The sequence below is a fragment of the Papaver somniferum genome, chromosome 3, assembly GCF_003573695.1.
Source record: "Papaver somniferum cultivar HN1 chromosome 3, ASM357369v1, whole genome shotgun sequence".
Lineage (NCBI taxonomy): Eukaryota > Viridiplantae > Streptophyta > Magnoliopsida > Ranunculales > Papaveraceae > Papaver > Papaver somniferum.
This window is the reverse complement of record NC_039360.1, coordinates 201,046,476-201,118,564: the sequence shown is the minus strand read 5'-3', so window position 1 is coordinate 201,118,564 and position 72,089 is coordinate 201,046,476. Positions and strand designations below refer to the sequence as shown.

Genomic DNA, 72,089 nt, shown 5'->3' with positions numbered 1-72,089 from the left:
TTTTGAACTCATTCATTGTGATATCTGGGGTCCTTTTATGACACCTTCACTCACTAGTGCAAAGTATTTCTTAACCATAGTCGATGACTATTCCCGTTGTACGTGGGTTTATCTCATGCACCTCAAGAGTGAAACTTTTAAATTTCTCAAATATTTTCTTAATTTTGTTATCACCCAATATTCTCACAAAATAGATACAATATCAACTGGTAAATCCATTCCTTTTCTTTCCATATTGCAAAGAGTACAATCTGATAATGGTTCTGAGTTTTTATCTCAAGACATGCAATCCTGGTTCAAAGCCCATGGCATCCATCACCAACGAAGTTGTGTTTCCACCCCTCAACAAAATGGTGTTGTGGAACGCAAACATCGTCATCTTCTCAGCGTAGCTCGTGCTCTTCGTTTTCAATCTCATTTACCACTTACTTATTGGGGCGAATGTTTACTCACGGCATGTTACCTTATTAATAAAATGCCAACTCCTATTTTGAAACATAAAACTCCACATGAAGTTCTTCTTGGTACTATTCCTAATTATCGTCATTTACGTGTTTTTGGTTGTCTCTGTTATGCTAGAAACACACAGATTCATTCTAAATTTGACCCGAGGGCTAAGCCTGGTGTTTTTTTAGGATATCCTCATAACCACAAGGGTTACATCATTTTGGACATTTCCACAAAAACAACTTTTGTATCTAGAGATGTTGTCTTTCATGAGCATTTGTTCCCTTCAAAGATGCTAAATTCACTTCTGACACTGCGCTTCCACTCTCTACAGATACTGATTTTTTCTATGAAGACTCCACGTCTGTTTCTCCTTCAAATTCTGTCATCGATATTCATTACTCTAATTTACCTTCCTTGCAAGTGGTGACTCGACTCCTCCCACGCACATTCTGGATATCATACTTCATACGACTGGACCTCCTCTTGAATCTACCTCTCCGGCCGTTCTTCTCCTGAAGTGATTTCTACTATCGATACTACTTTACGCAGGTCAACTAGAACACATACTCGTCCATCTCACCTGAAAGATTATGTTTGTTCTGTTTCTCAAGGTATGTCTAATTCTCTGTATCCTCTCACAAATTACATTTCTTTTGATAAATTTACTCCGCAACATCGTGCCTTTCTATCTTCGGTTATTTCTAATATGAACCACGCTCTTTTACGGAAGCCATTAAACATCCAGAATGGCGTGATGCCATCGTCAAAGAGCACACTGCTTTACTTAATAATGATACTTTTACTATGACCGCTCTTCCACCTGGAAAATCTGCTATTGGTGTAAATGGGTATTCAAAAAATATAAGTCGAATGGTGATATTGATCGTCGTAAGGCACGTCTCGTTGCCAAAGGATACACACAACAGGAAGGTATTGACTATCATGACACTTTTGCTCCTGTTGCTAAATTAGTTACTGTTCGTGTTTTATATCCATTGCTGGCTGCCATTTTCAATTGGCCTCTCCATCAACTCGATGTCAATAATGCTTTTTTACAAGGGGATCTCCATGAGGAAATATATATGAAACTTCCCCCTGGTTTTCAAACAAGGGTGAACTCGTGTTTATAAACTCAATAAATCTCTATACGGTCTTAAGCAAGCGTCTCGTCAATGGTTTGCTAAATTTTCTAATGCTTTACTGGAGGAAGGTTTTATCCAGTCTCGTGCTGATTATTCACTTTTTCTTTTTCATTCTGACGCCATCTCTATTTATCTTTTGGTTTATGTCGACGATATCATTATTATAGGAAATAATCATTTGGCTATCCAGTAGCTCATACAAAAACTCGAAGCCAAATTTTCACTCAAAAATCTAGGGCGTTTACAATATTTTCTGGGCATTGAAGTTTCTCGTTCTCCAAATGGCATTTTTCTTGGACAACGTAAATATATTCTAGACATTATTCAGGACTCCGGTCTTTTAGGTGTTAAACCTGCGGCCTCTCCCATGGAGCAACATCTAAAATTATTACCAACCTCAGGTAATCCTCTCTCTGATCCAAGTATTTATCGACGCTTAATTGGTCGACTTCTATATCTTCAGGTAACTCGTCCTGATATCACTTATTCTGTGAATTATTTAAGTCAATTCTTGCAACATCCTTGTTCTGGTCACCTGGATGCTGCTTATCGTGTTGTTCGTTACCTAAAAGGCACGGTTGCTCACGGCATTTTTCTTTCTGCTACTAGTTCACTTTCTCTTGCTGGTTACACTGATTCAGATTGGGCAGGTTGTCCAATCACTCGTCGCTCTACTGCGGGTTATTTCATTCTGTTGGGTACTAGTCCTCTTTCTTGGAAATCCAAGAAGCAATCCACTATTTCGCTTTCTTCTGCTGAGGCAGAATATAGAGCTCTAGCTAGGGTCACTTCTGAGATACAATGGTTACATTATTTATTTTCTGATCTTCGTGTCAGTATTCCGCAACCCATTCCAGTCTATTGTGACAATCAGGCTGCTATTGACATCTCTGAAAATCCGGTATTTCATGAACGGACTAAACATATTGAAATCGATTGTTATTTTGTTCGCGAAAAAGTCATCTCTGGACTTATCAAACCAACTCACATTCCTTCTGCAGCCCAGTTAGCCGATCTCTTTACTAAACCGCTTGGTGTGGATCATTTTAAACATCTTGTCAGCAAGTTGGGCGTTCGGCCTCATGATCCTCCCGCTCCAACTTGAGGGGGGTATTGGACGTGTACACATTGTGTGCCACGTCAGTGGCAACACAACCACCAGAATGGGTCTTCTCACAGTCCGAGTCTTGTGTAGTTGTTCACAACTTCTCTGTATTCTAGTTAGAATCTGTTTTAGCTTAGGAAACATATCTTTGAGAATATCTGTATTCATATATATATATATCTCATGTAAAGAAACAAATATTAATCAATGCAGAATATACATATCTTCACCAGAGATCTTTGAAATTTAAGAATCACCACCAAACTTTTTTACAGATAACTAAATAATGGTAGTTACATGCGCCTTCTGCGAGTAACTATACCATTCGAAATGTGATGTACTTTTTCATTGTCTTTATCCTCCGAATCACATCAAGTGCATCATGTCAAAGAGGTTTACTCCTAAAACTAAGATTAATTGTCTTTATAAAAATCAAAGGAGAATCATAACAAAATCCACCAATATAAAATTCAATACATTGTGACAATATCCCATGCTTAGGTTCAAACAATGCAGACGAACCCGTAAAATTCAATGCGGTAGCATCTAGGCTTCAGTAAGTAAGGGAAATGTACAGCCGATATAGACATTCAAAAGAACTTGGAAAAGATATTATGAGATTTCAATGAGAAAATAAAATAATAAATCAATGTTTCAAAATAATACCTCTACACGCAGTCCAGCAGGGAATGTAGGTATGATTGTATAATCCTTTGTGCCCGTTGTATGCCACTGCTTGGATATCAGGGATAAGAACAACTAAACATGTGCCTTCAAACACTACTATGGGTTTGCACGAAACAGTACCGGTGAGATAGGTGTTATCAACTCGATTAGAGATCTTCGAATTCAGTGAAACTTCATAGAGAGGAATCAGCTACAGCGCAATCGAGAGGCTAAACCTCTATATCCCACCTGGAAAACAGCCACTGTTCATTTCGAGTTGGAGAGGAAAAAATATTCTCAGCAGCAATGGTGAACTATCTAGGGGAATATACGTTACTGATGCAGTGCAGGGGTTCAAATCTCCATATGATGTTCTTAGAAAATAACGTGTGAATATCGTCTCCCTGCCACAAATCTAATGTGCCCAGATATCAGAAAAGTAAGACAGCAAGAGAAGAACACACTTGTACCTATAAAGATATAAAAGATTCAGCCTAGAATATTGATTACATGGGTTGTTCTACTTTTCACCCTATTAACGGGTTCTAATCAAGCAACAAACAATGTTAATTATGTCTACATATACCACGCAACCCTCATGCCCATAAGATCTTCCTGCAGAGAGCCTTTAACACTAAGATAACACACTTGTACCTATAAAGATATAAAGAAATAACAAATTCATGGTTATTTAGGCTGAGATAAGAGCTTGTAAAAAGAATTGAATAAATGAGACTCAACAAATACAAATAAGAAAAGACTACACAATATATACCGAACACAAAGAAAAGTTGATTCACCAAACAGGTGAATGGAGCGTAAAACACCTTAACAATGACTATTTATCTCCCTACATTCTTAAAATCTGGCCTTAGAAATGAGTGCACAATTATTATTTGTTCACCAGGCTGAATCTTTTACTATAACACAGATAAAAAAAATCATTGCACAATAGGTAAGGTAATGTATAGGAAACGAAATTGATAACAATGCAGGTCGACAAAGAAGGGAACTCGTTGGTTATCACAGAAATCTCGTAAGAAATTACATTACTGAGAAAAGTACATCAGTTGACAATCAATAGACTTGAAAGCTAGACTATTAAAATCAATGCCCCGACAAACTGTAGATTGTCCTAATGCCTCACATAAATAAAATCCACCTCATAAATATTGATTACATGGGTTGTTCTACTTTTCACCCTATTAACGGGTTCTAATCAAGCAACAAACAATATTAATTATGTCTACATATACCACGCAACCCTCATGCCCATAAGATCTTCTTCCTGCAGAGAGCCTTTAACACTAAAAAAAAAAAAACGTAAAACAAACAAATGGTTTGTGGATTAATGCAACATCATTCTAGGTTATTTCAATAGTTCTATATACTGTTGTTGATGGTAGTTTTTAGTTTAGGGTTAAAATCGTAAAACCGCACACATTTGACATAACGTCACTATGACCATTAGCACATTTATTAGACCAATCAGCATGCCTACGTAAGAATTCCCAGGGTACCTTTTTTTATGTGTCATGTTCCACGGCAGAACCCTTAACAATGACCGACATCATCTATGCCAAACCCTAATTCTCATGCTACCTTGTCAATGGCAAACCACACCAGCCACGTCTCCGCGCCAAGGCATGCCAGCCGCATCACCTTGCCAGCCACGTCTCCGCGACAAGGCATGCCAACCATGCCAGCCGCATCACCTTGCCAGCCACGTCTCCGCGACAAGGCATGCCAACCATGCCAGCCGCACCATCGTGCCAATGGCAAACCTTGCCAGCCACGTCTCCGCGCCAAGGCATGCCAACCATGCCAGCCGCACCAAATATTCCAATGGCATGCCGCGCCAGCCACCTTGTCGCGCCTAAGCCATGCCATGCCGGCATTCCCTTCACGGCTGCCTAAACGAAGGCGTGCGACAATCAACGACCACCCTTCCATCTTAGATGCAAATCTCAGCCGTCCAACGTCACCAACCAACGCATGGTAACCTTTGGCCCAACGCCAAAACCATAGCTTGGCAGCGCCTAAAAAATGCCAAGGCATGCCGACTATGCCACATGTGCCAATGGCATGCCGCGCCAGCCACCTTGTCGCGCCTAAGCCATGCCATGTCGGCCTTCCCTTCACGACTGCCAAAACGAAGGCGTGCGACAATCAACGGTCACCTTTCCATCTTAGATGCAAATATCAGTCGTCCAAGGTCACCAACCAACGCATCGTAACCTTTAGCCCAATGCCAAAACCCTAGTTTGGTCGCGCCTAAAACATGCCAAGGCATGCCGACCACGCCACATGTGCCAATGACATGCCGCGCCAGCCACCTTGCCGCGCCTAAGCCATGCCATGCCATGCCGGCCTTCCCTTCACGGCTACCAAAACGAAGACGTGCGACAATCAACGGCCACCCTTTCATCTTAAGTGCAAATCTCAGCCGTCCAAGGTCACCAACCAACGCATGGTAACCTTTGGCCCAACGCCAAAACCCTAGTTTGGCCGCGCATAAAACATGTCAAGGCATGCCGACCATGCCACATGTGCCAATGGCATGCCGCGCCAGCCACCTTGTCGCGTCTAAGCCATGCCATGCCGGCCTTCCCTTCACGGCTTCCAAAACGAAGGCGTGCGACAATCAACGACCACCCTTCCATCTTAGATGAAAATCTCGGCCGCCCAAGGTCACCAACCAACGCATGGTAACCTTTGGCCCAACGCCAAAACCCTAGTTTGGCCGCGCCTAAAACATGCCAAGTCATGCCGACCATGCCACATGTACCAATGGGATGTCGCTCCAGCCACCTTGCCTCGCCTAAGCCATGCCATGCCAGCCTTACCTTCACGGCTGCCAAAACAAAGGTGTGCGACAATCAACGGCCACCCTTCCATCTTAGATGCAAATCTCAGCCGTCCAAGGTCACCAACCAACGCATGGTAACCTTTGGCCCAACACCAAAACCCTAGTTTGGCCGCGCCTAAAACATGCCAAGGCATGCCGACCATGCCACATGTGCCAATGGCATGCCGCGCCAGCCACCTTGCCGCGCCGAAGCCATGCCATGCCGGCCTTCCCTTCACGGCTGCCAAAACGAAGGCGTGTGACAATCAACGACTACCATTCCATCTTAGGTGCAAATATCATCCGTCCAAGGTCACCAACCAACGCATGGTAACCTTTGGCCCAACTCCAAAACCCTATTTTGGTCACGCCTAAACATGCCATGGCATGCCGCGCCAGCCACCTTGCCGCGCCTAAGCCATGCCATGCCGGTCTTCCCTTCACGGCTTCCAAAACGAAGGCGTGCGACAATAAACGACCATCCTTTCATCTTAGGTGCAAATCTCATCCGTCTAAGGTCACCAACCAACGCATGGTAACCTTTGGCCCAATGCAAAAACCCTAGTTTGTCCGTGCCTAAAACATGCCTAGGCATGCCGACCATGATCCATGTGCCAATGACATGCCGCGCCAGCCAACTTGCCGCGCCTAAGCCATGCCATGCCGGCCTTCCCTTCACGGCTTCCAAAACGAAGGTGTGCGACAATCAACGACCACCCTTCCATCTTAGATGCAAATCTCGTCCGTCCAAGGTCACCTACTAACGCATGGTAACCTTTGGCCCAACGCCAAAACCCTAGTTTGGCCGCGCCTAAAACATGCCAAGGCATGCCGACCATGCCACATGTGCCAATGGCATGCCGCGCCAGCCACTTTGCCTCGCCTAAGCCATGCCATGCCGTCCTTACCTTCATGGCTGCCAAAAACGAAGGCGTGCGACAATCAACGACCACCCTTCCATCTTAAATGAAAATCTCAGCTGTCCAAGGTCACCAACCAACGCATGGTAACCTTTGGTCCAACACCAATACCCTAGTTTGGTCGCGCCTAAAACATGCCAAGGCATGCCGACTATGCTACATGTGTCAATGGCATTCCGCGCCAGCCACCTTGCCGCGCCTAAGCCATGCCATGCTGGCCTTCCCTTCATGGCTACCAAAACGAAGGCGTGTGACAATCAACACTTCCATCTTAGGTGCAAATCTCATCTGTCCAAGGTCACCAACCAACGCATGGTAACCTTTGGACCAACGCCAAAACCCTAGTTTGGCTGCGCCTAAAACATGCCATGGCATGCCGCGCTAGCCACCTTGCCGCGCCTAAGCCATGCCATGCCGGCCTTCCCTTCACGGATGCCAAAACGAAGGCGTGCGGCAATCAACGGCCACCCTTCCATTTTAGATGCAAATCTCAGCCGTCCAAGGTCACCAACCAACGCATGGTAACCTTTGGTCCAACGCCAAAACCCTAGTTTGGCCGCGGCTAAAACATGCCAAGGCATGCCAACCATGCCACATGTGCCAATGGCATGCCGCGCCTAAGCCATGCCATGCCGGCCTTCCCTTCACGGCTACCAAAACGAAGGCGTGCGACAATCAAAGACCACCCTTCCATCTTAGATGCAAATCTGAGCCGTCCAAGGTCACCAACCAACGTATGGTAACCTTTGTCCCGACGCCAAAACCCTAGTTTGGCCGCGCTTAAAACATGCCAAGGCATGCCGACCATGCCACATGTGCCAATGCCATGCCACACCAGCCATCTTGCCGCGCCTAAGTCATGCCATGCCGGCCTTCCCTTCACGGTTGTCAAAACTAAGGCGTGCGACAATCAACTGCCACCCTTCCATCTTAGATGCAAAATCTCGACCGTCGAAGTTCACCACCGAGACGACAAGTCTCCCAAGCTCAACTTTCCAGGAAACAACAACATGCTACATGTTTTCCATGAAAACACTCGAGACATCAACACGTGTCACAAACTGGGGGATGCTCATTGGGTATTGGTTTGGCGGTTTACATTGTGTGGCGTACACTACGCCCGTTACAAGACAGTGTCATAAGGATGATGCGGTTAGTAAATACAGGGAGTAATGGTAAAACACTTTCTTTTATGGAACATCAATTCCAGGCGTTACCAGTTCCACCTCCTCCTATTTACTCATCCGTTTTCCATTTCTTACGAGACCAGAGTACGTTTCACTTCGACTTGTATAAATAGGTCTTACCTATTTCCAGCGAACAACAAGTTCTGGTCAGGAGCATACAACACTCAGAAAACATTTGCTAGCTTTCCCATCTGTTAGCTTCCCACTTTCTGATGCAAGTCACAAAACAACTTCTCTTCCAGGATCAACTATTCTGGTCTCAACACTCTCTTCGCTTCCCTCCCCAAAACCAACCCTTCTCCTCCTCTTTGTGACTGAAGCAAGTCTGGAACGGCCATTTCTTGGTTTAGGACAGATTTGTACAGATTGATATCTTGAATCTAAAGTATTCCCTTGCAGTATATTGTTTAGGGTTTAGACTCGTTTCTCACCCACACACCCAAAATTACCGAAATCAGCAGAAACCGTTTTTACCCTCAAACAATTGGCGACCAGAGTGGGGGATTGATCTTTCGGTTACAATGTCAACTTTCAATCCTCAATCTCATATTTCGACCCAGACATCAGGACGGTAGAGTCCAAACGACCCGCCCAGGGATCGACGTCTCAGTTACCAGACGGGCCGGTTACCAGTCATGACACGACAAGGGATGACTGGGGACTTTCCACAGTCACGGCGGTTATTCCCACAAAACTCGGTCTTACACCCGGGAGATTCCTTTTCATCAGGAGATCCGAAAAATCGAGTAAGTTTTGCTAGACAAAATACATGGTATACTACTTCAAATCTTCACAGGGGAGATAAAAAACCGATAGCCATATTTTTTCCGTGTTTCATGCTTTCTACTATCGAACAACATTCACAATTCCATGACTTCCCTGTGGTACTCATGCCAGTTATATTCATAACCAAAAACATCAATATTCTAAAACAGTTCATTCCAAATAATAATCCAAAATTCTCAGGGGTAATACTTGTCTATCAACCCAAAAATCCAGAAAATCAAAACCATAAACCAAGCTCTTTGTTTGCCTTTCAAAAAAAAAAACAGTCACCTACCCGTACGTGCCTACTTTGCATAATATGATTACCCGTCATTATTCATGAGGTAGCCGATGTTACTGCGGTGATATTCGAAGAGGAATTGTTTATGACGAAGTGTTTCTACAAGTTTATGAAATGCATACCCACGGCTAGGATTTACACTAGTTCAGAAGAACAATATTTCTACAGATTTATGGAATGCATACCTATGGCTAGGGTTTTCACCAACACAAGAAAACAAATTGAAAGAAAAACGTTGGAGTACATAGCTGGCATATGCTTGCCTACTTTATTGCTACCGTGCTACCTCTAACACCAGGACATGAGAAAAAAGATACGACATAAAAAGGAGAGACAACCCCTTTCATACGCATAACACTTTTGGAATTTGAATAAGGAAATGATTTCCTATTTGAGCTACGTATGGAAAGAGGCAACTGGGCCCGCAAGAACAAGTCCGCGCCATGCCAAGCCAGCGTCGTGCCAAGCCAACAGTCCGCGCCATGCCCAGCCGACAGTCCGCGCCATACCAAATCCAAGCCAGCGTCCATGCCAAGCCAGCGTCCACGCCAAGCCAACGCCCATTCCAAGTCGATCCAGCGCTAACAACTTGCATCTTTCCAACACCAACAACTTGCATCCTTCCAGCGCTAACAGATTGCATCTTTACAGCAGCTTGCATCTTTCCAGCGCCAGCATCTTGCATCCTTTCCAGCGCCAGCATCTTGCATCCTTTCCAGCGCTAACAACTTGCATCTTTCCAACGCCAACAACTTGCATCCTTCCAGCGCTAACAACTTGCATCTTTAAAGCAGCTTGCATCTTTCCAGCGCCAGCAGCTTGCAGCCTTTCCAGCGTAACAGCTTGCATCTTTAGAGCAGCTTGCATCTTCCCTGCGCAAGGCAGCTTGCATCCTTCCAGCGTTTCTCTTGAATACCCAGTAGAAGGGAATCAACAATCTAATTTCATTACACGAAAAGATCAGGAACGACTTCTTCAAAATCGAAGCAAAGAAAATCAGCAACCCCCTGAGTTCACAAAGACTCTCTTCCTGTCAGGAGCTGCATGATTTCCGGGGACTTCCCCCGGAAAATCAGCAACCCCCCTTGAGTTCACAAAGACTATTTTCCCTGTCAGGAGATGCATGATTTCTGGGGACTTCGCCCGCAAAATCGTGCAGTCTATGATGAAACATTTATGTTAGATTCTATATTTCTCCAAGGCAACGTCATGGAATATTTGCAGCCCTCAACCACACAGCATCAGGGAAGCAGCTGTTTCCAACCATAGAAGCCGTTCCCAAACCCCAATCTCTCCTGGAAAGCACGATTGATAGATGAAACTGGGGACTCCTAACCATTGTTCACTTGAAGGGTGTCCAGTTTGACAACACACTGATTAACGCAGCCGCTACGCTTAAACATCCTCCAGCAGCGACTCCGCTTCAACATCCTCCAGCAGCGACTCCGCTTCAACGATCACCCCGACAGCCGCTCCGCTTCAACGCTCGCTCTAGCAGCCGCTCCGTTTCAGCGTTCTCTCCATAAGCTTCTCCAGGATCCGAAGACGAGGCTTCAGCATTCGGCTTCTTAAGTTTCAACATCTTATCCAAGAGCCGAAGCTGCTTCAACGACGCTTCTTCCTGCAAAAAGTCGTACCACCACGCTCCCCATGTCAAGGATCATGATCACAGCCAACCAATCTTCGAAGTCATGGACAGTTTGCTTGCTTACGCATCCAGCCAATCCTTTTACTCCCACAGATTCCCGTACAACTCCAGCCAATCCTCTTACTTCCACGGATGCCCATACAATTCCAGCCAACCTACTTTGTTACCACGACAATGTAGTCTCTTCTGATTACATCTGCTACCAAGAATTGTTGCCGCTCATTTGTTGATATTAGCCAGAGCTTCATCAAAAAAACAATCACTACAAAGATGGAAACATGTAAACCATACTTGAGGACTGAGGATATACATGGAATCCCTTCACTGTTAAAGCTCAGAAGACACAGTCAACCAAAAGTCCATAGCCGCAACAAGGTCATATACTCTTCAAGGGTGCATCGCAAGAATATCATCACCTCTCTACGAGGCCGCGGAGGATCCCAAGCCTGCTCAGAGGAAAACAACTTCAGAAACTGAAGAAAAATGTGACTGGGGACTTCTCTTCGCGGTCCATAGACGACCATCAAAGACTCATGAGATAACTCCAGAGACGTGGCTGAAACATTTTCTTGAAGAAACATAGGGAGCCATGATAAACAACATAACCCTCTCATTCCTACATCTTCGTTATCCAGAATATTTCGTCCATGCGATATCCTAAGCATCCCAGCGTCACATCCAGAAGAGTACGATAAGCTTGTATCAAATCACGTGGACGTGGATTCAAGGCGATGCAATGAAAATAGGATAAACATGGGGACTACCAGCATGAGATGCTTTCACTCCCCTCAACCAGGTTATTTCTGATTTCAACATCATCACTTTCGAAGTTTCACGAGCCGCAGGAATTTCTCAACACGAAGCCGTACATGTACACCGAAGACTTCAAGAGCACGCCACAAAGATACATTCACATATTCATCCATGTCGTCGGATCAAACCGAAGTATAACTGGGGACTTCTTACCACATCTCATTCCATACGATAGTCCAAGATTCAGAAGATGGTTCGAAGGATGTCGCTTGGAACAAAGTCCTGGAAGACTTGATAGCATCACATCGACAACAGAACGTCTCCCTATTTCATCCCGGGGCGCCAGAAGTTTTCGATCATACAAGCATCCATAGCACATCATCATCACGATCAGAATGTCCAGGCACTGAACAACCTAAAGCCGAGGATGGACCGAACCGCAACCACAATCTCCAAGATTCACCCTAACATGATCGTTTCCGATCATATATTCCATCCATCCGTCCCAAGAATGCAATGGAGTTTGGTAAATTTTGGAATCCACTGGAGAGACACTGCAGATGAAAGCGCGGATACAAACGAGCAACAGAAACAGAAGAAGGTCAATACCTCTTTTCATACAGACGGAGTTTCTAGAGTTTTGCACAGAATAAAGTTCCCTTCTTGCTCCATGAATGGGAACAGATGACTCGGCGTGACTATGCTACCCCGGGCCCGCAACATCCCTCTTGAATTCTTCCTGAGTTTCACTCTCGGGCCGTTTTCTCCTCCTAAACGATCTCAAAACCTAAATATTCCCGCGTAAGGAGATCGAAAATTCTTTTCCGGTCAGATGGAGGGTCGGGCCGTCAAAATCCGAGTTCGTACGAGAATTCTACAACGATTTTAGTAAGGAGCGCTAATTAGGGTTTCGGCATCCCAAATCCTGATTTCGAAAAAGTTGCTAGGCGTCATCATTACCATTTCATAACCTAAATTCCAGCGTCATCACCATCATTTGGTAGCCAAAGTTCTGAAACCAGCTTACACCATTATGCGGGCTGAAGACAGTTTCCACCATTCCGCTGACCGAAGCCAGTTTCCTCCATTCCAAGCCGACCAACGCCTGCGGATCCCATTCCAAGCCGACCAACACCTGCGGCTCCCATTCCAAGACGACCAACGCCTGCGGCTCCCATTCCAAGCCGACAATCTACATCTCACCACTTCACGGTCTAGCCAGTAACACCACAAGTAGAATCTATGCAAGGCCGCCAACACGAGAATCACGAACTCTCCTTACCTCTCGAAAAAAGTTAATCGGGTCTTCTTGAACATCTTTTCACGACTTGTCATTTCGATTTTGTCCTTGCATGTCACCATCTTATGCTTACCTCGCAACAATGCTCTTGTTCCGAGCTAAGCAGGGGACTTAATGTTGGTGGTGGTTTTTATCTTAGGGTTAAAATCGTAAAACCGCACATCTGACATGACGTCACTATGACCATTAGCGCATTTATTAGACCAATCAGCATGCCTACGTAAGAATTACCAGGGTACCTTTTTTTATGTGTCATGTTCAACGGTAGAACCCTTAACATTGACCGGCGTCATCTATGCCAAACCCTAATTCTCATGCTACCGTGGTAATAGCAAACCACGCCAGCCACGTCTCCGCGCCAAGGCATTCCAACCATAGCATCCGCATCACCGTGCCAATGGCAAACCTTTCCTGCCACGTCTCCGCGCAAAGGCATGCCAACCATGCCATCCGCACCACCGTGCCAATGGAAAACCTTGCCAGCCACGTCTCCGCGCCAAGGCATGCCAACCATGCCGGCCGCACCACCGTGCCAATGGCAAACCTTGCCAGCCACGTCCCCGCGCCAAGGAATGCCAACCATGCCAGCCGCACCACCGTGCCAATGTAAAACCTTGCCAGCCACGTCTCCGCGCCAAGGCATGCCAACCATGCCAGCCGCCCCACCGTGCCAATCGCAAGCCATGCCAGCCACGTCTTCGCGCCAAGGCATGCCAACCATGCTAGCCGCACCACATGTACCAATGGAATACCGCGCCAGCCACCTTGTCGCGCCTAAGCCATGCCATGCCGGCCTTCCCTTCACGGATGCCAAAATGAAGGCGTGCGACAATCAACGACCACCCTTCCATCTTAGATGCAAATCTCAGCCGTCCAAGGTCACCAACCAACGTGGTAACCTTTGGCCCAACGCCAAAACCCTAGTTTGGCCGAAACATGCCAGGTCATGCCGACCATGCCATATGTACCAATGGTATGCGGCACCTAAGCCATGCCATGCCGTCCTTCCCTTCACGGCTGCCAAAACGAAGGCGTGCGACAATCAACTGCCACCCTTCCATCTTAGATGCAAATATCAGCCGTCCAAGGTCACCAACCAACGCATGGTAACCTTTAGCCCAATGCCAAAACCCTAGTTTGGTCGCGCCTAAAACATGTCAAGGCATGCCGACCATGCCACATGTGCCAATGGCATGCCGCGCCAGCCTCCTTGACGCGTCTAAGCCATGCCATGCCGGCCTTCCCTTCACGGCTGCGAAAACGAAGGCTTGCGACAATCAACGGCCACCCTTCCATCTTAGGTGCAAATCTCAGCCGTCCAAGGTCACCAACCAACGCATGGTAACCTTTGGCCCAAGGACAAAACCCTAGTTTGGCCGCGCCTAAAACATGCCAAGGCAAGCCGACCATGCCACACGTGCCAATGGCATGCCGCGCTAGCCACCTTTCCGGGCCTAAGCCATGCCATGCCGACCTTCCCTTCATGGATGCCAAAACGAAGTGCGACAATCAACGGCCACCCTTCCATCTTAGATGCAAATCTCAGTCGTCCAAGGTCACCAACCAACGCATGGTAACCTTTGGCCCAACACCAAAACCCTAGTTTAGCCGCCCCTAAAACATGCCAAGGTATGTCGACCATGCCACATGTGCCAATGGCATGCCGCGCCAGCCACCTTACCGCGCCTAAGCCATGCCATGCTGGCCTTCCCGTCACGGCTGCCAAAATGAAGGTGTGTGACAATCAACGGTCACCCTTCCATCTTAGATGCAAATCTCAGCCGTCCAAGGTCACCAACCAACGCATGGTAACCTTTGGTCCAATTCCAAAACCCTAGTTTGGCCGCGCTTAAAACATGTCAAGGCATGCCGACCATGCCACATGTGCCAATGGCATGCCTCGCCTGCCACCTTGCCGCGCCTAAGCCATGTTATGCCGGCCTTCCCTTCACGGCTGCCAAAACGAAGGCGTGCGACAATCAACGGCCACCCTTCCATCTTAGGTGCAAATCTCAGCCGTCCAAGGTCACCAACCAACGGATGTTAACCTTTGGCCCAACGCCAAAACCCTAGTTTGGCCGCGCCTAAAACATTTCAGGGCATGCCGTCCAAGCCATATGTGCCAATGGCATGCGGCGCCTAAGCCATGCCATGCCGGCCTTCCGTTCACAGCTGCCAAAACGAAGGCGTGCGACAATCAACGGCCACCCTTCCATCTTAGATGTAAAATCTCGACCGTCGAAGGTCACCACCGAGCCGGCAAGTCTCCCAAGCTCAATTTGCCAGACAACAGCAACATGCTACATGTTTTCCATGAAAACACTCGAGACTTCAGCACGTGTCACAAACTGGGGGATGCCTATTGGGTATTGCTTTGGCGGTTTACAGTTTGTGGCGTACACTACGCCCGTTACAAGACAGTGTCATAAGGATGAGGCGGTTAGTAAATATAGGGAGTAATGGTAAAACGCTTTCTTTTATGGAACGTCAATTCCAAGCGTTACCAATTATCACCTCCTCCCATTTACTCATCCGTTTTCCATTTCTTACGAGACCAGAGTACGTTTCACTTCGACTTGTATAAATAGGTCTTACCTATTTTCACCGAACAACAAGTTCTGGTCAGGAGCATACAACACTCAGAAAACGTTTGCTAGCTTTCCCATTTGTTAGCTTCCCACTTTCTGATGCAAGTCACAAAACAATTACTCTTCCAAGATCAACTATTCTGGTCTCAACACTCTCTTCGCTTCTCTCCCCAAAACCAACCCTTCTCATCCTCTTTGTGACCGAAGCAAGTCTGGAACGGCCATTTCTTGGTTGAGGCCGGATTTGTACAGATTGATCTCTTGAATCTAAAGTACTCCCTTGCATTACATTGTTTAGGGTTTAGACTCGTTTCTCACCCACACACCCAAAATTACCGAACTCAACAGAAACCGTTTTCACCCTCAAACAACTGTAAGCTTGTATCAATATCCCAAAAAGGCCAAAACTCAACAATAAAACAAAAATATCAGTTGGCCGGATATAAAAACTCACATTTATCATTCATCGGAAACACATCCAAGATGATGACTTTGCTTTTCCCCCTTGAAGTCTAGTTCACTATACTTTATTAATATCCGGTCTCGAGTCATCCATGCCTGGCCTTAATCCATTTGAGGAATGTGATCCAAGGTCTTATAATGGTCTTTACAAAAACAAAATATAAAAACAGAAAGGTGGATCATGATTAGGATTATGGAAAACAATACAAATTTGGAAAAAATAACAACAGTTTTATCAACCAACTTGGATAATAGAGTTGTGTAATTGACCGACCTCTGGAAAGGAATGGAATCAGTGAATATTCACAGCACATAGGTGACAGATTATGAACTACTTTGGATAATTACGTTGTCATCTAGCATGAAAACGTCCAGGCTGGTTACCTCGTTGGTCGCCATGAAATCTAGTTCATTCCACTTTATTGATATTCGAACGCGAGTCATACATTTTGTGCCTTCTTCGGCCTCACCAATATGGGAGAAAGTTTTATAGGCGGTTGTGGAACTTTTCAAAGGGCTGCTGACAATCTGGGAACCCATTGTAAAACAATGATGAGGTATGCTGATGTGATTTGTAGATAGTGGTAAAAGTGGTTCGATTCTCAGATTTGTGAAGGATATTAATTAGACTTAAATCCTAATATTAGAATAGAAAACTCACTAAAAATTATAGCAAACTCAATCAAAGATGATATCAATACTAAAAGAAACACTGAGGCTAAGATTCCACTATTTTCCAAATTCAAAGTGATTTAATCCAATATTTATATTCATGCAATTTTTTCGTTCAATTTGATTCTAAACTATTGCAACAAGTAGATTCTCAAAATAATAGGTGTAAATCCGAAGCATAGAACATCAAAAACCTAGGTCCAAGCATGCTCTATCAAAAGAAATAACAATTGCTTAACAAGAATCATTCAAACAATTTTCACTCAAGGCAAAACAATCATAAAAATAATTGCGATAAATAAATAAATAAGAATATACCACTTTTTGTTGGAAAAAATAGCTTCCTCTGTCGCCTCAGCAATAGGGTTTAGCTCCTCATATTAACCACTTGATCAAAATACATGCTTGTTGCTCAAAAGTTGATTAAAAAGAAGAGAAGGTATAAAACAACGTGTTTGTAACGGATATAATCGTTACGAACCACTGTTACAGAGTACCCTAACACAGAACTGTTGCGAACTCTGAATAGTTGTTATACAAATTGTTACAAAGTGACTGAATTTTGAAAGAAAAGACCACGGATTCTGCGACTGTCTTCGTCTGTCCAATGTTCTTCAGCTTCGTCTTCTTCCTCCTGCTGCTGCAACTTTCTCTGCAGTGTGATTTCTTCGTACCAAAGCTTCCCCTAAACTACGTAAAGGCCCCAAACTACTCGATAGCCCTTTTGGAGCTCCAAGCAACATATATATATGCCACAACACGATCAAGTCTCCAAGAAATCTCTGATTTTCTTCCTTTTCTTTTTCCAAAAGTTACGGATATAATTTTCATATTTTCTTCACATGTCTCCCTGTTTAGTCCAAACTTTCCTTTGTTGATAGATTCAAATACATAAGGAGATATTCACTATCCCATTCCCCACGTATTACCAAATTTAGCCGAACATAAAATCCGTGAACAACTACTCCCCTGTTTCACCTGTTTTAGGAAATCTTCCCATATCTCCCTTTATCTTCGATTTTAATCCACGTACCTTGCATGTATGATCAAACCAAGCCCAAACCAACTTGGTCTGCGGAAAATCCACGAGAATATCACGTCCAAATCCAATTCAGGGAGTTCGTTGTTGATAATAATTTTCCCTCCAAAATTCAGTGTGTTTAAACCATAAAGATGGTGTCCCCCTGACAATGACTGGGGTGGGAATAGCTGGTTGGGTTCCCCTTAGTAATTTGGGTACCCCTTATCCATTGCTAGGGGTCCCTTTAGCGATTTTCTGGGGTATTTTTAATACTTTTCCTGGGTGCGTCTAACACTTCGTCCGGGTGCCAACAACATTTCTTCGGGGTGTATTTAGTGATTCCTCCGGAGAGTGCAAACATCACTTTTCGAGCCAATTTCGCCACAAAAGTTTATTTTTTCAAAAATACCTACAAATAAATAAAACACCATAATAAGTACAAAAATGAGCCCTAAAAATATATAGAATCGAGACAAATCGGACACAAAAATATGTCTATCAAAATACCCCCAAACCTATTATTTGCTAGTCCTCGAGCAAAAATAAAATATAAATAAAATCCTAACTCACTGTCGCAGGCATCGTCGATTGCATTTAGCGTATGCAATAAGCCTTTAAACCCCTAGGTGTCCCTAGCGGCGGAGTGTTGTCTCCGGAGAGCTTACCATAGGTATACCCACAAAACATTTTTACTCCAGACCCTAGATATCTACACAGAACCTTGGAAGGCACTAAAGAATATCCTTGGTTGGCATACTTATTGACTACAGGAGGAAGTACCCTGATGCGAAATTCCAATTGTTGTACACGAGTTTGTACTCAAGCATACTAAAATTCATATGAAGTGACAGAGCTCTACTCAGATAGTCGCACTATGGACATCAATATCCGGAGTCAAAACTAATCACATGGATAGATCAAGAACATGGATATAGAAAAACATAGATGGTTTTGATGTTTACTAGGTGAACGGTGTTTCTCATATCTGTCTGAAGGACTCCGCCAAAATGAACCTATCCTAATGGACTGAGATACTAGTCTGATTAATATCAACACACTGGCATATACAAGGGTACCAGTGGTTGATAATCCTAACTCTAGGTCAACACAACTGGCATATACAAGGGTTCCAGTGGTCGACTTTATTGAATTTATTCCAGTTGGTCTGATGGTCTGGTCCAACTCTTTTTTTTTCTACATTTTTTTTTTGCATCTCAATCACTCTAATTCACCCTAGCATTGGTAACAACTTGAATCGTGAGCCCCACCTAATCACCTAGAGAAACATAGTTTAAAAACAAAACGAAATAAAAACAGAAGTGAAAAGGACTCAACGAGATATGGTGAAACTATCATGTTATTTCACCTGAGCTCCGTGTTTTTATGAATAGACTCTTTAGATGTTGCCATCTAGTCAGATTGGTTCCTCAACTCCTACAACCAAAATGCTTTCATCCACTTAGATTGGTTAGTGGCATCCTTAATAAGCATAAATTTCTAGGATCTGGAGTTTAATTATTGCAACTAAAAGGTAACAAAAAGTTCTACCCCACCCCCAAACTTAAATCTAACATTGTCCTCAATGTTTATAATCAAAGAACAGTACCAAAAATATAAGTAACATGAGGAAATAGTAAAGAGAGAAGTCTAAAAGATAGTACCTGGGTGAAGTGTAACCCAAAAAAAGAAATATTATACAACATACAAAATCGCCTCGATGGTCAATCAAGGTAAACAGGGTCCTCCAGAGGGACCTCCTCAACATCACCTGTAGGAAAAGGCTCTAAAAAGGGCTTCAATCGCTGACCGTTAACCTTCGAAGAACTACTACCATCTGGTGTCTCAATCTCAACAGCGCCATGAGGAAAAACAGTACGGACCACAAAAGGACCGGTCCACCGAGAGCGCAACTTCCCGGGGAATAGATGCAAACGAGTGTCATACAGAAAAACTTTTTGACCCGGAGAAAATGACTTTCGTAAAATATTCCTATCATGCACAAGTTTCATTTTGTTCTTATACTCCTTAGCACTATCGTATGCATCTCTACGAATCTCGTCCAACTCATTGAGTTGGAGCTTTCTTTGAGCTCCTGCCTTGTCAAGTGAAAAGTTTAAATTCTTAATAGCCCAATAGGCTTGATGCTCTAACTCAACAGGCAGGTGACATGCCTTGACAAACACTAAACGATAAGGTGACATTCTAATGGGTGTCTTAAACGCAGTACGGTAAGCCCATAAGGCATCAGTAAGCCTCGACGACCAGTCTTTCCTATTTGGATTAACTGTTTTCTCTAGAATACGTTTAATTTCCCTATTGGAAACCTCTACCTGACCACTAGTCTGAGGGTTATATGGGGTTGCTACTTTATGGGTAATACTGTATTGTTTCATTAAAAGAGAAAACGGTCTATTACAAAAGTGTGAACCTCCATCACTAATTATAGCTCGCGGCGTACCAAAACGTGTAAGTATATTCTCTTTCAAAAACTGGACTACGACCCTGTGGTCATTCGTTCTACACGGAACCGCCTCAACCCACTTAGACACATAGTCTACAGCGACAAGTATGTAAAGATAACCAAACGAAATAGGAAATGGACCCATAAAATCAATGCCCCACACATCAAAGACCTCAATCACTAAAATAGGGTTCAAAGGCATCATATTTCTATGGGAAATGGTTCCTAACTTCTGGCAACTCTCACAAGAAACACAATGACTATGGGAATCTTTAAACAACGAAGGCCAGTAAAATCCACACTGCAAAATCTTAGCAGCAATCTTCTTAGCACTAAAATGACCCCCACATGCATGTTCATGACAAAAGGAGATAATACTAGACTGGTCACTCTCAGATACACATCTCCTAATAATCTGGTCCGGACAATACTTAAACAGATAAGGATCGTCCCAAAAGAAATGCTTAACCTCGGCTAAAAACCTAGAACGATCTTGCTTACCCCAATGTTGAGGGGTTCGACCAGTAACAAGATAATTTACTATATTTGCATACCAAGGTGATTGTGAAACAGAGAACAATTGTTCATCAGGAAAGCTATCCCTTATAGGAAGGGAATCACTAGAGGAACTAACAACTAGCCTAGACAAGTGATCTGCTACTACATTTTCTGCACCCTTTTTGTCTCTAATGTCTGGGGAAAATTCATGTAACAATAGGATCCATCTAATCAATCTAGGTTTGGTATCCTTCTTAGATAAAAGGTATTTCAAAGCAGCATGATATGTATAGATTATGATCTTAGAACCTAATAGGTAAGACCTAAACTTATCCAAGGCAAACACGATGGATAAAAGTTCCTTCTCGGTAGTTGTGTAGTTCATTTGGGCATCATTCAGAGTTTTGCTAGCATAATAAATCACATGAAGTAATTTGTTTTCTCGTTGTCCTAAAACGACGCCTATAGCATAATCTGAAGAATCACACATAATCTCAAAGGGTAGGTTCCAGTTAGGTGCCTGGACTATCGGGGCAGTAGTGAGTAAAGTTTTAAGCTTCTCAAAAGCCTCTAAACAAGCATCATCAAAGACAAACTTAACATCTTTTGCAAGCAAATTGCAAAGAGGTCTAGAAATCAAGCTAAAATCCTTAATGAATCGAAGGTAAAAACCTGCATGCCCTAGGAATGACCTAATATCTTTTACGGTTTTTGGGACCTGTAAAGTCTTAATAAGGTCAACTTTGGCTTTGTTTACCTCTATACCCTTTAAAGAGACGATGTTCCATAATACAATTCCTGATTTAACCATGAAATGACATTTTTCCCAATTAAGCACTAAATTTTTTTTCCTTACACCTAGTCAACACTAATGTCAAATGATGCAAGCACTCATCGAAAGATGAACCAAACACTAAAAAATCATCCATAAAGACCTCTAAGAACCGTTCTACCATATCAGAAAATATGCTCATCATACAACGCTGAAAAGTTGCAGGGGCATTACATAGCCCGAAAGGCATGCGTCTATACGGATTTATGTGATTGATAGACGCATTTATGTGTCTAATATATCTCTATTGTATATAGTGTTAGTGCTTGATTCTATACTTATTTGGTTATTTTATTTATTTGTAGCTGTTTTTAGAAGAATAAGGATTTGCGGCGAAATTAGCTGAAAATGCGGCGTTTGGACCTCCGTTGATAGAGTGCCGGAAGCGCCCCAGAAGTGTACCGGAAGTACCCCAGAAATACTCCGGAGGAACCCCGAAAAAAGTGCGGAAAATTCCCCAGAGGACACTTGCTATACGGACCCTTGATTTTGGATAAGGGGTAACCTAATTACTAAGGGGTGACCTATTTCCAGGCAGCTGCTAAAGGGAGAACAGCACAGGATAAGGGCACCCACCTTCTTCTCAAATATTAGAATTTGGCGGGAAAGAACTTGGTAGCGTCTGGCAGATTTTGGTTCGATTATTGGAGGAGTTTTAATGCGATTAAACACCGGAAATCAGTTGGGATAATCCTTTTAGACCTAAACAGACCCTATGCAAGTGATTGGGCTGATCGAATTGGGCTGGAATGGCCGGGAGAAGTAATCAAAGTTCAAACAGGACACGTACTTTCTGTTCAAGTTTCAAAGATTTGTGAGACATATTTGGGAGAGTTTGACGCTGGAAAGTAATGTATTTAGTCTTGTTCACGTCTTAAGAAGAGTTTGGTACCTATTTTATAGCTATAGGACGCGTACAAAGCAACAGAAAAGAGATTATTCTCTCAACTGCTCGAGAAGAAAAAAAGAGAAATACTCTCGGATTTAGTCGAGATTTATGGATCTGTTGGGCTATATAAGTGTTGGTTTACATCAAAGAAAAGTTTGGAGAAAAAGAGGAGAGAGTTCAGAGCCGAAACAAAGAACAAAAATCATACCTGCTGCTGCTGCTCGAGGAGGAAGACGAAGAAGGAAGAACGGACTCGCAGAGTCAGTCGTTTTTCCACAGTGCTTACAGCGAAAGAAAACTGTCGTTTATCTACAGCATACGATTTGTATCGTTCTTTCCAGCAGCTTACACCCTTTGTAACAGTGACGCTGTAACACTTCTACAGCGTTGCTAATTCCTATTTCATCAATAAAAACACCTATTTTGCCATGAATTTATCTTGTGAGTGTGTTTTTGGGATGAGGAGCTAAACCCATTAGCCGAGACGACGGAGGAAGCCATTGGCACAGATTTATTGGTATAATTCTAATTTTTTTATTTATTTGCAATATTATTATTTATTATTTGCATGAATTGAATTGAATTAATGTTTTTATTGAATAATTGTGAATTGACTTGATGAAGCATGCTGGGTTTTAATAACTTTTGATGTTTTATACTTTTAATTACAATTATTACTTCAAAAACATATTTGAGGCAAATATTAGAATTATTTTAAAGATAGAATTGCATAAAACTATTTAGAGTTTACTATTTTTGGTCATGGTGGAATCCTAGTCTTGGTATTTTCTCTAAACTTTGAATTATTTTTTTATTTCCTTTTAATTTAAATCTAAAAAATTGTTTTCTTCACAAGTCTGAAAAGACCCTTTTTACCACTACTACAATCACTTTTGAAAACCATCAAATTTTTGGCGCCGCCGACGCGGACCTGTGTTTAGTTAGCATTTTTTTTAGATTTTTTTATTTTTATTATTTTTGTTCTTCTTTACGTTTTTGGTTTTTTTTTTGTTTCCTTGCAGATTTTTGAAGATTGGAGCGAAAGACAATTTTGCCAAAGCTTGTGGTGATTTACTTAAAGTTTGGGAGCGAAAAGCAAAGCTAAAGGAGCGAAAGAAGAAGATTTTTTTTTTTTTTGATAAAAGAGAGAAAAAAAAAGAGACATTTTTTTTTGTAATTTTTTTTTAGACTTTCTTTTCTTTTTTTTTTTTTTATGGACTTTGGACATTAATTTTGGGACATTTTTATTTTTATTTTTAAACCCTACGGAAGGGTACCCTTAAATATAAACTGTTTGCAGGGAAGGACGACGATTACGATATCGTCTCGGCCCCTCGGGTTCGCACACGGCATAGGAGTCGTGGCCCGAGTCGACTTCAGCGGTTCTTCGCCCGTCTGGTACGGGAGGTAAAATTCTAAACACCCGCGAATCTCCTGCAAGCGGGTTACTGGACTCCTTAAGGTGAATATATGCTGAGGACTTGAATATGGACTGTTTTTAAATTCCTAGTAAAGGGCAAGGACTGGACCATATAAGATAAGGGTTCGGATTTCATCACCGCTCCCTTCTTGCCCGCCTTAGGAAAACGAAACCTAAAGCGAACCTAAGCCTAAAATTTGGACTAGAAAGAGACCTATAGGGTATCGAGCTTAACAGGACAATCATTCGAAAAATATTGGTTACTCTTTTAAGCACACCTTGAAGTTCTTGACGGTTTCTGCGAGTTGAATGCGTGACTGCGCCGCATTGGATCGGTGAGGTTTTGGGTATCAAAGCTCCACTGAGCTTCCCTCGCCTCGATTCAACTTGCTTTAACTCGGATTGATTCCAGAGGGGTTTGCTCAAATTGTAACGAATTCCCTTTCGAAGGATTAGAAGCTGGTCTAGAAACAATCTAAGTGGAGCCATCATGCTTGTTGTTTGCTAGAAATCTTTAGGTTTGCTGTGGTAAAGTCGAGTCAGCCTGCTGTGTGTTGCTAGAACCTTCCTGTTAGGATTTTTTATTTCTTTTTGAATTCTTTTTAGTGTATGCCCGATTTTGTTAGGGCTTGGAAAAGAGATACTCTAGGTCGATTGATTAGCGAAAAACCTAGTAGTTCTTCTGATTTAAGCAGGGAGCTCGAAGACTTCTTCTTTGAGAGCCCTGTTTTTGGAAACTTCTGTTTTGAGAATCTGTCTCTTTGTGAGGATAGTACCCCTAGTACTTCTGTTGTGCCAGCGATGGCAACTTTGAAAGATTACATGTTCCCAACTAGGACCAACCGAGCATTCAGCTACGGCTAATTTTGAGATAAAACCTAGTATTCTTCAGATGATCCCTATATTCTTAGGAAAAGATGATGAGAACCCTTATTTTCATATTAGGGACTTTGAGGAAATCTGTGGGACAATTAGGATAAAACCTTACTGATGAAGTCTTGAAACTTAAATGTTTCCCTTTTCCTTGAGAGATAAAGCCAAGACCTGGCTTAACAACCTACCGTCTGAATCCATAGAAACATGGCAGGAACTTATCGCTGCCTTCTATATGAAATTCTACCCTAAGCATAAAACTGCAGCTGTTAGGCAGAAAATTAGTGCTAGTGTGCAACAAGAGGGAGAGTCTCTTTATAGGTTTTTAGAGCGATTCAATGATCTCCTATCTCAGTGTCCTCACCATGGATTTGATAATATGAAACTTGTACAGATTATTTATGATGGTTTAGACTATTCGACCAAAGCCATGGTTGAGTCTATGTGCGCTGGTGAGTTCACTAGTAAAAATGCTGATGATGCTTTTACCTTCTTAGGAGCTATCGCTGAAAAATCCCAACAGTGGGAATCTTGTGTTGAACCCCCTAAAAGACTCTTGGTCAATAGAAGTAGCACCAATATGGTAGATACGAGTTTTGCGTCAGATGCTAAGTTTGCTGCTTTATCTAGAAGGTTAGAAGCTTTGGAAATGGGCCAGACTAAAAATAGGTCCCTTGTTGAACCTAATAGAGCCTCTCAAGTCTCTAGTTGTGGAATAGAGCCCGATAATTCATTTTGGGAAGGTCAGGTTAGTGAAGAGCAAGCCCATGCTGTCTATAACAACTCTAGGTTTGAGAACCGTCAGAAGTTTGACCCATACTCAGAAACCTACAACCCTGGTTGGAGAAACCATCCTAATTTCTCTTGGTCTAAGGGCCAGAGTCAAGGCCAGTCTAGCAATTCTCAGCCTCCCCCAGGTTTTGGTTTTAAGAACTCTTCAGGTCAAACCCAGTTTCAGAACACTTCCGAGAAAAAGATCTCTACCTTAGAGGAAGCTATCACTATGTTAGTAAGTAACCATGACATGCTATCAAAGAACCACATGAGCTTTCAACAAGAAACTAGGCAGGAATTGAAGAATACTTCCCAGAGTCTTGCCAAGTTAGAACTTCAAGTAGGACAAATAGCTAAGTTTATAAGTGAGAGAGAAGATGGAAGGTTCCCTAGTCACTGATCCTAACCCTAAGGAGAGAAATCGTACAATCATGTGAATGCTGTCACAACCCTAAGAAGTGGAAAGAAAGTTGACAACAAGGTCGCCATGCCTGATAGTGAACATGCTGTAGTTCACCCTGCTGAGCCAGAAAATGAGGAGACTGATAGAGTCTCCAAAGAGACCAATGAGGGTCCTGTTGAGCCTCACTTTGTTCCCAGAGCCCCGTTTCCCCAGCTGCTAGTTCCGACTAAGAGGGAGTCCAACTTTAATGATATATTGGAGGTTTTTAAGCAGGTTAATATCAACCTTCCATTATTAGATGCAATTAGGCAGATTCCCTCTTATGCCAAGTTCCTTAAGGACTTGTGTACGCGAAAGCGTAAGCTCAGTGTCCAGAAGAAAGCCTTCATAGCTAGTCATGTGAGTTCTATTATTCAGAATACCACTACTCCTAAGTATAAAGACCCAGGGTCCCCTACCATTTCTTGTACAATAGGTAAGTACCGTGTTGAGAAAGCGTTGCTTGACTTAGGAGCCAGTGTGAACTTACTGCCATACCATGTGTACCTTAAGCTAGGACTTGGTGAGATGAAACCTACCCAGATAACACTCCAGTTAGCTGATAGGGTGTGGTGTGAGGGTGCCTCGTGGTGTGATCGAGGATGTTCTTATTGAGGTCGACAAGTTTATTTATCCAGTGGATTTCGTGGTCCTAGATACCCAACCTGTCCCCGACCCAGAGAACCAAATACCTGTGATTTTAGGTCGCCCATTCTTAGCTACGTCTAATGCGATCATAAACTGTCGAAATGGTATTATGAATCTATCTTTGGTAATATGACTATTGAGCTGAATATTTTTAATGTAAACAAGCTACATTCTGAGCTAGATAGCACATGTATTGAAGAGGTGAACATGATAGGAACCTTAGTTCAGGAGTCATTACCAAACATCGTACCGGAAAATACATTGGAGAGTTGTTTATCCCATTTTAGCCTGGATTTCGACGATGATAGTAACATTGAACAAGTAAATGCTCTGTTGGATTCTGTTCCTATGTTAGATATTGATATATGGAAAGATAGGTTCGAACCATTACTAGCTTCTGAGTCTATCTTAATACCTTATTTAAAAGAGCCTCCTGAGTTGGAGTCTAATTATACATTTTTAGGCCCACCCGAGTCTTTCCCTGTGATTATAGCCTCCGATTTGGATAGTGATCAGGAAAGTAGTCCAGAGACCGTGCTTCAAGAAAATAAGGAAGCCTTAGAGTGGACCATAGAAGATATGAAGCAAGCTGAGGATGAACCACCTGATTATGACTTAGAGAAAGCAATTGACCTTTTTCAAGAACCGATGGTCTAGAAATTAGGAACATTGTGACTAGTCATTGTAGAGGCACCCAAAATTCTAAGTTTGGGGGTAGAGATTGTCAATTATCCCCAATAGAAGTCCCTAACTTGGGACTCAAGCCTAGTGCATCTGAGGTATCGCTGAGTGTATTCAGACTCCACAACCTGATCCCCTGATAATGTCCAGGAAAAATCCATATATTAGAGACCCGTTTTTCGGATGAATCTGTTTGCCGAGACACTCATATGAAGCCCAAGTGGGCACCTCAGATAAATCCAGTTGTCTTGCGAGAAACTTTAGATCAGGTTGTGCTCTATCTGCTCATTTTTCTGATCTTGAGCATTTGTCTCCTATTTGTGGCAGTTCTATTTGGTCTTATGGACCCACAATTTCGACTATTGGTATACGACTTTGGAAGGTGAAAATTCTTTTTGAGGTATTTGATGTCTAGCTAATGACTATAAATTTAGCATTTCTGGGAGGCTCCCGCGTTCATGTGATACGGTAATATCCTTCCTTATTTCTTTTCCCTCCAGTGGTAATAGTTTCTCCTTGTTCATGCTTTTATTTTCATCCTTAGAACATTGAGGACAATGTAAGATTTAAGTTTGGGGGTGGGGAAGAAACACTTTTTGTTACTTTTAGTTGCAATAAATAAACTCCAGAGCCTAGAAATTTATGCCTATTGAGGATTGCACTAACTAATCTAAGTGGATGGAAGCATTTTGATTGTAGGAGTTTGAGGAACCAATCTGATTAGATGGAAACATCTAAAGAGTCTATTCATAAAAGCACAGAGCTCAGGTGTTAGAAATAACATGATAGTTTCACCATATCTCGTTGAGTCCTTTTCACTTCTATTTTTATTTTATTTTGTTTTTAAACTATGTTTCTCTAAGTGATAGGTGGGGCCCACGATTCAAGTTGTTACCAATGCTAGGGTGAATTAGAGTGATTGAGATACCATGAAAAAAAAAAAATTGAAAAAAAAAAAAAAAAAAAAAAAAAAGAAAAAAAAAAGGTAGTTAAAAAAAAAAAAAAAAAAAAAAAAAAAAAGAAAAAAAAAAAAAAAAATTGAGACCAGACCATTTGACCAAAAGGAATAAATTCAATAAAGTCGACCACTGGTACCCTTGTATATGCCAGTTGTGTTGACCTAGAGTTAGGTTATCGACCACTGGTACCCTTGTATATGCCAGTGTGTTGATATTAGTCAGACTAGTATCTCAATCCATTAGGATAGGTTCATTTTGGCGGAGGCCTTCAGACAGATATGGGAAACGCCGTTCACTTAGTAAACATCAAAACCATCTATGTTTTTCTATATCCATCTCTTATCTTCCATGTGATTAGTTTGACTCCGAATATGATGTCCATAGTGCAACTATCTGAGTAGAGCTCTGTCACTTTATATGAATTTTAGTATGCTTGAGTGCAAACTCGTGTACAGCAATTGGAATTTCGCATCAGGGTACTTCTTCCTGTAGTCAATAAGTATGCCAACCAAGGAGATTCTTTAGTGCCTTCCAAGGTTCTGCGTAGATAGCTAAGGTCTGGAGTACAGGTTTTGTGGGTATATCTCTGGTAAGCCCTCCCGAGACTATAACTCGGCCACTAGGGCCACCTAGGGGTTTAAAGGCTTATTGCATACGCTAAATGCAATCGACGATGCCTGCGACAGTGAGTTAGGATTTTATTTTGTAGTTTTGATTTGCTCGGGACTAGCAAATAATAAGTTTGGGGGTATTTGATAGACGCATTTATGTGTCTAATATATCTCTATTGTATATAGTTTAGTGCTTGATTCTATACTTATTTGGTTATTTTATTTATTTGTAGCTGTTTTTAGAAGAATAAGGATTTGCGGCGAAATTAGCTGAAAATGCGGCGTTTGGACCTCCGTTGATAGAGTGCCGGAAGCGCCCCAGAAGTGTACCGGAAGTACCCCAGAAATACTCCGGAGGAACCCCGAAAAAAGTGCGGAAAATGCCCCAGAGGACACTTGCTATACGGACCCTTGATTTTGGATAAGGGGTAACCTAATTACTAAGGGGTGACCTATTTCCAGGCAGCTGCTAAAGGGAGAACAGCACAGGATAAGGGCACCCACCTTCTTCTCAAATATTAGAATTTGGCGGGAAAGAACTTGGTAGCGTCTGGCAGATTTTGGTTCGATTATTGGAGGAGTTTTAATGCGATTAAACACCGGAAATCAGTTGGGATAATCCTTTTAGACCTAAACAGACCCTATGCAAGTGATTGGGCTGATCGAATTGGGCTGGAATGGCCGGGAGAAGTAATCAAAGTTCAAACAGGACACGTACTTTCTGTTCAAGTTTCAAAGATTTGTGAGAGATATTTGGGAGAGTTTGACGCTGGAAAGTAATGTATTTAGTCTTGTTCACGTCTTAAGAAGAGTTTGGTACCTATTTTATAGCTATAGGACGCGTACAAAGCAACAGAAAAGAGATTATTCTCTCAACTGCTCGAGAAGAAAAAAAGAGAAATACTCTCGGATTTAGTCGAGATTTATGGATCTGTTGGGCTATATAAGTGTTGGTTTACATCAAAGAAAAGTTTGGAGAAAAAAGGAGAGAGTTCAGAGCCGAAACAAAGAACAAAAATCATACCTGCTGCTGCTGCTCGAGGAGGAAGACGAAGAAGGAAGAACGGACTCGCAGAGTCAGTCGTTTTTCCACAGTGCTTACAGCGAAAGAAAACTGTCGTTTATCTACAGCATACGATTTGTATCGTTCTTTCCAGCAGCTTACACCCCTTTGTAACAGTGACGCTGTAACACTTCTACAGCGTTGCTAATTCCTATTTCATCAATAAAAACACCTATTTTGGCCATGAATTTATCTTGTGAGTGTGTTTTTGGGATGAGGAGCTAAACCCATTAGCCGAGACGACGGAGGAAGCCATTGGCACAGATTTATTGGTATAATTCTAATTTTTCTATTTATTTGCAATATTATTATTTAATTATTTGCATGAATTGAGTTTGAATTAATGGTTTTTATTGAATAATTGTGAATTGACTTGATGCGGCATGCTGGGTTTTAATAACTTTTGATGTTTCATACTTCTTAATTACAATTATTACTTCAAAAACATATTTGAGGCAAATATTAGAATTGATTTTAAAGATAGAATTGCATAAAAACTATTTAGAGTTTACTATTTATTTGGTCATTGGTGGAATCCTAGTCTTGGTAATTTTCTCTAAACTTGAATTATTTTGTTTATTTTCCTTTTTAAATTAAATCTAAAAAAATTTGTTTTCTTCACAAGTCTGAAAAGACCCCTTTTTACCACTACAACTACAATCACTTTTGATAAACCATCAGTGATCCTTCCTTGTGACCTTGTTCAATTTCCTATAGTCAATACACACACGCCATCCCGTGGTCACTCGGGTTGGGATTAATTCATTGTTATCATTTTGGACTACAGTGATACCTGATTTCTTGGGGACAACCTGAACAGGGCTGACCCACTTATTGTCTGAAATTGGGTAAATAATACCCGCATCTAACAACTTAAGCACCTCTTTTCGAACTACCTATTTCATGTTAGGGTTCAGTCGACGTTGCATCTTCCTAGAAGGTTTGGAGTCTTCCTCTAAATGAATCTGATGCATACACACAGTAGGACTTATATCCTTAATGTCTGTTATAGTCCACCCTAAAGCTTCCTTATTGTCTTGAAGTACATTTACTAGCCTACTTTCCTGATCACTATCCAAATTGGAAGCTACAATCACAGGTAAAGTCTCAGATGGGCCTAAAAACACATACTTTAGAGTATCGGGTAGTGGTTTAAGGTCCAACTTTGGGGGCTCTTCTAAAGAAGGAATTAGGGTAGTCTCAGAAACTGGTAACGGTTCGAACCTAGATTTCCATCTATCAGTGTCTAACACAGGGGTAGAATCTAATAGAGCATTCACATGTTCAATAGTGCTATCGTCGTCAAAATCTAAACCAAAATGGGATAAACAACATTTTAATGGGTCTTCAGACAAGATGTTTGGTAATGACTCCTGAACTAAGGATTCTATCATGTTCACCTCCTCAACACATGTGTCATCTAGATCATGAGGTTGCTTACTGACATTAAAAATGTTCATCTCCATAGTCATATTGCCAAAAGATAAACTCATAACACCATTTCGACAGTTAATGATCGCATTAGACGTAGCTAAAAATGGGCGACCTAAAATCACAGGTAGCTGGTTCTCTGGGTCAGGGAAAGGTTGGGTATCTAGGACCACGAAATCCACTGGATAAATAAACTTGTCGACCTCAATAAGAACATCCTCGATAACACCTCGAGGGATTTTAACAGACCTATCATCTAACTGCAGTGTCATCTGAGTAGGTTTCATTTCACCAAGTCCTAGCTGTAAGTATACATGGAATGGCAGTAAGTTCACACTGGCTCCTAAGTCAAGTAAAGCTTTTTCTACCCGGAAGTTACCTATTGTGCAAGCAATGGTAGGAGAACCTGTGTCTTTGTACTTTGGAGTTGTGGTGTTCTGAATGATTGAACTTACGTGACTAGCTAAAAAGGCTTTCTTATGGACGCTAAGTTTTCACTTTCGCGTACACATATCCTTAAGGAACTTGGCATAAGCAGGAATTTGCCTAATTGTATCTAATAAGGGAAGGTTTATGGTAACTTGCTTAAAAACCTCCACTATGTCATTAAAGTTCGATTCCTTCTTTGTTGGTACTAATAGCTGAGGAAATGGGGCTCTAGGCCTAAAATCAGACCTTTCAGGAACCGAATTCACATCATTAGAAACTTTATCAGTCTCTTCAGCTACTGGTCCTGAGAGGTGAGATCCTGAGGGGTGAACTACAGTATGTTCACTATCGGGAATGGTTACCTTATTGTCTACAACTCTACCACTTCTAAGGGTTCTAACAGCATTCAATTGATTCGATGGTTTTGCGCCTAATTCATGAACTCCTCTAGGGTTGGGTTGTGTTTGACTAGGAAACTTACCTTTTTCTTTCAAAGAATCACTTATCAGACCAACCTGGGTTTTTAACTCGGAAATAGCCTGACTATTTTCTTGGCTTATCCTGTTACTAGCTTGTAGACTCTGTTCTACGGATAACTGGAATTTTGCAGTTTGATGAGTTAACAAGGCGAGAGATTCTTCTAAACTTTGGATTTTCTTATCTGACTGATTCTGAAACTGAGCTAGTCCTGAAGGATTCTTAGTATAGCCAAAACCCGGGGGAGCATTAGAAACACTAAACTGACCTTGACTTTGGCCCTTAGACCACGAAAGGTTCGGATGGTTTCTCCAACCAGGATTATAGGTTTCTGAATATGGGTCAATCTTTTGACGGTTATCAAATCTAGTGTTATTATAAAGAGCATTGGCCTGCTCTTCAATATTCTGGCCTTCCCAAAAAGGCTCCACTCTACCACTAGTCTGGCTCACTTCTAAGGCTTCTAACCTTTTTGCTATAGCAAAAATTTTGGCATTTGATTCATAGCTTCCTTATACCCTATTAACGTTTCCTCTACTTAAAAGAATTTTTTTCTGGGGTGCCCTACTATTTTCCCATTGCTGGGTTTTTTCGGCGATTTCATTAAAAAAATTCATCGCCGCATCAACAGTTTGGTTTTCAAATCCACCAGTGCATAGAGACTCAACCATGGTCGTTGTGGAATAATCTAAACCCTCATAAAGGATCTGAACTAGCCTAACCTTTTCTAAACCATGATGAGGACACTGGGATAATAAATCATTGAACCTTTCCAAATACCTATATAAAGATTCTCCCTCTTGTTGTGAAAATGTGCATATTTGCGTCCTAATAGGCGATGTTTTGTGCCTAGGGAAAAACTTATTGAAAAAGGAAGATGTAAGTTGTTCATATGTCTCAATTGACTCGGAGTCCAAACTATACAACCACGACTTGGCCTTATCTTTTAGGGAAAATGGGAATAACCTAAGTTTCAAAGCATCATCATCTAAGCCTATAATTCTTAGAGTACTACAAATTTCCTCAAAATCCTTAACATGGTAATAAGGGTTTTCATTTTCTTTCCCTAAAAAGATTGGGAGCATCTGTAAGGTCCCAGGTTTCAGTTCATAGGGTGCCTCCGTTTCAGCTAACTTAATACACGAAGGAAGGGTAGTCCTAGTTGGATTCAACAAAACTTTCAAAGTTGTCATTTCTGGCGCTATCGGAGCAACGGGGATTCTCTCCTCAGTCAAAGAACGTTCAAAAACAGACTCTTCAAAAGCCGGACTTTCTAGATTAAGGTAATCGAGACGCTTCGAACTACTAGGTTTCTCTTTAACAAATCTACCTAGTGCGTCTCGTTTACGTTCAGGCATACAAGAATTTTCTAAATTGGAAGGGTAAGCAAATACAGATCAAGGCCGCCTCAACCAAATCAAACCTATTGATTTCTAGCAAACAAAAAGCATGATGGATCCACTTAGATCGTTTCTAGACCAGCTTCTAATCCTTCGAACGGGAATTCGTTACAATTTAAGCAAACCCCCCTGGAATCAATCCGAGTTAACGTAAGTTGAATAGAGGCGAGGGAAGCTCGGTGGAGCTTTGATACCCAAGGCCTCACCGGTATTACAAGACGGCTCAGTCACGCATTCAACTTACAGAAACCGTCAAGAACTTCGAAGTATGCTTAAAAGAGTAACCAATATTTTTCGAATGACTTTCCTGTCAAGCTCATTACCCTATCGGTCTCGTTCTAGTCAAAATTTTAGGCTTAGGTTCGCGTAGTTTACGTGTTCCTAAAGCGGGCAAGAAGAGAACGGTGATGAAATCTGAACCCTTATCTTGTATGGCCATGCCTTGCCCTTTACTAGAAAAATAAATGTCCGTATTCAGTCCTCAACATATATGCATACGAAGGAGTCCAGTAACTCGCTGACAGGGGATTCACGAGTGTTTAGAATCTTACCTCCCGTTCCAGACGGGGGATGAATCGGTTGTAGTCGACTCGGGCCACTGACTCCAATGTCTAGTGTACGTACCCAAGGTGCAGAGACAATATCGTAATTTTCCTCCTTCTCTGCAAACAGTTTATATTTAAAGTACCTTTCCGTAGGGTGATAAAAAAAATAATGTCCCAAAGTCCAAAAAAAAATAAAGAAAAATTACAAAAATAATAAACCCTAATACATTTTTTTTTAAATAAATAAAATAAACAAACAAACCCTAAACTAAAATTTTCTAAAAAAAAAATAAATAAAAAAAAAATTGTCTTCTTTTCTGTTCTTTTTGCTTTAATCTTTAGCTCCAAGTCTTTATGAAATCACCAAACTCCTTGGCTCAATTTTCTTTATGATCCAGAACCTGTAGACACAAGATAAATACCCAAAAACATAAAAAAAGACAAAAATAATAAAAACAAAAAAAATAAAAATAAATAAATCTAAAACCCTAAAAACAAGTACCCAGCAACGACGCCAAAAATTGATGTGATTTGTAGATAGTGGTAAAGTGGTTCGATTCTTAGACTTGTGAAGGATATTAATTAGACTTAAATCCTAATATTAAAATAGAAAACTCACTAAAAATTATAGCTAACTCAATCAAAGATGATATCAATACTAAAAGAAACACTGAGGCTAAGATTCCACTATTTTCCAAATTCAAAGTGATTTAATCCAATATTTATATTCATCCAATTTTTTCGTTCAATTTGATTCTAAACTATTACAACAAGTAGATTCTCAAAATAACAGGTGTAAATCCGAAGCATAGAACATCAAAAACCTAGGTCCAAGCATGCTCTATCAAAAGAAATAACAATTGCTTAACAAGAATCATTCAAACAATTTTCACTCAAGGCAAAACAATCATAAAAATAATTGCGATAAATAAATAAATAAGAATATACCACTTTTTGTTGGAAAAATAGCTTCCTCTGTCGCCTCAGCAATAGGGTTTAGCTCCTCATATTAACCACTTGCTCAAAATACATGCTTGTTGCTCAAAACTTGATTAAAAAGAAGAGAAGGTATAAAACAACGTGTTTGTAACGGATATAATCGTTACGAACCACTGTTACAGAGTACCCTAACACAGAACTGTTGCGAACTCTGAATAGTTGTTACAGAAATTGTTACAAAGTGACTGAATTTTGAAAGAAAAGACCACGGATTCTGCGACTGTCTTCGTCTGTCCAATGTTCTTCAGCTTCGTCTTCTTCCTCCTGCTGCTGCAACTTTCTCTGCAGTGTGATTTCTTCGTACCAGAGCTTCCCCTAAACTATGTAAAGGCCCCAAACTACTCGATAGCCCTTTTGGAACTCCAAGCAACATATATATATGCCACAGCACGATCAAGTCTCCAAGAAATCTCTGATTTTCTTCCTTTTCTTTTTCCAAAAGTTACGGATATAATTTTCATATTTTCTTCACACGTCTCCCTGTTTAGTCCAAACTTTCCTTTGTTGATAGATTCGAATCCATAAGGAGATATTCACTATCCCATTCCCCACGTATTACCAAATTTAGCCGAACATACAATCCGTGAACAACTACTCCCCTGTTTCACCTGTTTTAGGAAATCTTCCCATATCTCCCTTTATCTTCGATTTAATCCACGTACCTTGCATGTATGATCAAACCAAGCCCAAACCAACTTGGTCTGCTGAAAATCCACGAGAATATCACGTCCAAATCCAATTCAGGGAGTTCGCTGTTGATAATAATTTTCCCGACAAAATTCAGTGCGTTTAAACCATAAAGATGGTGTCCCCCTGACAATGGATAGGGTGGGAATAGCTGGTTGGATTCCCCCTAGTAATTTGGGTACCCCTTATCCATTGCTAGGGGTCCCTTTAGCGATTTTCTGGGGTATTTTTAATACTTTTCCTGGGTGCGTATAACACTTCGTCCGGGTGTCAACAACATTTCTTCGGGGTGTATTTAGTGATTCCTCCAAAGAATGCAAACATCACTTTTCGAGCCAATTTCGCCACAAAAGTTTATTTTTCCAAAAATACCTACAAATAAATAAAACACCATAATAAGTACAAAAATGAGCCCTAACAATATATAGAATCGAGACAAATAGGACACAAAAATGTGTCTATCATATGCTCTGCACAAAATTGGAACCAATTCAGTACGCAAAATTCACTTGAATGATATAAACATAAAAATTTAGACATGAATCAACAAAGTCCTAGAAACCCCAAAATTTTCAATCGAACAATAAACACAATAAACCCTAGATGTTCACAGATTTACAAACCGAAATCTAAAAATCAATAGATTGATGTTTAGAACTCTGATGATTTAAACAATCCAAACCTACAACATAACAATAAAATTATTACGAAATAAACTGAAACTAATTTGGCCATTACCTGGTATTGTTGAGAAAGGATTCGATTGAAACATGGCAAGATGATGATCTCGTCCAGGGTTTATGTAGGAATGGTGTTGCATGTAACGTCTGAGAAGTTATTACTGTGACTTAAAAGAAAATTGTTTTTTTTCCTTAAAAAAGATTGGAGGAGCAGGCAAGGAGAGAAGTTCATGGGACGAATCGTAACGGAAGAGGATAATAGAATTGTGAGATTATTACTCGAAGATTGATGCCTTAGATTGGCGTTGTCATAATTAGGAATTTTATTGCAGAGTGTTTTATGAATGATAACGGAAGGGATAAATATGGTCTGGGTGATTATGAGTTGTTGGATGGGGGCGTCAACGTGGGTTGATTATCAACCACGATTTGTCTCTCGACCTTTCCTAACTCCGAGAGCAAATGGTGGACGTGCATAGGAAAAAAAGCCACATCCAGGACCGTCAGATCAGCAAAAACACATTTATTTTTGTTAGAATGATTTTGTTTAGCCACGAATGGGAAGAAAGAAAAGGAAACAATACAAAATGTTTATAATTAAAAGGACCTATTTACAATAACAAAAGTTTGCTAGCTGTAATTACCTGGAAGACTGAATTAAATCTTAATCCAACGGTTTGTGAATCCATCCAACGACTGACAAGTTGTTTGCTTATAAAGTTTTCCGGCGCAGCTGCGCGGGATAGCACTGCTCTAACAAGTAACATATATTTATCAGGAGTTTTCTAAAGTATACAACCCGTAACACCAATTACACAATACTTCGGAAATCTATTAAAATCTCTGGAAATCACAAAAATATTTATCGTGTAAATCCCTGTAAACATGGAGAATAATGGGACAATCAGTAAATAATCAACAAATCCGAGAAATATGTGAAAATACACTCGTTAGAGAAGTGCGAACGGATTTGGACTCAATTAAAACATTTGGACTTAATTAAAACACGGTGGCCTGATTAATTAATCGAACCGGAATAAATAACAACTAGATTTAATCGAGTTGCTACTAGTACTGGTTTCCTTTAATTTTTTATTTTATTCTTTTATTTTTTAACCTAGATACGTCTAGACTAGACTCCAGAGTACCTTGAATCAAAATCCGCATTAAGTGTTTCTGTCCCGAAATAGATCAAATTCATACTGAAAACCCCAGGTTTTGAACATTAGAATCCATTTCTCTTCGTTTTCAATTTAATCACATAAATCTACATATTTTCTCTTCGTTTTTAATTGCTTGATTCCGATGGGGGAGTGGAAAATTGAAGAAATGACACTTCCCGCCTTGTTCGAAAAAGCGCGGAAAATTTACTCCATGGATTGTGATTCAGCAACAAATCAGGTAAAAAGAACCATAATTTGAGTTCGCTGAGTTTTTTTTTTTGTATTTTCATTTGTTTGAATTGTTTTTTAGTTTAATTTGGGGATTTTTCAGGAAATTATAAAAAGAGGGTGTGAAGCTCTGGAAACGTGTGATGAGATGATTAATAAACTTGGGTTATTCTCCGCAAATGAAACCAAAGAAGATGTCAGCACTAGTAATCTCAAATATTTGTTGGTAAGTTGATATCAATTACTGGATTCGTTATTAATGTTTGCATTAGATGTAAGCTATTGGAATACTCGTTAGGGTAATGTAGATGTGAAACATACTCTATTTATAAGCACCACTGTGCCATCGCTTAACAAGACTTTTTAGTTTTAGATTAGTGTGATATAGTTGTTTATGTGAATCAATTTTCAAAACGTAAGTTTCTTATTGGTTGTGATTAACATTTGATATTTTAACTTGTATTCGTATCAGTAAGTTCAGCTACTAATTTCAAGCTGTATTTAAACTTGTATGATTTTGACGGGTAGTAGTATAACAAAGTATTTGAAAAAAGATAAAACTATCATATTGAAGACCGAGAAGTGTGTGCTCTAGCCTCTAGGGTATCTGTCTGGTTATGCGACACTCTTCTAAAGTAACCTCGTGTCATATAGGGAAAACTAGTCCGTATGTTTGTTGCTTATGTTCTCTTAGAGAAAGATTTTATTATATTTGATCTGTCTTCTTTTTTGAATGAATCATGGCACTTAAAAGTGGTGCTTTATTCTGGCCTTAGTTCTCCTGACTTTTGTACAGGTGCCATTTTATCTTGTGGAGTTGACGGAGAGGCTTTCTAATCGCGACAGGCTAGAAATTGTGAAAACATCTCAGGCTAAATTGAAGGTGAGTCTTGTTACTTGGTAACAGTGATGCAATTGGATACTTTTTGCCAACATATTTTTATTAGTTATAGTGTATTTGTAATGTATCTACTAGTACGACTAATCCAGTTTGTTTCGTAGAAATTTATTACATTTTGTGAGGCAATGGAGCTTGTCCCTGAAGAGGAATTACAGATATCAGCAGAAGAAGCATCAGATACACCTGCAGCTATAAGGGCCAAAAAGGTATTGTTCATGTCATAGGTTTTATTCTTTACTTCCCTACAGACTCCAGCAGTTATCATTATTGTGTTTTATTATTGTACATACATACGGCATGTATATGGTAGCTATCCAATGTCTGCAATTTCTTTGTATTTTTCTCACTATACAGTATTTTCTGTTTTATCCATTCAGATTGGGAGATTTAGACGCCAGAGAGCTGCGGAGATGAAGCTGCAGGAAATAAAAGAACGTAAGGAGCGGCGGGAAAGGTCTCTCAGAGCATCAGCTCTATCCACTCCAGTAGAGGCTGGAGAGGAAGATGCACTGGATGATGATGGGGAGGAAGAACGTGAGGTTAGCTTCTGATTCAAAGAACTATATGCCGTCTGATTTACTCTCTATTCAATTTTAACATTGTGATGGTATTCTGTATTCTAATTATTTTGGCGTAATGCCATTGTTCACATCTGATCATAGCCGACAATTCTGTTTCCAAGATTTAATTCAAGTAGCAAGAAATTATGAAGGACTAGGGTATTTTTAATGGTCACTCTCCAACAGTTCTAATAAAGCAAAAATAAATAAATAAAGTGTTGCAGCATCTCCAATTTGCCTTTTAGATCAGAATGGTTATATAGTGGTCTAAGTCTACGGAGGTTAGCTAATAGATAATATACTCATTTGGGAGGGTAGTTTTTAATGGTCACTCTCCAACAGTTCTAAAAAAAACAAAAAAAAGAAGGTTGCGGCATCTCCAATTTTCCTTTAAATCAGAATAGTTATATAGTGGTCTAACTCTAAGTCTGCGGAGGTTAGCTAATAGATAATATACTCAATTGGGAGGGTAGTTTTTAATGGTCACTCTCTAAAGTTTTAAAAAAAGCAAAAAAAGAAAAGTTGCAACATCTCCAGTTTTCCTTTAAATCAGTATGTTTATATACTGGTCTAAGCTTACGGAGGTTAATACTTAATTGGGAGACAGTGAGATCTATCTTGTTATTTAGGAATTTTAAGAACCCCTTCACTCCTATGTCTTAAAAATGATAGAAGTTAGAGCAGAGTGGACTTGTGGTTATCAAACAAAAGAAAAAGGGAAACAAATTAAGAACTGGGTAGACTTCATTGCGAACTAATCTGCAACATGAAACATATAAGCAAAAGTGTATCTGAAAATAGACAAGGCTGTAGAGGTGACAGGAAATTGTGGTAATTGCTGGTGATATCCAAAAGAATATCTAGTCGATGAAGATTGTATGGCTGTGAAAGGGATGCTTTTGTGGGTGGTTGATTGGGAGTCTGATGAGAGAGGTGCACTTCGTCTAATGGCAATGGAAGTTGTGGCACCACAAAACGAACAAAGATAGATTCTAAGAAGTTCATCAACTAGTAGATTTGGTATTCAGCATTCTTAGACAGTCAGACTATCGTGGAACTTCTTTCTTCTATAGGTCACGGTGATATTTTTTTTGTGTTTCCAAGTATTCTCTGAAGTACTCCAAGAACGCCTTTTAAAGTAAACAAGTAACTAAGTACTGTCTGATGCATCATATTTTGCAACTGGCTTCCTTTGTGTTAGAATATTTGTTTTCACTTTATCTAAGTTAATTTACTTTTTGTGCAGGCATGGCTTACCACCATCTCACTGTCTATCTGTAAGGTGTGTGTGCTTGTAATCTGAATATAAGAAGTACCGTAAAATGCGGCTATACTCTATTAATGTACAGTGTCTTAATCAGAACTCTGCAAAAATCAATTAACAGGCCTTTGATCTGTTGGAAATGCTGAAGAAAGAAGAAGAAATGCTTTCCGCTGTGAGGGAAAAGCAGTTACAGGTATCAAGGTTTTTGTTTGATGTTACTGAATTTGTTCGATGTAGCATGTGTCTTTATGTTTTTTTCTGAACAAACATCTAGATGGTAAGCATGTGGATGATATATAAATACAAATCTATCAATTTGATGGAGAATTGAACCTTGGACAATGATAAGTGTTTGTTTCTTGCTTCTCTGTCTACAATTTCGTACTCAGTTTGACCTTTTTAAGTTGGAACCTTGGAGAGGGAGACTTCTTTGTTAAGTATGTGTTTTTAAGCATTTTGTTCTAAATCTTAGATGTAAAAGTACTTTGTAATTGCTTTTTGAATTTCGAGTTTGGCGTGTTTTTGAACTGCATCTCAGAATGGGGACGGCGAGATAACTCGTGAGATTCTTGATGAACGCATCGAAATGGCAGAATTGTGGCACCGCAATGCAGCCACTCGGATGAAGTCTACAAGACCAGTGCAGCCAATAACTTGTGCAACATTTGCCCAAGACGTCGTAGAAGGGAGAGCAAAGGTCTCTGAGGCACATGACCATAAACACCAGCCGCTAATATTTGGGCCACAGAGTCTTACGGGTGGAAGATTCACAAGTGAGAGAGAAAGGCTTGCTGCCCAAGTTTTCCAACCTGGCCACAGGTTCGACTACTTCCTTCTCAAACAAATCCATCTGTATTTTTCAAATGCGGATAACGAAACACTCTATGTGGTCATTTTTGTTTAGCATCCATAACTAAGACCATGCTTCTTAGTCTTAGTCTGGAAATTAGTTCCTGGCCTATAACTGGTTAAAGTCTTGTCTTAATTAAAAAAAGAAAGAAAGTTGGTGCCTAATCAATTTAGGTCCACCATGGGTCTAAATCTTAACAAATAATCCATTGAAGTATAATTGATGTTGCAATCTCTACCTTTGGCAAAGTGAATACTCTTGATGAACATTAGCTGTACGCGACACATGAACGAGAAGTGTTTGTAAATAAATAATCGGGAGCCAAAGTGTTGTCAACTTGATCACACATAGTTTCATTCTGGACTTACTTTCTTTCTTGTTTGATGATGATAATAATAGGTTACCAACCATGAGCATAGAGGAAGCTGGATTGAAAGAAATGGAGATGATGAACAAGTGGCAAGAGATGAATCTAAAATTGTACGAGGAAGCCACTACATCATGGCATACTGAAAGGCCAAAACCTGGAGCACCCACTGATGAGGATGAAGAAGAAGATGAGAAGCGTCTCACCAGAAAGCAGTTGCTTGGGATGACTGGAAAGATGAAAATCCTCGTGGAGCGGGCAACAAGAAACTAACTCCTTGTGGGTAAACCATTGAAGGTACACAACTTCGTAGGCCCTTGATGTATTCTTGCAAACCCAGTTACAGGATGTTCCTTCCTGCTGCAGATTCTTATTAGATCCATCTAATGTTGTTGGTTTCCATCTGAACACGTTTATTTATAATTTTGAAATTTAATTTTAAATGTATGATGAAATAAATATTCTCCTCCTAGTTAGCAAAAAGAAATTAAATGACATGTAGATATTCCAGATTGTCTTTTATTTTGACACCTGAAAGGAGTTTGGCTCTGCAGATGTAATGAAATAGCCACTAATCCTTCTTTATGTGCTAATTTTTTTTTTTTGATAAGAAGACAACTTTTATTTATGTAATAGAGGAAGTTTGCAAAATATACAAGATAGGAGCTAAGCCTAGCTTAACTCTTTCTAGGATGTTTTTTCTTACATTTTCACTCACATTCTCCGTAGAGAAAAATTTAACTTTCCTAGTTCTTGCTTCCTTAGATAGCTTGTCTTCGAAATCAACATATATCCTAGATTTATACATAAAGGAAACCGGATAATAATTTCCAAAAGAAAATTTGCATCCTAGATTTATACATAAAGGAAACAGGATAATAATTTACAAAAGAAAATTTGCATCGATAGATGATGAGTGCCAAATATTGTATATATTTATCCCTTTTTGTTGGCATTTTAACTCATCTTTTATGCATTAATTCTACATTTTATCCCATATCCTGTATTTTCAGTGTTTTCAAGAATAAATATTTTTATTAATTAATTTTGCATTTTTAGGTAATAAATAAAGTTCGGATGAGTCGCGGAGCGAAAAGAGCAGAAAAGTAGTGAAAAGCCGGGAGAAATTACGCAAGGAAGCCGCGAAGAATGGTGCGCACAACCTCATTTTCTACACACAAAAGCGCCTCCGTTCTCAGCCGTCAGATCAGTTCCCAAAAGCATCCGATGGTCGCTCCTTCATAGAGCATCAAAATCTGAAGTCTCTGCCAAGCACCACAGCGCTGAAATTCCAAGCCTTCAGATTAGATGGTTGTTGAATCCAACGGTCGCTCCCTTGCTGTTCATCAACGTCTGATATCTCCGCCTTACACTACAACACCTAACCCCATCTAGAGCCGTTAACTTTGTTGTATAAAAAAATCCAGCGGTCGCTACAAGCTTCACTTCATCTCACCGTCCGATTGATCTTTCATCTCCCTATCCCACGGCGCAGCGTCGCAGATCATCACACTCGATACGCCCACCTAACACCCAAGTATCGAACACCCTATACCCAGCCAAACGCACCTTTCTTCTTTCTTCTCCATCTCTTCTTCCTTCAGAACCCGTACCACCACCATGTCCGTCTCCATCACCACCATCTTCTCCCCAAATCACTCCACCATCCTCTCCCCAAATCATTCAACCATCACCATTCGAGCCATCATTCCCCTACTCCTCTAGCTTTCTATAACATCAATTCCTCGATCTTTTCCTCTCACAGGAACCCTAGAAGAGAAATTGATGGAATAGATGAGCTAGAAAAGCAATTAGGGCATGGGAAGAAAAAGAGAAGCATCAGGAGAAGGATTGGAGGCATGGGTCGACATCCATCAGTGTCAACAGTGATTAGGTAAAAAAAATTTTAAGAACCCTAATTTTTCTGATTTGGGAATTTTTTGGGGAAATAACTTGTACGTCTAATTGAAGCATGGGTTAGTCCAATTAGGGTTGTTATCATAGTTAGGTAGGATTTTATTTGATTTATTTTGTATTTTCACCAAACCTTAATTGGACTGATGTAGTCCTGATTTTTGGGGATTTTTGTAATTGGGTATAAATGGGTGTTGGGGGAAGTATTAGAGGGAGACTATTTACCTCTCTGGACTAGCCAGTAGAGAATTGAACAAAATTTTGTTGAATTTCAAATTTCAATACTTATCAGTAGAATATTGCTTATGTGTTTTGTTATCTCAAATGATGCTACTTGTGCTTGAATTTTTACATATGTTGAATGTGATTGTTTTAAACATGGTTAGCATGAGCTAATCACTTTCAGGCCAAGGCTCAGTGAAGCCTTGTGCACTGTCAAGTGTGATTGAGCTAGGATAATTCTTCCCTGCTGTGTTGTGAATGTGTATTTGAGAGAGGCCAATGCTTATAGAGCCTGTGATTGGCTGTACTGTCAAAAGACAGCCAATGCTAGGGGTAGCCTAGCAAGCAAGTTGGTGTTCTCTCATTTCTAGTTGTATGCTTAGGAAAGAACTTAACCTAGACCATGTTACTTGATTAGGATACAAGGTGGATCATATGCTTTGGCTTGCCCACCACTTCTCTTTTAATCAATCTTAATTTCAGTCACTTTTTCAAGTTCTGTGTTTTTGCATTTCAGCTTTATTTTCATGCCTTTTATGTTCCTGCATCTTGTAGCTACTGTGCACTGAAGGCAGTGCACAATCTTGCCTCTTGCCCTTGGCTGCCAAGCCTTGGTAGTTTGTTGCTTTTTCTTAACTGCTCCTTTGTTGCCTTACCCTGCATTTTTGGTTCTTGCTTATCTTTCCTTGCTTTGGTTCTTAACCTGCTTCTCTTTTGCCCTACTTCATGTTCTTGTTTATTTGCCTGCAACCTTGCCTGCCCTTAGCTTATTACACATCTTAGTTAGGAAAACTTCTCATAAGCTCCTCTCCCTGTGGACAAACCCCTACTCATCATTATATTATAAATCTTGACCTTGTATACTTGCAAGTGTTTTGTGTGCATCTTTAGAATTCACACCAAGTTTTTGGCGCCGCTGCCGGGGAGCTGGCTGCCATATTTTTGAAGTTTTCATAGCTGTTGTGGCCTTGTTGTGCTTGCATAGTTGTGTGTGTTCATTGCTATCTTGTTCACTTGCTAACTGCTGCTGGAGCTGTGCATTATTTGTTGTTGCTGCAAAGCCTGCTGCAAAGCCTGCTGCTGCTGTTGCTGCTGCTGCTGCTGCTGCTGCTGCTGTTGCTGCCAAGCCAAAGTCTGCTGCTGCTGTTGCTGCTGTTGCTGCTGGTGAACCAAAGCAACTGCGGCTGCCAAGTGAAGCTGCTGCTGCCAAGCTGTTGCTGTTGCCAAGCTTGCTGCCAACTGAAGCTGCCTAGCTGCTGCTGCTGCTGTTGCTTCTGATCCAACTTGCTGCCAACTTGCTGCCAACTGATGCTGCCAGGCCTGCTGCCAACTTATTCTGAACTGGGCTTGTGCAACAATCTCTGAACTGGGCTTGAACCAACTGAGCTGGGCTCAGTAACCTCAACTTCTGCTCTTGGGCTTGCAACTTCAGCTGGGCTCCGTTGCTGCTGCTGCTGGGCTCTGCTACACTTGCTGCTGCTGGGCTTGGACGTGAGCTGCTAGGACGATCCTAAAGCCCAACTGGGCCTTGCAACTAAAAGGGGACTAAAAGCCTATTTTTGGGCTTCCCTCCAAAAACAAGTAAGCCTAACCCATGAGTTAACCCACTTGGGCCTCATTTAAATTCAAATTTGGGCTTGTAATAATTTATTTAATTATTTATTTTGGGATTGTAATAATTTTTATTTTCTTTTTATTTGGGATTGTAATAATTTTTTTTATTTTCCTTTTTGTTTTTCTTTATTTTTCTTTTATTTTTCTTTTTTCTTTTATGGGTTTGTTTTAATTATTATTATTGTTTTTATTTTCTTTTATGAGTTGTGATAATTTATGCTAGGTTTAGTTCAAAAATTTTCAAAAACCCAAAATTTTTAAACCAAAAACAAAACCCCTTCTTTAAACCAAAACCCATTCAAAAACCAAATCTTCATAATCCTTGGGCCAAATTGTTTCCGATTGCTCTGTCTGACCAACATGTTAGTTAAGGTACCTACTAGGACATGATTGTGACCTACAGAGACCAGACAAACAGACTTGTTAGAATTAACCCAGACGAACCTATCGAAATTCTAAGTTCTGAGGGAGACAGTCCAGATCAACCAGAAACAATGGGAGAACCACGTACCCTCAAGGATTATATGTACCCAACTAGAGCCAGTCAACCTTCTGTATTTGCTACCCGAGGCTAATGGCCATTATGAGCTGAAATCTAGCACAATACAGATGCTTCCTATTTTTAGAGGTGTTGAGAATGAAAACCCGTACCACCACGTGAGAGAATTCGAGGAAATTTGTGGAACTCTGCGTTTCACTCAAATGACCGACGAAACCCTGAAGTTAAGGCTTTTTCCTTTCTCCCTGAAAGATAAGGCAAAGGCCTGGCTCTATGCTTTACAGCCTCAATCCATCATGACATGGGATGACCTCATAAAGGAGTTTTTCAAAAAGTTTTTCCCGAACCACAAGACTGCGACAATTCGTCAAAGTCTGAATAGCTTTGTGCAATTAGAAGGTGAGACCTTAGCTAGATACCTGGAGAGATTCAATGAATTATTGCTCCAATGTCCCCATCATGGTTTTGAAAAATGGAGACTTGTGCAAATTTTGTATGAAGGTCTAGATGTGTCCACCCGAACAACGGTTGAGTCGATGTGTAATGGTCTATTCGTAGATAAAACTGCTGACGCGTCTTGGGACTTCTTGATTGAAGTAGCTGAAAAGACGCAACAGTGGGAATCCATCCGTGAAACCAGAAAGACTACATCCGAAGCAAAGGCTTTTAGGATTGAAGCGGATTTTGAGGGAAGCAAACATGGCATCAATAGTTAGGAGATTAGAAGAGTTAGAACTACATAAAAATTCAAAACCTTCCACCACTACTCTCCGAGAACATGTCGCTTCATCTGTTTGTGCTGCTTGTAACGACCCCAACCATCAATTCCAAAATTGTCCAGATTTGCTTGCAATCCAGGAGTCTAGGCTTGAACAGGCACATGCCATGTTTCAGAAACCAGAGCATAACCCTTATTCACAGACCTACAATCCAGGATGGAGAAACCACCCTAACTTTTCATGGTCAAAAGGACCCACTCAAGGAGGACCATCTCAACCCAATCAGAGCTATCAAATCAGACTATCACATCAGAGCTATCAAACAATCAGGGATATCAGAACAATCAAGGTTATCAACACCCGAGAAACCCTCAACAACAATCAAACTCTCAACAACAATCATATCCTCACACAATACCGACAAGAGATTATCCACCTTAGAGGAAATGTTCCAGAGTTTGATGCAAAGTCAGAAAAATCTAGATCAAAAGATGGATCAAATATGTGAGAGAGAAAAGGGTAAACTTCCGAGCCAACCCCAACAAAATCCAAAGAGGATATTTCAAACAGGCACAACATCCTGCACTGAAACCTCACCTGATCAAATCCATGCCATTACCACCCTCCGAAGTGGTAAAGTCATCGAGAACAACGTAGGCGAACCTAATGAGTCTGATACAAATTCCACGTTGTCTCCACAACCCCAGAAAACCAAAGAATCTGAGCAAGTTGGAAAATCTGACAATTCTACTGCTGTGAATGTCCCTTTGCCAACTCATCTTCCTGTTGCTCCATTTCCTCAAAGATTGATCTATCAACAGAAAAGTACCCATTACAATGAGATGTTAGATCTGTTCAAGAGAGTCAACATCAACATTCCTTTTCTTGAAGCAATCAAGCAAATCCCTGCTTATGCCAAATTCCTCAAAGACTTGTGCACTCAAAAGCGCAAGCTCAATGTGCAAAAACGTGCTTTCTTAGCTGAGCAGGTAGTTCCATCATTCTGAACAAAACTCCACCCAAGTTTAGGGATCCAGGATGTCCAACAATTTCTTGCACTATAGGAGAACACACGGTCAATAAAGCGTTATTAGACCTAGGTGCAAGTGTTAACCTACTGCCATATTCTGTTTATGAGCAGTTAGGTCTTGGGGAGTTGAAACCAACATCTATCACTCTACAACTGGCAGACCGATCTGTCAAGATTCCTCGTGGAGTGGTCGAAGATGTTTTGATCAAGGTTGACAAATTCTATTTTCCCGTAGACTTCATTGTCTTAGACACTCAACCTGTACAAAACCCAGACTGTCACATTCCTGTCATCTTAGGACGTCCTTTCTTGGCTACGTCCAACGCGATCATCAACTGTCGGAATGGAGTGTTAAAACTGTCTTTTGGTAACATGACGGTAGAATTGAATGTGTTCGATATTAGTCAACAACCTGTGAATCTTGATGATGATGATGTGCATGAAGTTAATATGATTGAAGGATTAATGCAAGATTCGTTGACTAACATTCTATCCGTTGACCCCTTTCAAGCATGTATGGAGAACTTTAACCCTGATTTCTATGATGATGCATACTGTAGTGACGTCCTATCTCTGCTCGAATCTGTACCTCAAATGGACGTCACTGAAAGGAAATATGAAGTGGAACAACCCCTATTCTCTGATTCCAAGCTTATTCCATCCATTGTTGAGCCACCCAAGCTTGAATTGAAAACATTGCCTAGTACGTTGAAGTACGCATTCCTAGGTTCTTCTGATACTTTACCTGTCATTATTTCATCATGTTTAGACACGGAACAGGAAAGTAAGCTTTTAGAAGTACTTAAGGAACACAAAGAGGCCTTAGGATGGACCATCTCAGATCTCAAAGGAATTAGTCCCACCATTTGCATGCACCACATTAACCTTGAAGAGAATGCCAAACCATCGAGGGAAATGCAAAGGAGACTTAACCTAACATGAGAGATGTAGTCAAAGGAGAGATCCTGAAACTACTTGATGCGGGTATCATATACCCAATTCCCGATAGCAAATGGGTTAGTCCCATTCAAGTTGTGCCTAAGAAGTCAGGCATTACTGTTGTTCAGAACGACAAGAATGAATTAGTCCCTACTCGTACAATCACAGGATGGCGAGTATGCATCGACTACAGGAAGTTGAACACAGTAACAAGGAAGGATCACTTCCCGCTCCCTTTCATTGACCAAATGCTAGAACGTGTGTCTGGACACAGTCACTACTGTTTTCTAGATGGCTTTTCCGGTTATAACCCCATTTTGATTGTGGAGATTTTTGATGTTTGGGGGATAGACTTCATGGGTCCATTTCCCATGTCTGACAGCAAGTTGTACATCCTAGTCGCAGTTGATTACGTTTCTAAGTGGGTAGAAGCCATAGCAACCAGAACAAATGACCACAAGGTGGTACTTTCATTTCTAAAGAGAACATATTTTCACGTTTTGGTACCCCTAGAGCTATCATCAGTGACGGCGGTTCACATTTTCGTAACAAGTACTTTGAGTCTTTAGTACGCAAGTATGGCATAACTCACAAGGTTGCTACTCCGTACCACCCTCAGACTAGTGGACAAGTGGAAGTGTCTAATAGGGAAATTAAGCACATTCTGGAGAAGACGGTCAACCCGTCCAGGAAAGATTGGTCATTGAGATTGAATGATGCTTTATGGGCCTATAGAACAGCTTATAAGACACCAATTGGCATGTCCCCCTATCGTCTAGTGTATGGAAAGCCGTGCCATCTACCTGTGGAATTAGAACATCGTGCCTACTGGGCAATCAAAGAGCTGAACTTTTCTCTGGACGAAGCTGGAATTCAAAGGAAACTTCAACTCAACGAGTTGGAAGAGTTGAGAAATGAGGCTTATGACAGTGCCAAGCTGTACAAGCAGAAGATGAAGATATTTCATGATAAGCGTATTCTGCGCAAATCCTTCACTCCTGGTCAGAAAGTCTTGCTGTATGACTCCCGATTACATCTTTTTCCAGGAAAACTGCGTTCCAGATGGAAGGGTCCGTACCTAGTACGCACAGTTTTTCCTCATGGAGCTGTAGAGCTGGAGGATGTCTCCAACAAGAACGTTTTCAAAGTCAACGGGCAGAGATTAAAGCCATTCCTTGAGCCATTTCCACCCGACATTGAAACAACCGACCTGGAGGACCCAGTCTATGTGGACTAAACTGGTCCACTCTTTCCCTAAATAACCAAAAATTTTCCAAATTTTCCCTAAAAACCAAAATTTTCGTTTTCCCATCAAAACCAAATGTATCCCAACAAAACCAAATTTTTTCCAAAAAGTCCAATCCCATTAAAAACCAAATTTTCTTGTAGATAATGTGTTAGTTAAATTTCCTTTTGTATATTTTGTGCTCATCCATTGTGACTGCTAATATGATGGATTTTTGCCTTGAATAACGGAGTTTTAATCGAGCTACCACCGTACAATCGGGTATTCTCTCTCCTTTTACTCTACTCAGCATGTTCCTCTTCATATATTGTTTTATAATTCTTTCCATATTTTGAAACATTGAGGACAATGTTTAGTTTAGGTTTGGGGGTATAGAGTAGATACCATGATAATTTGCTATAATTGAAAACGAACTCCTTCTTCTTTTGAAAAAAATTGAAAAATTCCAAAAAAAAAAAAAAAAAAAAAAAATTGAAAAATCAAAATTCAAAAAAATTAAAATTAAAAAAAAAAACATAAAAGGAGCTCATTTACCTTGAAATGTTGACTCTTGTGCAAATATGTATTTTTATTAGGAGTCTTAGTCTAGATATTTAGGCACCCTGATTCTAGCACAATTCACATAGTGATAAGAAATTTGCACGCGCACGATCTACCAATACATGTATGGCCTCGATCTTCAAGGTGTTGGATAGGAAGTTACGATTGCCAATCACTTTAGAATACTGAACGAAACTTGACTAGCTTGTTCTTTGGTTGGTTGGGATAGAAGGTGGAGGTTACATTAAGAAAGACAACCATCGAATTTAACTGGGTGCATCAAAAAGGGCTACCTCTTGCAAAGTGTCATGTAATCTTTTGTTTCCTTTTGTATATTATCAAAAGTGTTTCCTTGTCAAAAAAAAAAAAAAAAAAAAAAAAAAAAAAAAAAAAAAAAGAAAAACAAAAAAAAAAAAAAAAATCAAGTATTTATCAATTCCATCATCTCTTGTTCCAAAAATAAAAAGAGATTGTCAATGTAAATAAGAGTCATGTAAATAGTCATCTTTTGTTTCATTGTAATAAGCAAGGAGGGTGTATGCCATTGATGTACAACGCGAGAAATTGTGAAATACCTCCAACTCATTCACAATTCTCGTAAAGTCCGGACAGCTAGCTAGATTTCGACCTCAGTTCTTAGCCTGAGAAACTATCTCTTGGTGATTAGTAGTCATGACTTCAGATCTTTCTTTACACATGTGTAGATACACTTTACACTCTTATCACATGTTCTTATTTGTTGGATGGGGGCGTCAACGTGGGTTGATTATCAACCACGATTTGTCTCTCGACCTTTCCTAACTCCGAGAGCAAATGGTGGACGTGCATAGGAAAAAAAGCCACATCCAGGACCGTCAGATCAGCAAAAACACATTTATTTTGTTAGAATGATTTTGTTTAGCCACGAATGGGAAGAAAGAAAAGGAAACAATACAAAATGTTTATAATTAAAAGGACCTATTTACAATAACAAAAGTTTGCTAGCTGTAATTACCTGGAAGACTGAATTAAATCTTAATCCAACGGTTTGTGAATCCATCCAACGACTGACAAGTTGTTTGCTTATAAAGTTTTCCGGCGCAGCTGCGCGGGATAGCACTGCTCTAACAAGTAACATATATTTATCAGGAGTTTTCTAAAGTATACAACCCGTAACACCAATTACACAATACTTCGGAAATCTATTAAAATCTCTGGAAATCACAAAAAATATTTATCGTGTAAATCCCTGTAAACATGGAGAATAATGGGACAATCAGTAAATAATCAACAAATCCGAGAAATATGTGAAATATACACTCGTTAGAGAAGTGCGAACGGATTTGGACTCAATTAAAACATTTGGACTTAATTAAAACACGGTGGCCTGATTAATTAATCGAACCGGAATAAATAACAACTAGATTTAATCGAGTTGCTACTAGTACTGGTTTCCTTTAATTTTTTATTTTATTCTTTTATTTTTTAACCTAGATACGTTCTAGACTAGACTCCAGAGTACCTTGAATCAAAATCCGCATTAAGTGTTTCTGTCCCGAAATAGATCAAATTCATACTGAAAACCCCAGGTTTTGAACATTAGAATCCATTTCTCTTCGTTTTCAATTTAATCACATAAATCTACATATTTTCTCTTCGTTTTAATTGCTTGATTCCGATGGGGGAGTGGAAAATTGAAGAAATGACACTTCCCGCCTTGTTCGAAAAAGCGCGGAAAATTTACTCCATGGATTGTGATTCAGCAACAAATCAGGTAAAAAGAACCATAATTTGAGTTCGCTGAGTTTTTTTTTTTGTATTTTCATTTGTTTGAATTGTTTTTTAGTTTAATTTGGGGATTTTTCAGGAAATTATAAAAAGAGGGTGTGAAGCTCTGGAAACGTGTGATGAGATGATTAATAAACTTGGGTTATTCTCCGCAAATGAAACCAAAGAAGATGTCAGCACTAGTAATCTCAAATATTTGTTGGTAAGTTGATATCAATTACTGGATTCGTTATTAATGTTTGCATTAGATGTAAGCTATTGGAATACTCGTTAGGGTAATGTAGATGTGAAACATACTCTATTTATAAGCACCACTGTGCCATCGCTTAACAAGACTTTTTAGTTTTAGATTAGTGTGATATAGTTGTTTATGTGAATCAATTTTCAAAACGTAAGTTTCTTATTGGTTGTGATTAACATTGATATTTTAACTTGTATTCGTATCAGTAAGTTCAGCTACTAATTTCAAGCTGTATTTAAACTTGTATGATTTTGACGGGTAGTAGTATAACAAAGTATTTGAAAAAAGATAAAATCTATCATATTGAAGACCGAGAAGTGTGTGCTCTAGCCTCTAGGGTATCTGTCTGGTTATGCGACACTCTTCTAAAGTAACCTCGTGTCATATAGGGAAAACTAGTCCGTATGTTTGTTGCTTATGTTCTCTTAGAGAAAGATTTTATTTATATTTGATCTGTCTTCTTTTTTGAATGAATCATGGCACTTAAAAGTGGTGCTTTATTTCTGGCCTTAGTTCTCCTGACTTTTGTACAGGTGCCATTTTATCTTGTGGAGTTGACGGAGAGGCTTTCTAATCGCGACAGGCTAGAAATTGTGAAAACATCTCAGGCTAAATTGAAGGTGAGTCTTGTTACTTGGTAACAGTGATGCAATTGGATACTTTTTGCCAACATATTTTTATTAGTTATAGTGTATTTGTAATGTATCTACTAGTACGACTAATCCAGTTTGTTTCGTAGAAATTTATTACATTTTGTGAGGCAATGGAGCTTGTCCCTGAAGAGGAATTACAGATATCAGCAGAAGAAGCATCAGATACACCTGCAGCTATAAGGGCCAAAAAGGTATTGTTCATGTCATAGGTTTTATTCTTTACTTCCCTACAGACTCCAGCAGTTATCATTATTGTGTTTTATTATTGTACATACATACGGCATGTATATGGTAGCTATCCAATGTCTGCAATTTCTTTGTATTTTTCTCACTATACAGTATTTTCTGTTTTATCCATTCAGATTGGGAGATTTAGACGCCAGAGAGCTGCGGAGATGAAGCTGCAGGAAATAAAAGAACGTAAGGAGCGGCGGGAAAGGTCTCTCAGAGCATCAGCTCTATCCACTCCAGTAGAGGCTGGAGAGGAAGATGCACTGGATGATGATGGGGAGGAAGAACGTGAGGTTAGCTTCTGATTCAAAGAACTATATGCCGTCTGATTTACTCTCTATTCAATTTAACATGTGTGATGGTATTCTGTATTCTAATTATTTTGGCGTAATGCCATTGTTCACATCTGATCATAGCCGACAATTCTGTTTCCAAGATTAATTCAAGTAGCAAGAAATTAGAGGACTGGGTATTTTTAATGGTCACTCTCCAACAGTTCTAATAAAGCAAAAATAAATAAATAAAGTGTTGCACATCTCCAATTTGCCTTTTAGATCAGATGGTTATATAGTGGTCTAAGTCTACGGAGGTTAGCTAATAGATAATATACTCATTTGGGAGGTAGTTTTTAATGGTCACTCTCCAACAGTTCTAAAAAAAACAAAAAAAAAGAAGGTTGCGGCATCTCCAATTTTCCTTTAAATCAGAATAGTTATATAGTGGTCTAACTCTAAGTCTGCGGAGGTTAGCTAATAGATAATATACTCAATTGGGAGGGTAGTTTTTAATGGTCACTCTCTAAAGTTTTAAAAAAAGCAAAAAAAGAAAAGTTGCAACATCTCCAGTTTTCCTTTAAATCAGTATGTTTATTACTGGTCTAAGCTTACGGAGGTTAATATACTTAATTGGGAGACAGTGAGATCTATCTTGTTATTTAGGAATTTTAAGAACCCCTTCACTCCTATGTCTTAAAAATGATAGAAGTTAGAGCAGAGTGGACTTGTGGTTATCAAACAAAAGAAAAGGGAAACAAATTAAGAACTGGGTAGACTTATTCAGTTGCGAACTAATCTGCAACATGAAACATATAAGCAAAAGTGTATCTGAAAATAGACAAGGCTGTAGAGGTGACAGGAAATTGTGGTAATTGCTGGTGATATCCAAAAGAATATCTAGTCGATGAAGATTGTATGGCTGTGAAAGGGATGCTTTTGTGGGTGGTTGATTGGGAGTCTGATGAGAGAGGTGCACTTCGTCTAATGGCAATGGAAGTTGTGGCACCACAAAACGAACAAAGATAGATTCTAAGAAGTTCATCAACTAGTAGATTTGGTATTCAGCATTCTTAGACAGTCAGACTATCGTGGAACTTCTTTCTTCTATAGGTCACGGTGATATTTTTTTTGTGTTTCCAAGTATTCTCTGAAGTACTCCAAGAACGCCTTTTAAAGTAAACAAGTAACTAAGTACTGTCTGATGCATCATATTTTGCAACTGGCTTCCTTTGTGTTAGAATATTTGTTTTCACTTTATCTAAGTTAATTTCTTTTTGTCAGGCATGGCTTACCACCACCATCTCACTGTCTATCTGTAAGGTTGTGTGCTTGTAATCTGAATATAAGAAGTACCGTAAAATGCGGCTATACTCTATTAATGTACAGTGTCTTAATCAGAACTCTGCAAAAATCAATTAACAGGCCTTGATCTGTTGGAAATGCTGAAGAAAGAAGAAGAAATGCTTTCCGCTGTGAGGGAAAAGCAGTTACAGGTATCAAGGTTTTGTTTGATGTTACTGAATTTGTTCGATGTAGCATGTGTCTTTATGTTTTTTTCTGAACAAACATCTAGATGGTAAGCATGTGGATGATATATAAATACAAATCTATCAATTTGATGGAGAATTGAACCTTGGACAATGATAAGTGTTGTTTCTTCGCTTCTCTGTCTACAATTTCGTACTCAGTTTGACCTTTTTAAGTTGGAACCTTGGAGAGGGAGACTTCTTTGTTAAGTATGTGTTTTTAAGCATTTTGTTCTAAATCTTAGATGTAAAGTACTTTGTAATTGCTTTTTTGAATTTCGAGTTTGGCGTGTTTTTGAACTGCATCTCAGAATGGGGACGGCGAGATAACTCGTGAGATTCTTGATGAACGCATCGAAATGGCAGAATTGTGGCACCGCAATGCAGCCACTCGGATGAAGTCTACAAGACCAGTGCAGCCAATAACTTGTGCAACATTTGCCCAAGACGTCGTAGAAGGGAGAGCAAAGGTCTCTGAGGCACATGACCATAACACCAGCCGCTAATATTGGGCCACAGAGTCTTACGGGTGGAAGATTCACAAGTGAGAGAGAAAGGCTTGCTGCCCAAGTTTTCCAACCTGGCCACAGGTTCGACTACTTCCTTCTCAAACAATCCATCTGTATTTTTCAAATGCGGATAACGAAACACTCTATGTGGTCATTTTTGTTTAGCATCCATAACTAAGACATGCTTCTTAGTCTTAGTCTGGAAATTAGTTCCTGGCCTATAACTGGTTAAAGTCTTGTCTTAATTAAAAAAAGAAAGAAAGTTGGTGCCTAATCAATTTAGGTCCACCATGGGTCTAAATCTTAACAAATAATCCATTGAAGTATAATTGATGTTGCAATCTCTACCTTTGGCAAAGTGAATACTCTTGATGAACATTAGCTGTACGCGACACATGAACGAGAAGTGTTTGTAAATAAATAATCGGGAGCCAAAGTGTTGTCAACTTGATCACACATAGTTTCATTCATGGACTTACTTTCTTTCTTGTTTGATGATGATAATAATAGGTTACCAACCATGAGCATAGAGGAAGCTGGATTGAAAGAAATGGAGATGATGAACAAGTGGCAAGAGATGAATCTAAAATTGTACGAGGAAGCCACTACATCATGGCATACTGAAAGGCCAAAACCTGGAGCACCCACTGATGAGGATGAAGAAGAAGATGAGGAAGCGTCTCACCAAAGCAGTTGCTTGGGATGACTGGAAAGATGAAAATCCTCGTGGAGCGGGCAACAAGAAACTAACTCCTTGTGGGTAAACCATTGAAGGTACACACTTCGTAGGCCCTTGATGTATTCTTGCAAACCAGTTACAGGATGTTCCTTCCTGCTGCAGATTCTTATTAGATCCATCTAATGTTGTTGGTTTCCATCTGAACACGTTTATTTATAATTTTGAAATTTAATTTTAAATGTATGATGAAATAAATATTCTCCTCCTAGTTAGCAAAAAGAAATTAAATGACATGTAGATATCCAGATTGTCTTTTTATTTGACACCTGAAAGGAGTTTGGCTCTGCAGATGTAATGAAATAGCCACTAATCCTTCTTTATGTGCTAATTTTTTTTTTTGATAAGAAGACAACTTTTATTTATGTAATAGAGGAAGTTTGCAAAATATACAAGATAGGAGCTAAGCCTAGCTTAACTCTTTCTAGGATGTTTTTTCTTACATTTTCACTCACATTCTCCGTAGAGAAAAATTTAACTTTCCTAGTTCTTGCTTCCTTAGATAGCTTGTCTTCGAATCAACATATATCCTAGATTTATACATAAAGGAAACCGGATAATAATTTCCAAAAGAAAATTTGCATCCTAGATTTATACATAAGGAAACAGGATAATAATTTACAAAAGAAAATTTGCATCGATAGATGATGAGTGCCAATATTGTATATATTTTATCCTTTTTTGTTTGGCATTTTAACTCATCTTTTATGCATTAATTCTACATTTTATCCCATATCCTGTATTTTCAGTGTTTTCAAGAATAAATATTTTTATTAATTAATTTTGCATTTTTAGGTAATAAATAAAGTTCGGATGAGTCGCGGAGCGAAAAGAGCAGAAAAGTAGTGAAAGCCGGGAGAAATTACGCAAGGAAGCCGCGAAGAATGGTGCGCACAACCTCATTTTCTACACACAAAAGCGCCTCCGTTCTCAGCCGTCATCAGTTCCCAAAAGCATCCGATGGTCGCTCCTTCATAGAGCATCAAATCTGAAGTCTCTGCCAAGCACCACACGCTGAAATTCCAAGCCTTCAGATTAGATTGTTTGTTGAATCCAACGGTCGCTCCCTTGCTGTTCATCAACGTCTGATATCTCCGCCTTACACTACAACACCTAACCCCATCTAGAGCCGTTAACTTTGTTGTATAAAAAAAATCCAGCGGTCGCTACAAGCTTCACTTCATCTCACCGTCCGATTGATCTTTCATCTCCCTATCCCACGGCGCAGCGTCGCAGATCATCACACTCGATACGCCCACCTAACACCCAAGTATCGAACACCCTATACCAGCCAAACGCACTCTTTCTTCTTTTCTTCTCCATCTCTTCTTCCTTCAGAACCCGTACCACCACCATGTCCGTCCCATCACCACCATCTTCCCCCAAATCACTCCACCATCCTCTCCCCAAATCATTCAACCATCACCATTCGAGCCATCATCCCCTACTCCTCCTCTAGCTTTCTATAACATCAATTCCTCGATCTTTTCCTCTCACAGGAACCCTAAGAGAAATTGATGGAATAGATGAGCTAGAAAAGCAATTAGGGCATGGGAGAAAAAGAGAAGCATCAGGAGAAGGATTGGAGGCATGGGTCGACATCCATCAGTGTCAACAGTGATTAGGTAAAAAAAATTTTTAAAGAACCCTAATTTTTCTGATTTGGGATTTTTTGGGGAAATACTTGTACGCTAATTGAAGCATGGGTTAGTCCAATTAGGGTTGTTATCATAGTTAGGTAGGGATTTTATTGATTTATTTTGTATTTTCACCCAACCTTAATTGGACTGATGTAGTCCTGATTTTTGGGGATTTTTGTAATTGGGTATAAATGGGTTTGGGGGAAGTATTAGAGGGAGACTATTTACCTCTCTGGACTAGCCAGTAGAGAATGAACAAAATTTTGTTGAATTTCAAATTTCAATACTTATCAGTAGAATATGCTTATGTGTTTTGTTATCTCAAATGATGCTACTGTGTGCTTGAATTTTACATATGTTGAATGTGATTTGTTTTTTTAAACTGGTTAGCATGAGCTAATCACTTTCAGGCCAAGGCTCAGTGAAGCCTTGTGCACTGTCAATGGTGATTGAGCTAGGATAATTCTTTCTTCTGCTGTGTTTGAATGTGTATTTGAGAGAGGCCAATGCTTATAGAGCCTGTGATTGGCTGTACTGTCAAAAGACAGCCAATGCTAGGGGTAGCCTAGCAAGCAAGTTGGTGTTCTCTCATTTCTAGTTGTATGCTTAGGAAAGAACTTAACCTAGACCATGTTACTTGATTAGGATACAAGGTGGATCATATGCTTTGGCTTGCCCACCACTTCTCTTTTAATCAATCTTAATTTCAGTCACTTTTTCAAGTTCTGTGTTTTTGCATTTCAGCTTTATTTCATGCCTTTTATGTTCCTGCATCTTGTAGCTACTGTGCACTGAAGGCAGTGCACAATCTTGCCTCTTGCCCTTGGCTGCCAAGCCTTGGTAGTTTGTTGCTTTTTCTTAACTGCTCCTTTGTTGCCTTACCCTGCATTTTTGGTTCTTGCTTATCTTTCCTTGCTTTGGTTCTTAACCTGCTTCTTCTTTTGCCCTACTCATGTTCTTGTTTCTTGCCTGCAACCTTGCCTGCCCTTAGCTTATACCACATCTTAGTTAGGAAAACTTCTCATATGCTCCTCTCCCTGTGGACAAACCCCTACTCACATTTATTATAAATCTTGACCTTGTATACTTGCAAGTGTTTTTGTGTGCATCTTTAGAATTCACACCAAGTTTTTGGCGCCGCTGCCGGGGAGCTGGCTTGCCATATTTTTGAAGTTTTCTAGCTGTTGTGGCCTTGTTGTGCTTGCATAGTTGTGTGTGTTTCATTGCTATCTTGTTCACTGCTAACTGCTGCTGGAGCTGTGCATTATTTGTGTTGCTGCAAATCCTTCTGCAAAGCCTGCTGCTGCTGTTGCTTTGCTGTTCTGCTTCTGCTGGCTGTTCTGTGCTGTTTTCGCTTGTTGCTGCGCCAAAGTCTTGCTTGCCTTCTGCTTTTCTGTGTCTGTTGCTGCTGGTGAACCAAAGCAACTGCTGCTGCCAAGTGAAGCTGCTGCTGCCAAGCTGTTGCTGTGCCAAGCTTGCTGCCAACTAAGCTGCCTAGCTGCTGCTCTGTTGCTGTTCTTCTGATCCACTTGCTGCCAACTTGCTGCCAACTGCTGCCAAGGCCTGCTGCCAACCTCTTCTGCTGGGCTTGTGCAACAATCTCTGAACTGGGCTTGAACCAACTGAGCTGGGCTCAGTAACCTCAACTTCTGCTCTTGGGCTTGCAACTTCAGCTGGGCTCCGTTGCTGCTGCTGCTGGGCTCTGCTCACTGCTGCTGCTGGCTTGGACGTGAGCTGCTAGGACGATCCTAAAGCCCAACTGGGCCTTGCAACTAAAAGGGGACTAAAAGCCTATTTTTGGGCTTCCCTCCAAAAACAAGTAAGCCTAACCCATGAGTTAACCCACTTGGGCCTCATTTAAATTCAAATTTGGGCTTGTAATAATTTATTTAATTATTTATTTTGGGATTGTAATAATTTTTATTTTCTTTTTTTTATTTGGGATTGTAATTTTTTTATTTTCTTTTTTGTTTTTCTTTTTTTTTTCTTATTTTCTTTTTTCTTTTATGGGTTTGTTTTAATTATTATTATTGTTTTTATTTTCTTTTATGAGTTGTGATAATTTATGCTAGGTTTAGTTCAAAAATTTTCAAAAACCCAAAATTTTTAAACCAAAAACAAAACCCCTTCTTTAAACCAAAACCCATTCAAAAACCAAATCTTCATAACCCTTGGGCCAAATTGTTTCCGATTGCTCTGTCTGACCAACATGTTAGTTAAGGTACCTACTAGGACATGATTGTGACCTACAGAGACCAGACAAACAGACTTGTTAGAATTAACCCAGACGAACCTATCGAAATTCTAAGTTCTGAGGGAGACAGTCCAGATCAACCAGAAACAATGGGAGAACCACGTACCCTCAAGGATTATATGTACCCAACTAGAGCCAGTCAACCTCTGTATTGCTGCCCGAGGCTAATGGCCATTATGAGCTGAAATCTAGCACAATACAGATGCTTCCTATTTTTAGAGGTGTTGAGAATGAAAACCCGTTACCACCACGTGAGAGAATTCGAGGAAATTTGTGGAACTCTGCGTTTCACTCAAATGACCGACGAAACCCTGAAGTTAAGGCTTTTTCCTTTTCCCTGAAAGATAAGGCAAAGGCCTGGCTCTATGCTTTACAGCCTCAATCCATCATGACATGGGATGACCTCATAAAGGAGTTTTTCAAAAAGTTTTTCCCGAACCACAAGACTGCGACAATTCGTCAAAGTCTGAATAGCTTTGTGCAATTAGAAGGTGAGACCTTAGCTAGATACCTGGAGAGATTCAATGAATTATTGCTCCAATGTCCCCATCATGGTTTTGAAAAATGGAGACTTGTGCAAATTTTGTATGAAGGTCTAGATGTGTCCACCCGAACAACGGTTGAGTCGATGTGTAATGGTCTATTCGTAGATAAAACTGCTGACGCGTCTTGGGACTTCTTGATTGAAGTAGCTGAAAAGACGCAACAGTGGGAATCCATCCGTGAAACCAGAAAGACTACATCCGAAGCAAAGGCTTTTAGGATTGAAGCGGATTTTGAGGGAGAGCAAACATGGCATCAATAGTTAGGAGATTAGAAGAGTTAGAACTACATAAAAATTCAAAACCTTCCACCACTACTCTCCGAGAACATGTCGCTTCATCTGTTTGTGCTGCTTGTAACGACCCCAACCATCAATTCCAAAATTGTCCAGATTTGCTTGCAATCCAGGAGTCTAGGCTTGAACAGGCACATGCCATGTTTCAGAAACCAGAGCATAACCCTTATTCACAGACCTACAATCCAGGATGGAGAAACCACCCTAACTTTTCATGGTCAAAAGGACCCACTCAAGGAGGACCATCTCAACCCAATCAGAGCTATCAACCCAATCAGAGCTATCAAAAATCAAGCTATCATCAGGGATATCAGAACAATCAAGGTTATCAACACCCGAGAAACCCTCAACAACAATCAAACTCTCAACAACAATCATATCCTCAACACAATACCGACAAGAGATTGTCCACCTTAGAGGAAATGTTCCAGAGTTTGATGCAAAGTCAGAAAAATCTAGATCAAAAGATGGATCAAATATGTGAGAGAGAAAAGGGTAAACTTCCGAGCCAACCCCAACAAAATCCAAAGAGGATATTTCAAACAGGCACAACATCCTGCACTGAAACCTCACCTGATCAAATCCATGCCATTACCACCCTCCGAAGTGGTAAAGTCATCGAGAACAACGTAGGGCGAACCTAATGAGTCTGATACAAATTCCACGTTGTCTCCACAACCCCAGAAAACCAAAGAATCTGAGCAAGTTGGAAAATCTGACAATTCTACTGCTGTGAATGTCCCTTTGCCAACTCATCTTCCTGTTGCTCCATTTCCTCAAAGATTGATCTATCAACAGAAAAGTACCCATTACAATGAGATGTTAGATCTGTTCAAGAGAGTCAACATCAACATTCCTTTTCTTGAAGCAATCAAGCAAATCCCTGCTTATGCCAAATTCCTCAAAGACTTGTACTCAAAAGCGCAAGCTCAATGTGCAAAAACGTGCTTTCTTAGCTGAGCAGGTAAGTTCCATCATTCTGAACAAAACTCCACCCAAGTTTAGGGATCCAGGATGTCCAACAATTTCTTGCACTATAGGAGAACACACGGTCAATAAAGCGTTATTAGACCTAGGTGCAAGTGTTAACCTACTGCCATATTCTGTTTATGAGCAGTTAGGTCTTGGGGAGTTGAAACCAACATCTATCACTCTACAACTGGCAGACCGATCTGTCAAGATTCCTCGTGGAGTGGTCGAAGATGTTTTGATCAAGGTTGACAAATTCTATTTTCCCGTAGACTTCATTGTCTTAGACACTCAACCTGTACAAAACCCAGACTGTCACATTCCTGTCATCTTAGGACGTCCTTTCTTGGCTACGTCCAACGCGATCATCAACTGTCGGAATGGAGTGTTAAAACTGTCTTTTGGTAACATGACGGTAGAATTGAATGTGTTCGATATTAGTCAACAACCTGTGAATCTTGATGATGATGATGTGCATGAAGTTAATATGATTGAAGGATTAATGCAAGATTCGTTGACTAACATTCTATCCGTCGACCCCTTTCAAGCATGTATGGAGAACTTTAACCCTGATTTCTATGATGATGCATACTGTAGTGACGTCCTATCTCTGCTCGAATCTGTACCTCAAATGGACGTCACTGAAAGGAAATATGAAGTGGAACAACCCCTATTCTCTGATTCCAAGCTTATTCCATCCATTGTTGAGCCACCCAAGCTTGAATTGAAAACCATTGCCTAGTACGTTGAAGTACGCATTCCTAGGTTCTTCTGATACTTTACCTGTCATTATTTCATCATGTTTAGACACGGAACAGGAAAGGATAAGCTTTTAGAAGTACTTAAGGAACACAAGAGGCCTTAGGATGGACCATCTCAGATCTCAAAGGAATTAGTCCCACCATTTGCATGCACCACATTAACCTTGAAGAGAATGCCAAACCATCGAGGGAAATGCAAAGGAGACTCCTAACATGAGAGATGTAGTCAAAGGAGAGATCCTGAAACTACTTGATGCGGGTATCATATACCCAATTCCCGATAGCAAATGGGTTAGTCCCATTCAAGTTGTGCCTAAGAAGTCAGGCATTACTGTTGTTCAGAACGACAAGAATGAATTAGTCCCTACTCGTACAATCACAGGATGGCGAGTATGCATCGACTACAGGAAGTTGAACACAGTAACAAGGAAGGATCACTTCCCGCTCCCTTTCATTGACCAAATGCTAGAACGTGTGTCTGGACACAGTCACTACTGTTTTCTAGATGGCTTTTCCGGTTATAACCCCATTTTGATTGTGGAGATTTTTGATGTTTGGGGGATAGACTTCATGGGTCCATTTCCCATGTCTGACAGCAAGTGTGTACATCCTAAATCTCCAGGTGATTACGTTTCTAAGTGGGTAGAAATCGGGTAAAGGCCCCTAGCAACCAAACAAATTACCACAAGGTGTGGACTTTCATTCATTCTAAAAGAGAACATATTTTCACGTTTTGGTACCCCTAGAGCTATCATCAGTGACGGCGTTCACATTTTCGTAACAAGTACTTTGAGTCTTTAGTACGCAAGTATGGCATAACTCACAAGTTGCTACTCTACACTTCCGGCTACTCCGTACCACCCTCAGACTAGTGGACAAGTGGAAGTGTCTAATAGGGAAATTAAGCACATTCTGGAGAAGACGGTCAACCCGTCCAGGAAAGATTGGTCATTGAGATTGAATGATGCTTTATGGGCCTATAGAACAGCTTATAAGACACCAATTGGCATGTCCCCCTATCGTCTAGTGTATGGAAAGCCGTGCCATCTACCTGTGGAATTAGAACATCGTGCCTACTGGGCAATCAAAGAGCTAAACTTTCTCTGGACGAAGCTGGAATTCAAAGGAAACTTCAACTCAACGAGTTGGAAAGTTGAGAAATGAGGCCTATGACAGTGCCAAGCTGTACAAGCAGAAGATGAAGATATTTCATGATAAGCGTATTCTGCGCAAATCCTTCACTCCTGGTCAGAAAGTCTTGCTGTATGACTCCCGATTACATCTTTTTCCAGGAAAACTGCGTTCCAGATGGAAGGGTCCGTACCTAGTACGCACAGTTTTTCCTCATGGAGCTGTAGAGCTAGAGGATGTCTCCAACAAGACGTTTTCAAAGTCAACGGGCAGAGATTAAAGTCATTCCTTGAGCCATTTCCACCACCCGACATTGAAACAACCGACCTAGAGGACCCAGTCTATGTGGACTAAACTGGTCCACTCTTTCCCTAAATAACCAAAAAAATTTTCCAAATCTTTCCCTAAAAACCAAAATTTTTCGTTTTCCCATCAAAACCAAATGTATCCCAACAAAACCAAATTTTTTCCAAAAAGTCCAATCCCATGAAAAACCAAATTTTCTTGTAGATAATGTGTTAGTTAAATTTCCTTTTGTATATATTTTGTGCTCATCCATTGTGACTGCTAATATGATGGATTTTTGCCTTGAAATAACGGAGTTTTAAATCGAGCTACCACCGTACAATCGGGTATTCTCTCTCCTTTTACTCTACTCAGCATGTTCCTCTTCATATATTGTTTTATAATTCTTTCCATATTTTGAAACATTGAGGACAATGTTTAGTTTAGGTTTGGGGGTATAGAGTAGATACCATGATAATTTGCTATAATTAAAAACGAACTCCTTCTTCTTTTTGAAAAAAATTGAAAAATTCCAAAAAAAAAAAAAAAAAAAAAAAAAAAAAAAAAAAAAAATTGAAAAATCAAAAATTCAAAAAAATTAAAAAATTGAAAAAATCATAAAAATGGAGCTCATTTACCTTGAAATGTTGACTCTTGTGCAAATATGTATTTTTATTAGGAGTCTTAATCTAGATATTTAGGCACCCTGATTCTAGCACAATTCACATAGTGATAAGAAATTTGCACGCGCACGATCTACCAATACATGTATGACCTCGATCTTCAAGGTGTTGGATAGGAAGTTACGATTGCCAATCACTTTAGAATACTGAACGAAACTTGACTAGCTTGTTCTTTGGTTGGTTGGGATAGAAGATGGAGGTTACATTAAGAAAGACAACCATCGAATTTAACTGGGTGCATCAAAAAGGGCTACCTCTTGCAAAGTGTCATGTAATCTTTTGTTTCCTTTTGTATATTTATCAAAAGTGTTTCCTTGTCAAAAAAAAAAAAAAAAAAAAAAAAAAAAAAAAAAAATTATCAGAAAAATACCAAAAAAAAAAAAAAAAAATCAAGTATTTATCAATTCCATCATCTCTTGTTCCAAAAATAAAAAGAGATTTGTCAATGTAAATAAGAGTCATGTAAATAGTCATCTTTTGTTTCATTGTAATAAGCAAGGAGGGTGTATGCCATTGATGTACAACGCGAGAAATTGTGAAATACCTCCAACTCATTCACAATTCTCGTAAAGTCCGGACAGCTAGCTAGATTTCGACCTCAGTTCTTAGCCTGAGAAACTATCTCTTGGTGATTAGTAGTCATGACTTCAGATCTTTCTTTACACATGTGTAGATACACTTTACACTCTTATCACATGTTCTTATTTGTTGGATGGGGGCGTCAACGTGGGTTGATTATCAACCACGATTTGTCTCTCGACCTTTCCTAACTCCGAGAGCAAATGGTGGACGTGCATAGGAAAAAAAGCCACATCCAGGACCGTCAGATCAGCAAAAACACATTTATTTTTGTTAGAATGATTTTGTTTAGCCACGAATGGGAAGAAAGAAAAGGAAACAATACAAAATGTTTATAATTAAAAGGACCTATTTACAATAACAAAAGTTTGCTAGCTGTAATTACCTGGAAGACTGAATTAAATCTTAATCCAACGGTTTGTGAATCCATCCAACGACTGACAAGTTGTTTGCTTATAAAGTTTTCCGGCGCAGCTGCGCGGGATAGCACTGCTCTAACAAGTAACATATATTTATCAGGAGTTTTCTAAAGTATACAACCCGTAACACCAATTACACAATACTTCGGAAATCTATTAAAATCTCTGGAAATCACAAAAAATATTTATCGTGTAAATCCCTGTAAACATGGAGAATAATGGGACAATCAGTAAATAATCAACAAATCCGAGAAATATGTGAAATATACACTCGTTAGAGAAGTGCGAACGGATTTGGACTCAATTAAAACATTTGGACTTAATTAAAACACGGTGGCCTGATTAATTAATCGAACCGGAATAAATAACAACTAGATTTAATCGAGTTGCTACTAGTACTGGTTTCCTTTAATTTTTTATTTTATTCTTTTATTTTTTAACCTAGATACGTTCTAGACTAGACTCCAGAGTACCTTGAATCAAAATCCGCATTAAGTGTTTCTGTCCCGAAATAGATCAAATTCATACTGAAAACCCCAGGTTTTGAACATTAGAATCCATTTCTCTTCGTTTTCAATTTAATCACATAAATCTACATATTTTCTCTTCGTTTTTAATTGCTTGATTCCGATGGGGGAGTGGAAAATTGAAGAAATGACACTTCCCGCCTTGTTCGAAAAAGCGCGGAAAATTTACTCCATGGATTGTGATTCAGCAACAAATCAGGTAAAAAGAACCATAATTTGAGTTCGCTGAGTTTTTTTTTTTGTATTTTCATTTGTTTGAATTGTTTTTTAGTTTAATTTGGGGATTTTTCAGGAAATTATAAAAAGAGGGTGTGAAGCTCTGGAAACGTGTGATGAGATGATTAATAAACTTGGGTTATTCTCCGCAAATGAAACCAAAGAAGATGTCAGCACTAGTAATCTCAAATATTTGTTGGTAAGTTGATATCAATTACTGGATTCGTTATTAATGTTTGCATTAGATGTAAGCTATTGGAATACTCGTTAGGGTAATGTAGATGTGAAACATACTCTATTTATAAGCACCACTGTGCCATCGCTTAACAAGACTTTTTAGTTTTAGATTAGTGTGATATAGTTGTTTATGTGAATCAATTTTCAAAACGTAAGTTTCTTATTGGTTGTGATTAACATTTGATATTTTAACTTGTATTCGTATCAGTAAGTTCAGCTACTAATTTCAAGCTGTATTTAAACTTGTATGATTTTGACGGGTAGTAGTATAACAAAGTATTTGAAAAAAGATAAAATCTATCATATTGAAGACCGAGAAGTGTGTGCTCTAGCCTCTAGGGTATCTGTCTGGTTATGCGACACTCTTCTAAAGTAACCTCGTGTCATATAGGGAAAACTAGTCCGTATGTTTGTTGCTTATGTTCTCTTAGAGAAAGATTTTATTTATATTTGATCTGTCTTCTTTTTTGAATGAATCATGGCACTTAAAAGTGGTGCTTTATTTCTGGCCTTAGTTCTCCTGACTTTTGTACAGGTGCCATTTTATCTTGTGGAGTTGACGGAGAGGCTTTCTAATCGCGACAGGCTAGAAATTGTGAAAACATCTCAGGCTAAATTGAAGGTGAGTCTTGTTACTTGGTAACAGTGATGCAATTGGATACTTTTTGCCAACATATTTTTATTAGTTATAGTGTATTTGTAATGTATCTACTAGTACGACTAATCCAGTTTGTTTCGTAGAAATTTATTACATTTTGTGAGGCAATGGAGCTTGTCCCTGAAGAGGAATTACAGATATCAGCAGAAGAAGCATCAGATACACCTGCAGCTATAAGGGCCAAAAAGGTATTGTTCATGTCATAGGTTTTATTCTTTACTTCCCTACAGACTCCAGCAGTTATCATTATTGTGTTTTATTATTGTACATACATACGGCATGTATATGGTAGCTATCCAATGTCTGCAATTTCTTTGTATTTTTCTCACTATACAGTATTTTCTGTTTTATCCATTCAGATTGGGAGATTTAGACGCCAGAGAGCTGCGGAGATGAAGCTGCAGGAAATAAAAGAACGTAAGGAGCGGCGGGAAAGGTCTCTCAGAGCATCAGCTCTATCCACTCCAGTAGAGGCTGGAGAGGAAGATGCACTGGATGATGATGGGGAGGAAGAACGTGAGGTTAGCTTCTGATTCAAAGAACTATATGCCGTCTGATTTACTCTCTATTCAATTTTAACATTGTGATGGTATTCTGTATTCTAATTATTTTGGCGTAATGCCATTGTTCACATCTGATCATAGCCGACAATTCTGTTTCCAAGATTTAATTCAAGTAGCAAGAAATTATGAAGGACTAGGGTATTTTTAATGGTCACTCTCCAACAGTTCTAATAAAGCAAAAATAAATAAATAAAGTGTTGCAGCATCTCCAATTTGCCTTTTAGATCAGAATGGTTATATAGTGGTCTAAGTCTACGGAGGTTAGCTAATAGATAATATACTCATTTGGGAGGGTAGTTTTTAATGGTCACTCTCCAACAGTTCTAAAAAAAACAAAAAAAAAGAAGGTTGCGGCATCTCCAATTTTCCTTTAAATCAGAATAGTTATATAGTGGTCTAACTCTAAGTCTGCGGAGGTTAGCTAATAGATAATATACTCAATTGGGAGGGTAGTTTTTAATGGTCACTCTCTAAAGTTTTAAAAAAAGCAAAAAAAGAAAAGTTGCAACATCTCCAGTTTTCCTTTAAATCAGTATGTTTATATACTGGTCTAAGCTTACGGAGGTTAATATACTTAATTGGGAGACAGTGAGATCTATCTTGTTATTTAGGAATTTTAAGAACCCCTTCACTCCTATGTCTTAAAAATGATAGAAGTTAGAGCAGAGTGGACTTGTGGTTATCAAACAAAAGAAAAAGGGAAACAAATTAAGAACTGGGTAGACTTATTCAGTTGCGAACTAATCTGCAACATGAAACATATAAGCAAAAGTGTATCTGAAAATAGACAAGGCTGTAGAGGTGACAGGAAATTGTGGTAATTGCTGGTGATATCCAAAAGAATATCTAGTCGATGAAGATTGTATGGCTGTGAAAGGGATGCTTTTGTGGGTGGTTGATTGGGAGTCTGATGAGAGAGGTGCACTTCGTCTAATGGCAATGGAAGTTGTGGCACCACAAAACGAACAAAGATAGATTCTAAGAAGTTCATCAACTAGTAGATTTGGTATTCAGCATTCTTAGACAGTCAGACTATCGTGGAACTTCTTTCTTCTATAGGTCACGGTGATATTTTTTTTGTGTTTCCAAGTATTCTCTGAAGTACTCCAAGAACGCCTTTTAAAGTAAACAAGTAACTAAGTACTGTCTGATGCATCATATTTTGCAACTGGCTTCCTTTGTGTTAGAATATTTGTTTTCACTTTATCTAAGTTAATTTACTTTTTGTGCAGGCATGGCTTACCACCATCTCACTGTCTATCTGTAAGGTGTGTGTGCTTGTAATCTGAATATAAGAAGTACCGTAAAATGCGGCTATACTCTATTAATGTACAGTGTCTTAATCAGAACTCTGCAAAAATCAATTAACAGGCCTTTGATCTGTTGGAAATGCTGAAGAAAGAAGAAGAAATGCTTTCCGCTGTGAGGGAAAAGCAGTTACAGGTATCAAGGTTTTTGTTTGATGTTACTGAATTTGTTCGATGTAGCATGTGTCTTTATGTTTTTTTCTGAACAAACATCTAGATGGTAAGCATGTGGATGATATATAAATACAAATCTATCAATTTGATGGAGAATTGAACCTTGGACAATGATAAGTGTTTGTTTCTTGCTTCTCTGTCTACAATTTCGTACTCAGTTTGACCTTTTTAAGTTGGAACCTTGGAGAGGGAGACTTCTTTGTTAAGTATGTGTTTTTAAGCATTTTGTTCTAAATCTTAGATGTAAAAGTACTTTGTAATTGCTTTTTTGAATTTCGAGTTTGGCGTGTTTTTGAACTGCATCTCAGAATGGGGACGGCGAGATAACTCGTGAGATTCTTGATGAACGCATCGAAATGGCAGAATTGTGGCACCGCAATGCAGCCACTCGGATGAAGTCTACAAGACCAGTGCAGCCAATAACTTGTGCAACATTTGCCCAAGACGTCGTAGAAGGGAGAGCAAAGGTCTCTGAGGCACATGACCATAAACACCAGCCGCTAATATTTGGGCCACAGAGTCTTACGGGTGGAAGATTCACAAGTGAGAGAGAAAGGCTTGCTGCCCAAGTTTTCCAACCTGGCCACAGGTTCGACTACTTCCTTCTCAAACAAATCCATCTGTATTTTTCAAATGCGGATAACGAAACACTCTATGTGGTCATTTTTGTTTAGCATCCATAACTAAGACCATGCTTCTTAGTCTTAGTCTGGAAATTAGTTCCTGGCCTATAACTGGTTAAAGTCTTGTCTTAATTAAAAAAAGAAAGAAAGTTGGTGCCTAATCAATTTAGGTCCACCATGGGTCTAAATCTTAACAAATAATCCATTGAAGTATAATTGATGTTGCAATCTCTACCTTTGGCAAAGTGAATACTCTTGATGAACATTAGCTGTACGCGACACATGAACGAGAAGTGTTTGTAAATAAATAATCGGGAGCCAAAGTGTTGTCAACTTGATCACACATAGTTTCATTCTGGACTTACTTTCTTTCTTGTTTGATGATGATAATAATAGGTTACCAACCATGAGCATAGAGGAAGCTGGATTGAAAGAAATGGAGATGATGAACAAGTGGCAAGAGATGAATCTAAAATTGTACGAGGAAGCCACTACATCATGGCATACTGAAAGGCCAAAACCTGGAGCACCCACTGATGAGGATGAAGAAGAAGATGAGGAAGCGTCTCACCAGAAAGCAGTTGCTTGGGATGACTGGAAAGATGAAAATCCTCGTGGAGCGGGCAACAAGAAACTAACTCCTTGTGGGTAAACCATTGAAGGTACACAACTTCGTAGGCCCTTGATGTATTCTTGCAAACCCAGTTACAGGATGTTCCTTCCTGCTGCAGATTCTTATTAGATCCATCTAATGTTGTTGGTTTCCATCTGAACACGTTTATTTATAATTTTGAAATTTAATTTTAAATGTATGATGAAATAAATATTCTCCTCCTAGTTAGCAAAAAGAAATTAAATGACATGTAGATATTCCAGATTGTCTTTTTATTTTGACACCTGAAAGGAGTTTGGCTCTGCAGATGTAATGAAATAGCCACTAATCCTTCTTTATGTGCTAATTTTTTTTTTTTGATAAGAAGACAACTTTTATTTATGTAATAGAGGAAGTTTGCAAAATATACAAGATAGGAGCTAAGCCTAGCTTAACTCTTTCTAGGATGTTTTTTCTTACATTTTCACTCACATTCTCCATAGAGAAAAATTTAACTTTCCTAGTTCTTGCTTCCTTAGATAGCTTGTCTTCGAAATCAACATATATCCTAGATTTATACATAAAGGAAACCGGATAATAATTTCCAAAAGAAAATTTGCATCCTAGATTTATACATAAAGGAAACAGGATAATAATTTACAAAAGAAAATTTGCATCGATAGATGCTATTTTGAGACCTCCAGGATTGGGCTTCAGAATCTTCTTCTCCTTTCAGAATCTTCATTAAAATTTGGCAGTCATTAATCAGGCAGCAATTTTGGAGCTTTAATTCCTTCATCCATGTGATGGCCTGAATTCCAGCTTTTGCTTCAGCTTCTAAGGGGCAGGAAGCCAGACGCACCTTGCACGACATTGCTTCCTAATTCCTGCATTATCCATGATTGAGATAGCATATCCCATTGTGTAATCAGCTTCAATAAAGGAGGCACCAAACATAATAAACCAATCATAATCTTCCTTTCTGTGCATATGATTATTTCTAGTAAGCATC

The 72,089-nt window shown here is 39.9% G+C and overlaps 2 protein-coding genes and 2 pseudogenes across 2 annotated transcripts; all 4 read left to right on the top strand.

Annotated features, from left to right (window-relative positions):
* The first annotated feature begins 33,045 nt into the window (after positions 1-33,045).
* Positions 33,046-33,145, top strand: LOC113362416 (annotated as a pseudogene).
* Positions 33,146-37,759: 4,614 nt separating this feature from the next.
* On the top strand, positions 37,760-42,473 carry LOC113358423 (PP2A regulatory subunit TAP46-like). The gene is made up of 9 exons (XM_026601985.1): positions 37,760-38,028; positions 38,122-38,244; positions 38,815-38,901; positions 39,021-39,125; positions 39,297-39,458; positions 40,726-40,761; positions 40,865-40,936; positions 41,282-41,562; positions 41,993-42,473. Exons 1-9 carry the CDS (start codon positions 37,933-37,935, stop codon positions 42,231-42,233), a joined length of 1,203 nt encoding a protein of 400 aa, XP_026457770.1. The 5' UTR covers positions 37,760-37,932; the 3' UTR covers positions 42,234-42,473.
* Positions 42,474-52,085: 9,612 nt separating this feature from the next.
* LOC113358422 lies at positions 52,086-56,660 on the top strand (annotated as a pseudogene).
* A 9,913-nt stretch (positions 56,661-66,573) lies between these two features.
* On the top strand, positions 66,574-71,456 carry LOC113358421 (PP2A regulatory subunit TAP46-like). Its single transcript, XM_026601984.1, has 9 exons — positions 66,574-66,906; positions 67,000-67,122; positions 67,696-67,782; positions 67,902-68,006; positions 68,178-68,339; positions 69,614-69,649; positions 69,753-69,824; positions 70,171-70,451; positions 70,882-71,456. The coding sequence occupies exons 1-9, from the start codon at positions 66,811-66,813 to the stop codon at positions 71,135-71,137; spliced, it is 1,218 nt and encodes a 405-aa protein (XP_026457769.1). The 5' UTR covers positions 66,574-66,810; the 3' UTR covers positions 71,138-71,456.
* The last annotated feature ends 633 nt before the right edge of the window (positions 71,457-72,089 follow it).

Excerpts from the sequence above, each read along its gene's own strand:
- LOC113358423 (XM_026601985.1), top strand. The coding sequence starts at position 37,933 with ATGGGGGAGTGGAAAATTGAAGAAATGACACTTCCCGCCTTGTTCGAA. Across the intron at positions 40,762-40,864 it reads TCTCACTGTCTATCTGTAAG|GCCTTTGATCTGTTGGAAAT; the intron begins GTGTGTGTGCTT and ends ATCAATTAACAG. Across the intron at positions 41,563-41,992 it reads GTTTTCCAACCTGGCCACAG|GTTACCAACCATGAGCATAG; the intron begins GTTCGACTACTT and ends TGATAATAATAG.
- LOC113358421 (XM_026601984.1), top strand. The coding sequence starts at position 66,811 with ATGGGGGAGTGGAAAATTGAAGAAATGACACTTCCCGCCTTGTTCGAA. Across the intron at positions 67,123-67,695 it reads GTAATCTCAAATATTTGTTG|GTGCCATTTTATCTTGTGGA; the intron begins GTAAGTTGATAT and ends ACTTTTGTACAG. Across the intron at positions 69,650-69,752 it reads TCTCACTGTCTATCTGTAAG|GCCTTTGATCTGTTGGAAAT; the intron begins GTGTGTGTGCTT and ends ATCAATTAACAG.